This window comes from Medicago sativa, chromosome 5 (genome assembly GCF_051527215.1).
Source record: "Medicago sativa cultivar Bolivia chromosome 5, Bolivia_mono, whole genome shotgun sequence".
NCBI lineage: Eukaryota > Viridiplantae > Streptophyta > Magnoliopsida > Fabales > Fabaceae > Medicago > Medicago sativa.
In genome coordinates this window covers 61,717,619-61,789,707 of record NC_140753.1, presented here as the reverse complement: position 1 = coordinate 61,789,707, position 72,089 = coordinate 61,717,619, and the positions used below count along the sequence as shown (strand labels likewise).

The following is a 72,089-nucleotide window of genomic DNA, read 5'->3' as shown; positions in this document are numbered from 1 at the left end:
TGTTCGCACCATACCCGTTGCAGATTTTTTGTTCTTATATCTACATAAAGAGATTTTTATACACATAAATGAGAAAGTCGATATGATAAAATTTTGTAAACTCGTGATTATTTTCAAACTCAAAATAATGTCGTGTTTCCATTAAAAAAACTTTGTATTTTATATGCATAAATGTAGTGTGTCTATTATATAAATTTTTATTTTATATTTAAGACACTGTTCAATCTTTGTTCCGTTTCCGTTGTAGGTTTTAAATGTTTATTATCTGCAGAAGCAAATTTTTTGTACATATATGAGAAAGTTGATATGATAAAATATTGAAAACTCATTATTATTTTCAATATATAAACATCAATGTAGTGTTTCTATTGAATATACTTTTATTTTATATGCAAAACATCAATTTTTATATATTGTTAGAAGATATTGTTAGTAGTCTTATGCCATAATACATTGTTTTTTCCCCTATATGTGAAGGAATTGGATAATAAAGAAAAGAAAGAGTAAACAAATTGATTTTTATTTTTTACCTAATTAACAGAAAAATAATGTGATTATGAGTTTAAGAAGACAATTATGAGAATTTGCTGGATTTCGATTTTTTTTTTTTTTGAAGGAAAGAAACTTATATCATTTCATTACTTAAAATGTGTTCAATACAATCTGGTATTTCTACCAAAATTTGGAAACTAGCTGAGGATGTGGCCGCCTTAGCTAATCTATGGGCTGCCTCATTTGCTTGTCTCCTCACAAACTCAACACTAGAGTTGACATAGTACTGTTCAAAGATAGTTTAACAATTGTGAATAATCATCCCAAATTCTGTAACATCCTGATGTGCAGATGAAAAACTATCCACCACTTTTTTAGCATCAAGCTCAAAATCGATAGGTCCTAATTGTAAGTGATGAACCCATTCTAAAGCTGATAATAGTCCAAGAGCTTCGCCGACGTGTACCTCACAGACTGGAGTAAACCATTCAGTTTTTGCCAAAACAAAAGTGCCTGTATCATCCCTGATACAAACTCCTATTCCCACTCTATTAGAAAGTTGGGAGAAAGAAGCATCAATATTGCACTTAAATCTTCCTTCAGCTGGTCTGCCATCAATCGGATCACCATCCTCTTCTCTTATCAGCTATTTTTTCTTCTGTAAGCCACGCTACTCCCTTCAAATTTTTTAAGGTTTGGTCTTCTCATAGTGATTTTCGGCAGCTGGTTTTGGACTGCTGGTCTAAGCGTATTCGTGGTGCTGGTATGGTTCGGTTTCAATCTAAATTACGTAATTTGAAAAATGCATTTAAGATTTGGAATAGAACGGTGTTTGGTGATGTTGACAGATAAGTATAGTTAGCTTTGGATGAAGTAAACCATATTCAACTGCTTATTGATTCTGAAGGGTTTTCTGATCAGCTATACTTGCAAGATCTTGAAGCGCAGTTATTGTTAACTAAAGCTTTAAATTTTCAGGAACAACTATGGAGAGAAAAAGCTCGAGATCAAAACTTCATTAGTGGTGAACGTAACACTGCTTATTTTCATCAAGTTTCTAAAATCCGGGCAGCAACAAAGTCAATTAATTTTTTACAAGATGGAGACAATATTATCACTAACCCCACGGCTATCGAATTGCACATTGTTTCTTATTTTCAGGCTATTTTCGGCTCGGAGAACAATTGTACTCTTAATACTTTGGTTGATGAGACAATTCCCTCACTGGTGACTGATGCATACAATCTTTTGTTATTGCGGCTTCCTTTGAGCACAGAAATTAAAGATGCGGTTTTTGCTCTTAATGGTGATGGGGCACCGGATGGGTTTGGAGGTCATTTTTATCAAACCTATTGGGATATTGTGGGTCCTGATGTGGTGCAGTCCGTCCAGGATTTTTTCCAAACCGGTTGGCTGCCCAATAATTTTAATTCGAATTTAATTGTGCTTATTTCGAAAGTGCCGGGAGCAAAAGGTATGGGAGATTACCGTCCTATTGCACTTGCAAATTTTCAATTCAAAATTGTTACTAAAATTTTGGTGGATTTTACTTCTCGGATTATATCTATTGAGCAGAGGGGTTTTGTCAGAGACCGTAACATTTCAGATTGTATTATTCTTGCTTCTGAAGCGATCAACTCCCTTGATAAAAATCAGTATGGTGGAAATATTTCCCTCAAAGTCGACATATCAAAGGCTTTTGATACGTTGGATTGGAATTTTTTGGTGATGGTTCTTCACAACTTCGGATTTTCCACAACTTTTATTGATTGGATTCTGGCCATTCTAAAATCTGCTCGTTTATTTATTTTGGTCAATGGTAAGGCGGTGGGGTTTTTTGCTTGCTCTCGTGGGGTTCGTCAGGGCGATCCCCTTTCCCCTTTGTTATTTTGTCTAGCTGAAGAGGTCCTCAGCCGAGCTCTCTCTGGTTCCGTGGACAGGGGTCGTCTTACTCCTATGTCTTATTGTCGAGGTACCTCTTTTCCGACACATGTGTTATATGCTGATGATATTATGATATTTTGCACAGGCTTGAAAAGTAACATTCGGGAGCTCAATTGTATTTTTGAGAAATATGCAGCGATTTCTAGGCAGATTGTGAATAAGGAGAAAAGTCGGTTTTTTACAGGGGCTATGATTGTGCCTCGGATAAATATGATTGGAAATATGTTGGGTTTCAACATTGGAACAGTTCCTTTCTTGTATCTTGGTTGTCCTATTTTCCAAGGGAAACCAAAGGTAATTCATTTTAGAATGATCACTGATAAAATTCGAAGCAAGTTAGCCACTTGGAAGGGTACCGTGCTTTCAATTATGGGAAGGGTTCAGCTTGTGAAGTCTATTATCCATGGAATGGTTGTTTACTCTTTCCATGTTTATTTTTGGCCTAAAAGGTTGCTGCGTTTACTTGACTCTTGGTTAAAGAATTTTATATGGAGCGGTGATGTCCTATCGAAAAAGGTTTGCACGGTTTCGTGGAAGATAATGTGTAGACCTTGGTCCGAAGGGGGGCTGGATTTAAAGCCTACTCGTTTGATTAATGAGGCATTGATTCTAAAGTTGGCTTGGGATATGTTGGCAAACGAAACTCAATGGACTCTTCTTTTCAAGAAGCGTTATTTTTCAAAGGGAAAGCCGATTTCCCATCATGTCAAATCCTCGGTTTGGTCGGGTATTAAAACGCAAATTGTCACCGCTTTGGATAATTCTTTGTGGATTGTTGGCACGGGAGAGAAGATCCAGTTTTGGACGGATAATTGGCTCGGTGAGCCTTTGGTAGATTTACACAATATTGCACCGGCCTTACATGGTAATCTTAAAGGAACGGTATCGGAAGTTATTGTTAATGGTGGCTGGTTGTTGCCTGCGGATATAACAGATTATGGGGACATAAATGATCATCTTGCTGCAACTATTTTACCTTCAGGTCCGCTCACAGACATGTTGGTTTGGACTCATGCTTCGGATGGTATTCTTTCATCGAAACTAGCTCTATCTTTTCTTCGTTCGAGTACACCGTTGCTACCTTGGGCGGACCAAATTTGGAGCCCTTCTATTCCGCCTTCTCATTCTTGTATCTTTTGGAGATTTCATCATGGGAAAATGCCAACGAATGAGAACCTTCGGAGTCGGGGCTGCATTGTAGTTTCGGTCTGCAGCCTTTGTTTGCTAGAAGCCGAAACTTCTGACCACATTTTTGTTCGGTGTTCGTTTGCTTCGCAGCTTTGGAACTGGATTGGTAGTAAGCTTTGTTGTGTTATTGATCGATCATCGGTGGACACTATTCTTTCTTGTAGACCAGTCAGGTGTTCCTCTCAAGTTTTCGACATCTTCTTGGCAGCAATTCTGCACACGCTACATACCATATGGTGGGCTAGGAACTCTATTCGTTTTTCAAATGTGAAGCATACTCTTCATGCAGCCAAAATTCGCATTCATTCCTTGATTGCCTTGTCCGGGAATATCTCGAAAGGTAAGTGTCTTCCCTCTGACATTCCTTTTCTAGACTCTTTTGCTGTTTCTCCTCAATGTAGGAGAGTCAAGGATCCTATCTTGGTTTTGTGGAAGGCTCCGACCTTTCCGTGGCTTAAAGTTAATACGGATGGCTCGGTTATTGGTGGTTTTGCTGCTTGTGGGGGGCTGTTCCGTGATTATCTAGGCACTTTTCGAGGTGCTTTTTATTGTAATGTCGGTGCTCACTCAGTCTTCTTTTCGGAAGTGTATGGGATCATTGCTGCTCTTGAATTTGCTTCAAGGAAGGGATGGACACACATCTGGTTAGAAAGCGACTCGACTAGTGCCCTTTTGATTTTCATGAACTCTTTGTTGGTTCCAATTTTATTACGCAATAGATGGCATAACGTTCGCAATCTTGGGATTCAGGTTATTTCTTCCCATATTTACCGTGAAGGTAATAGCTGTGCAGATAAGTTGGCGGCTTTGGGTCACTCCATTGTTGGTGAGATTTGGATAGATCATCTATAGATTTCCTTAGTTTCTGCTTGGGCTGTATACTTTGTCGCTCTGTTTTATTTTTGCTTGTTGTTCTCCTTTTGGTGGGTTTTGGTTTGGTCCCCCCACCCTTTGTACATATTTTTCCCCTTTTTTTAATATAGCTTTAGAGATTGACGGCATAGGATGGAGGGATCTCGGGGTGCCAACCTAGTTGGGATGTCGATGATGTCTCCTGATGCTTGTTCTTTCTCCTTGTTTATCAAAAAAAATTATTATTATTATTATTATTAATTAAATTAGTTTTAGTTTTTTTTGTAGTTATCCATTGTGTAGTTATCCATAAGCCCTTTGTGAAGCCAAAAAATTTGCTGTTATTTTGCTATGTGGTTATAGAATCGGCATTTTAAAATCTAATGAAATTAAATTAAATTTAGTTTTTGCAAAATGACAATTAGGCACCTAAATTTAAGAAAATTAAGAAAAGGATATTAATGAAATTTTGCTGGACATTAACTTTTATATATTGTTAGTAGTAGAGGTAGTTTTTTTTTTTTTTTTAAATCATGGGTTTTGAAAATGACATTAATAAAATTTTGCTGGACATTTACTTTTATGAGGAACTAGTTTAGAGGCCCGGCGTTGCCCGGGTTAGATATTAAATAAGTTTTATAAGTTTGTGTGCACGAATACACGTGTCAGTATATTAGATTGAATTTATTTAAATTTAAATTTAAAATTATAATAATATCATAAAAATAAATATAAATGATGAGATGAATGTCAATGCAAGAATAAAAAGTGTAACAAAATCAATAATGAATTAGTCCAAGTGGTAAGAGTTTTGGGTCCCTTTAAAATGTGGTCATGGGTTTGTTTCGTGGTCCATGCATATGAGAGAGAAAAATCGATTGAAAGGGAAGAAAGTGATTGAAATATACATATATATATATATATATATATATATATAAAATTGGTGTTTGACAAACCTGAAGAAGGAAAAATGTTAGATGAAAAGAAGGTTTGGGGTTTCTTCTTGTGCTCAAAATATGTAAATATGTGATTAATGAAAATTAATTTATTTATAGTTAGCATTTGCATTAGAATATGCTGCTAAAAGATAACATAATAACTAATCGAACCTTTTTTTATCAAAAAAAAAATTAATCGAACCTTTTTTTTCCTCAAATATAAAAACTAATTGAATGATAAAGTGCTAAAAGATTAGTAATAACTAATTGAAGCTTCTTTTCCTAAAAACTAATAAACAAATTGAAAGACTTGAAAAAATAGTATATGTGATAATAATATAGGTGATTAATAATATTAAAAAGCTATTGTTGAATCGAAAAGAGAAAAAAAAAATAGTATAGGTGTTAGTTCAAGGACGTGAAACAGAAACAATAGTATAGGTGTTAGTTCAAGCACCTGAAACTCGTAGGTGTTTGTAATGGATGCCAAAAACAATAGTTCAAGGACCTGGAAAAAAAAACAATCAGTAAACTCACTCGTAGGTGTTAGTTCCCTTTTATATTATATATAAAAATAAAAATCTAAGCATAAGTAAAAGTAAAAGAAGAAATAGTATAGGTGTTTGTCAAACCTGGAGAAAGAAAAAGCTTAGATCAAAAGAAGGTTTGAGTTTCAGTTTCTGCTCAAAATATGTGATTACGTGATTAAAAAATTCTTCTTTATTTATAGTTAAAAAAAAAACAAACCGAAACCTTTTTTTCCTCAATGAAAAAAACTAATTGAATAATATGGTGCTAAAAGAGATAGTAAATAATTGAAACTTCTTTTCCTACAAAAAAGAAATATTTAACAGATAGTATTGAAAGTATTATATATAGTTTGTTGAGACATTTTGGCTACATAAAATATTAGGAATTAAATATAAAATTAAATAAAAATATTTCAAGTCCTGAAATATTATTATTAAAATCAAAACGCTACTGATTAATAATATTAAAACGAAAAGGACCTGAAAAAATAGTATAGGTGATTAATAATATTAAAACGCTATTGTTGAAACGAAAAGGAAAAAAAAATAGTATAGGTGTTAGTTCAAGGACTTGAAACAGAAACAATAGTATAGGTGTTAGTTCAAGGACCTGAAACTCGTAGGTGTTTGTAATGGATGCCAGCAACAATAGTTCAAGGACCTGAAAGAAAACAAAACAATCGGTAAATTCACTCGTAGGTGTTAGTTCCCTCTCATATTATATATAAAAATAAAAATCTAAGCATAAGAAAAAGAAACAATAGTATAGGTGTTTGTCAAACCTGAAGAAAGAAAAAGCTTAGATCAAAAGAAGGTTTGAGTTTCAGTTTCCGCTCAAAATATGTGTTTACGTGATTAAAAAATTCTCCTTTATTTATAGTTAAAAAAAAACAAATCGAAGCCTTTTTTTCCTCAATGAAAAAAACTAATTGAAACTTCTTTTCCTAAAAAATGAAAGAAAAAAATAAAGGAAGATTTAATGGATAGTATTGAAAGTATTATATATAGTTTGTTGAGATATTTTGGCTACACAAAATATTAGGAATTAAATATAAAATTAAATAAAATATTTAGTGGATAAGATCAAAAGTTTGCTGAGATTTTTATGTCAAATAAGATGTCAAATAAAATATAGAAAAAATATAAAAATATTGAGAATAAACGTGGAAGTGACACGTGACATAAAAAAACCTTACTTTATATATATACTATATATTATTGATTGATTGATTGATGTGTAGTTTGTTGAGATATTTCTGCTACATAAAATATTAGAAATTCAATAAAAATTTAAAGAAAATACTGAGTGCATAAGATCAAAAGTTTGTTGAGATATTTATGTTAAATAAAATATTGGTTTTTAAAAATAGAAAAAATAATAAGAATATTGAGAATGAATGTGGAAGTGACACGTGGCATAAAAAACCTTACTTTATATATATACTATTGATGATTATGGGAAACTGGAACAAACATGGAATTAGAATTTTTTTTTTAAGGGAAAACATGGAATTGATATATATGTCTAGTTTTGTCAAAAAAAAAAGTCTAGTTATCCATAAGGCCTAGCCAAAAAAATTTGCTGCTATTTTGCTCGGCACTTCAAAATTTAATGAAACTAGACCACCGACCCGTGCTCCGCACGGGTCCTATCAGCTAAAACATACACAAATAAGTTACACCATTATATAACATGTTTATATGAATAGGTCTATTTGTTACGGTTGAAACAATGCACTTCACAGTTCATATGATGTGAAATATGATAAATTAAACGCATGATGGTCACATTAGGTATGTAATTAGTTGCTAATAGCCACAATACATCAATATAAATATAAAGTACTAATCACACACCAAAGAGGTTTTTATATTGACAACAAAAGTTGAACCCACAACCTTGCGGGCGAGTCAACTGAGTCAACCTTCATTGATATGCTTTTTTTTTAAAAAGGATCATTCACATGACATATTTTTATCGTTAAAATTTATCGTTTTTTTTGGTTAAAATTTGTCATTTTTTATTTTGGACAAAAAATTGTCGTTTTCAATTACAAATTACTAATTTTCATATATGACATATTTGTGTTGGAATCCAATAGCAAAACATAATAACAATGTTAGAAATTCTCTTAAAGATAGTACGTTGCCATGATAAGAAGCATGTGCAACTTTTGCATCACATTAATAAGAAAATAGTTTCAGAGAAAGCAAACAGAAAGATTAAATTAATCTCAGCAATAAGGAAAAAAATAATCGTTGTTTTTTTTTAAACATTATCATTGCAATTAATTATACAACTCTCCTATTGTTTTGAATTCTCATCCTCTTCAAAAAAAAGGTTTTAAAAACCAAATTTAACCAAACTTGATGATTCAACATATTCAACTATGATATAATGTAAAAATTTAAAACCAAGTATCGGATAAGTTCCCGTAAACATTAAATCAAACATATGAGAGATGCAAAATTAAACATAAATAAAACAATAATAAACATTAAAAAGGTGATTTGGTAAAAGTCATTGTGATACTTGTCTACCATAAATTATTAGTAATAACAATAATTGTTTCATAAAACTTGCAACAGTACTGTTTCTATAAAAGATTAAGCAGCAGGAGCAAGATTCTGCATAACCTTCAATGCCTTATCTAGAGACCATCCTTTCATAATTAAGTGTTATCCACCATTTACTGCAACATAGACTGAACAATCCATTAATGATATTTGAGGCAAAGCTTCACTACTCCTAGAACATGCCTTTCAACCCTTGCCATAAGCCTATAATGAGTTAATTTCTACAATTGAATCAGCTCCATGACAATGTAAAAAAGCGGCACCAAACTTGCAAAATTCCTTTAAATAGTAAAGTAACATCCTGACCAGCTCCCTTGCAGCATGATTTTACAGGTAAAAGCTGTGATATTTCGCCTTCAATCCAAAACTACTTCAAGAAGACATCTTCTATTTTGAGTCCTAGTCAAGTTACTTTTAACTGCTAAGACTTTACTTTTACAAAATAGTTCAAACATTCAATCCTTGCAATTGATTTTTGGGTTCAACTGTAACAAACAACAAAGCAATCGAATGTATAAAAAGGTAATGCAGTTTGACAATATATATAAAGGGAGGAGGAGAGGACTTTCAAGATCCTGTATGAAGAAAGATATTGCACAAATCAAAAATTAATTTGATACATCTAGTACAAAAGAAACACCAGATAAAATCACCAAAGCAATTGTTGTTTGAAGCAGACAAAAACCGATGAGCTAAAAATATCCAGCTCAAAGTGCACATGCAAAGCCAATAGCCAACAAAACCAACAAAAAACACATGATCACAGACACTTAGATAAGACTAAATACAATTTTTTTCAACAAAGTGACGTTTCATACATTTGAAGGCACGTAAAATAAACAAAAACAAACTCAGTATAGAGCTCATTACATATATCATGTTTTTGCATTTATAAATGAAAAAAATAATACGCAGACCTCAAAATAGAAAATAGCTAAGGATACACATGATTTAAAGGACTTGCAAATGAACTTGCATGGAATGCTAGGGTTAGATAGTCTTTTGACAAAACTCTATGTCATCCATTTGTGAGCATGGTGGTGGTGAAGCTTCTCTTGGTAATTGGTTTAGTTTGGATTTTAGTGGTGGCAGAGATAGTCGGAGAACACCACCTCCTAGCCGCTGTTAAGAAGATGAGGGTGTACAAAGTAGCTGTCGGAATTAATGAGAGGCAAATGTGAAATGAGGTTCAATGTTTTATGAGTGAGCACAAAATGCAGGGCTGAAAGACAAATATATAAAACAATGTCGGTAAACTTTAAAAGTGATCATATGATGTGCGGACAAATGATGTATCAAATGAGATGATCCACTTGTACTACTTGCTATAGCAACAGTGAAACACAATAATAAACATGCAGCCACATGTATAATTTCGCTCATAGTATTTCATCTACATCATAAAAAGTCACCTTTTATAGCCTTTGTTGTTTTCCTGCTTCAATGAATGAGCACCCTCAGTTTGACTGCTCAAAGAGTGTCCTTGATAATGCTTTATGGTGCACTATTTGATGAATCACTCAAGCTTGGATGGATTTCATTTAAAGTCTTCCAAAAATGAAAATACTACTTTGGAAAGCTCGTTATTAGAACTAACACGACTCTTCATTTTCTGCTGGAACAAAATCTGATTGGAGAGAAAAGGAAGCAGTAGTGAGATAACACTTACAAATGATACTGAAGCAAAAATATTCATAGTCTATAATTTCATATGTTAAGTATAATTACTCTATTCATAGAGCAATATAAGCGTTGTGTTATCTGATATAAAATGTTAAAAGTTGAAAAGAATAGGATAGTTTAAGGGGAATGTGGCTTACATGATAGAGGGATTGATGGACCAAGCAGAACAATTCTATGTCACCAAAATCGTTCACGGTGGTCTATTGATTAGTTTGGGGCTGCGGTGAGATGGCGGCTCAACCGCTTCCTGGTTTTGAACCCAATTACCACCTCTTTTTGGCTGCTCAGCCCCACCATTCAACTTCATTTGATTCCACTTTATGCTGTTGATAACAGTTTAATAAGAAATTCAGAATAAATATATAAAATTTCATATTATAAGTTAGAAAACAATCTGAATTAGTCATATAAAAGAATGATTTTGAATAGAGGAGGGATATATTGTCACTGGTGTGCTGGAGACATTGGATTACTTTTGCTTAACTACAACATCTTGTCAATGGAAAATACATAATCAAATGTGGAGAAGAAATTTGACGCATAGATGGAAGTCTCAATCTAAATCTCAGCTGTCAAAAGCTGATCAATCTACAACTTATAAAGATACACTGCGCATGAACTAAAAAGAAAGAAACACAGGAATTCAAGTCTCAAAATAAAGTCGTGTTTGAGCAGTGTGTATAATAATGGCTTGACTACACATAATTAGAAAAGAGTAATGCAACTGTACAGTGATAGTTTTGTAAGCAATTGAGTCTAACCACTTAAAACGCATCTTTAAAGGAAAAATCATAGGAATTCAGATCCAATTTGAGCTGGAACTCATCCGGTAATATCATAGTTAGAGAGTTTTAAGATTTTGACAGACATACATAAAGCGACAAAATTATTCAGGAATCTTAAAATTCCAAAGTTTCATTGATGTGTACATTCAAAGCTAAGTTAAACTACTTTGGAAAAAAAGAAGTTATAATGGGAAAGCTACCCCAAGGAACTACATGTGGCGAAAACATGGCCTAAATGAGACTGGCTAGATTATGTAATTTAAGGAAAGAAGAGAATGAGTGTCTCAGATGGCTAGATTCATAAAAACCACAACAGTGAAGTGAACATGTAATTGCTCACTCTTTTAACCAACAATATCATATTTGGATAGAACTGAACATATGCCCTTTAATGAGAATAAACAGAAACAAACAAACTCAAATAAATGACAGTATCATGCATTATTTGCATTCTGGAAAAAAGCAACAACTCAAAAAAGGTCATTCCTGCTAATAATACTTGCATTCTTCATTGACCATCATTCAATGGAATAAGTGACTCGTACATTAATAAAATTAATAAAATAAAAGACACGATAACAGTACAAACTATAAAAGACACAATATAAGGGACTTCCGGTGTCGTGCGAGAGTTGATGAAGAAACTGAATTGAGGTTTACAAAAGTGGCACAACACTCAATTACACATCATAAGAGAAACAAATGCATTACCTGAATGGTCGAAACCAAATCGTCACAGCAACAATGGAAATTCTACAAACAGTGATATTCACAACCTGTCAAAACATAAGAAATTTCACATTAACAAATGCATCCACCATCCTTGAAGTGTTTCTGTCAAATTACATAGATTTATTCATATCTTCAACATCCTTTATCAATTTCTTTTAATTAAACAAAATCCTGTCATTATTTTTACCACTTTTCATTCTCAACAACACCATTGTTTACCCAATAAAACCACAAAAATACAAATTTAAATAATTTACTGTCAATTTGAATGAGATAGAAACAAACCCAAATTTTTTTTTAATTTTAGAAATTAACAGACATGCAATTGAATGTGATCGATTTAGTACCTGGAGAAATGGAAACCAACAAATCAAGATGCAGAGGATTTCATGACTGTATTTGATGTGTGATTCTCTTCAGGGTATGATCACTTTCTCAACTCACAGTTCTTGCAGCGGTTTTCGGGGAGGTAGACGGAACTGGAGGAGATGAGGATGAAGAAAAGAAGCAAAAGCAGCGATTGAGAGAGGAGAAGAGCAACAACTATTGCGATAGAAGAGCGAAAATGAGAGAGAAAAACAGAGGTTCTGATGTGAGCAGGAAGAAACTGTTGTGTCGGATTCAGATACGGTTGTGGCGGAGGTTAAATGGCCACAGGCGATGGTGCGTGTACGGCGGAGAACTGCTATCGATGGTAGTAAATTAGGTTCAGAGAATGGGTGTGACTGTGAGAGAAAAGGGAGAGAGAATTGGGGGGAGAGGGTTGGAGAAGAAACGCGTGAGAGAAAGAGAGGAAAATTTGTTAGGTTTAGGTTTAAATTAGGTTTAGGTAATTAAGCTTTATGTCAGGGTTAAAACAGGAAATTTAATCCCTAGGTTTAGGTTAAAATTAGGGCTAACATTTGCTTATGGGTTAACTTTTATATCTATTCTATATATAAAAGTTGTCCCAAGCAGTCATTGTTGCCCTAATTTCACTGTTGCCCTAATGCTTATAATTACTAATTTACCCTAACCAAAAATTTAATTATTAAAAACAACAGAGAAAAGTAGTCGTTTCCATCTGTTTGAGTTGTTTCCGCAAAACTGTTTCCCTCTGTTTCCGCTACCAAATCGTTTCCCTCTGTTTCCGCTACCAAATAAGTTGTTTCCCCGAAACCCTAACAAAGTTGCAGATGAGAACGACCTAATTTATTTCTAAAGTTGTTTTTTTCTTTTTCTCAAAGTTGTTTCCTAATTTATTTGCAAATAACAACAACCTAACTATCTGCATTCATCACAAGTAAATCCGCAATTCAGAGAAAATAATTGTTTCTTATATTCTTTCCAACCCAAAAATCCTTTCTCCTTTTCTTGACTTATGGCTGGAACAAACATGGAAACTCTCCTCTCCTATCACTGCCTAACTGGTAATTACCTCATAGCACATATTTATGTAATTGTTTATTTTTGTTTCCTTGCAGTTTATACATAACCAATATTCCACTTTCCTTCATTGACAGGTCCTCTCTTAACAAACCCAGTTTCAGAGTATGACAAGGCAATCAACAAGCTACAACTTAAATACAGAACATACATCGTCGACTATGACGTCGAAACTGTGAGTCTCCTTTCCTTTTCGTTCAGCTATCGTTTTCCTTGAATTGTATGACATTCTTTCATTATAACGTGTTGCACTTCTATATTTTTGGTCTCTTATTTAATTTTTGGTGTGCACTTCTATATCATGATAATTTGTGTGCACTATCCCTCTTCCTTATATAATGTACTTTTAGATATCCTTTTCCTTTTCCATGCTTCATTTTAATATATATCAGCATACACATATAAGAACTTTTTCTATTTCTGTTTCTGTTTTAATTGGTACCTATATCAGAACTTTTTTTTCATGGCTGATCTAGAACATTAGGTTTTTAGACTTTTTTCTGATTTTGCATATTATTTTTGTTCTTCCATACACATATAATTTTGCATGTTATTTGATTTCAACCTGTTGTTTATGGAAATCATACTGCTATATATTTGTCTTCCTAATTTAAGACAACCATCCAACTGCTTGCTAATGATTTTGTTGTTTCACCAGGGTGCCGTATGCTTGCCGAGAATGTTTGGTGGTGATTTTGGAGATCAGATTGGACGCTTTGTAACATTGACTGATCCAAAGGGCAATAAATTTGAGGTGTTGGTCAATGCCATCAATGGTAACTTTTTTTTGACAAAGGGCTGGAAAGCAATTCGCGACTTTTATGGTCTTGGTCTAGGGGCGTGGGTTACTCTAATTTTTGTTGATGCTGGACGATTTGATATGAAGCTCACTGATAGGTTTCACAACACTATCAAATATCCCATTTTTGATCCACCCATGAATTTCCTTATTGACAAAACTAATGTGCCCACAACTTTCAACCAGCATCTGCAGCCGAGAACATCTATTCTCTGTTATCGTCACAATATTAGTGATATGATTATAAGCTTCGAAAAAAAATTATCTCAGTATGATGTGACAAGGGGTGCTTTGGTACGATCCACTATTACTATAAACTTCATTTTGTTTTTAGTTTTTCATTTACTATGTGTAAATTCCTTTCATCTTTGGTTTTTGCAGATTCTCATTTACACTGAAAATATTGCTCAAATGCTGGATACTTCTGCTACCAATGTGAAGTTTGTGGATGATTGCGGTAACGTATGGGACTGTGACTTAATTTTTGGTACTCTTCCTTACGAACACTGCAGAATGGGTGGGCAGTGGAAGAGGTTTGTGGAGGCTCGAAGGCTGCGTGAAGGTGTCAAAATCAGATTGGGAGCTCTAAAGGCAGGAATGAATGAGTTAATTTATCTTGATGTTGTTTACAATTAGACAATGTTTATTTAATTGCTTGATAACCTTGGAAACAATTTATTTTAGCAGATCCACCATGTTATTTTAATTGCTTCGGAACCTTGCAAACATTTGCTTCTATCGGAACCTTATATTTTCCATGTTCCAAACACTATCTTTTATGTTCTTGCTGCGTAGCAAAGTATATGCTTTTTGGTGGCAAAATATTGTTCATAATGACACACCCCTATGTGCTTGGCACATATTATTTTAATGTATGCATTTTGGACTCAAAATTTGTTGTGTGCTTAATATTTATGAAATAGGGTGGTTTTTGGGTTTATTGAATGTACGTAATTTTATATAAAAGTTGCACACGTTTTTTGAAACAAACAGACAAGCATGAGCAATGGTTTTGCTCTCTTTGAAATTCATTAAAACTATTTTTGTTTAGTTGTCTTCAAGACATTTTCAAATCATGGTTTGTTTATAAGTTTTATTGAGTGCCCTCCAATTGAATCACACACAACAAAAATCAAACCATTCCTATGCTATAAACTATATATATATTTGGTCTGTTTTATTTTGTTGTTCGTTTTATTTTAATAGTAAACTTTCTTTTTCAATATAGAACATGTTCAATTAACAACTCTCAATATAAAACATAAATAATATATTCGAAAATTCTTGGTGAGAACATACTTATGAAATTAAACAATCCATTACACTATATATTGTCGAAAAATATATTGAAATCTCACTCTACATTTTCCTCCCATACGTTTTCTTCTCATATTGAAATATATTGAAATCACTTAAGTTAATTAAATACCTAGCTAGCTGCTTAACAAACAAGAAAACCAGCTGTTTCTTTTGCCAAGAGGCCACAAACTCCACTCCAATGTGCATCCCAATTGGCCTCCAAACTCTTTCTCACTTACGTCGTTTCCTTTATACACATGGCATAATAGTAGTGGTTTTTATTGGACATTTTGGATTAGAAGAAAACGTATATGACTTCGTGGATTGCATATATATACTTGGTTTTCCTTAGGAAACAATTATAATCCAGGCTAACGGATTCTGAAGCCCACAAATTATCTTCCTTTTTGTGTTTAGTTTTAGTTAATGGCATCAGCAATTTTAAATATAATCCAGGCTAACGGATTCTTAGGAAACAATTATAATCCAGGCTAACTGTTCCTATTTTTTCTTCTGATGCAAACTATTGTTAACTCACAAAATCCCATGCTTTTTCTTCTCATAATTTTGTTTTGGAGGATAATATCAAACTGAAAGAGACATTCGCTGCAATCCTTTCATGCTTATACCTTCTGATACAATCTCTTCCTAACTAACAACATGTGCTATTCTTCCTGATTTTTTGTGAAGAAACAATAGTAAAATTAGGAAATCATCTCCTATTTAACAATATTTCCTATTTTTTATGGAAGCCATCCAACATATCCATCCTACTTAACAATATTTCCTGTTTTCTATCGGAAGCATCAAACATATCCTTCCATAATCCATCAAACCCTACTCGACAGTTTTTATATAAACAGATACATCAGAACCACGTAGCATATTCACAACATATCGTTCACAACATATTTGCTTCTAAACAAGCATCTTCCGCTCTTGAGAAACACCAAACAACAATGTCCAGCGTATACACCCCACTGTCAGCTATTTCTGGAGGCAAGAGGAACCTGAAGATGTGTGTGCGGGTTGCTCATATTTGGTTAATTCCAGAAAAAAACGTTCCAACTAACATCATCTTCATGAACATGCTGCTGGTTGATGCAAAGGTTTGTCCAATTTTTCAATCTATTTTTAAAATTAACCACAAGTTAGTGTTTCTGGTTTTCCTTTCAATTCTCAAAATATATGTTGATTATTTTGTAAAACCTTGCATAGTAAATATGCCTTATTAGTGTAGCCACCACTCTCAAGAGTATCTAAAAAATATTTTTTTAAATTTGTTATCATTCAATTTATATGTTTGCTACCTGCATGTAATTTATATGTTGTCATTATTTCTGCTTTCCATTACTTACATTTAATTAGAAGTATATTATGCCTACCTATCAATATAACAGAAGCACAATTTATCTTATAGCGATTGGTAGACGACGATTTTGGTTAAAGGATTAGAAGTGTTAGATACTTAATTATGATGATTTTCTGCTCTCTTAATTAGCAACAAAAAATAGTGACATAAAAAGAATATATACCTGAAGATAATATTAAAAGGCGATGCTTCGGATGTTAAAAGCAGGAAACACTTATGTTTTCATAATTAATATAGGAAACATTACTATTTTAAGCTTGAAATATATTAAAAGGCCGTTTTTATTTTTTTAGAATTACACGAGTTCCTTTTGTTGCTTTTAAGATCCATGAAAGAGTACCTCAGCTGAAAACCAGAAACAAAAAACCACTTTCAAACACTTAACAATCCACCAGATTGATCATAATCTAACATTGTTACTATTAATTTCATACAAATTGATGGCTAGGAATGCTGAACCTTGATCAACAGAAGCAAATAGATAGCATATCATAAACATACGTGTTGATTTCTGTTTTACTTTAAAATTTTAATCATGACATATGCACATAAATATGCAGCTGCTATAAATAGTATATGAAGCACGGACACATAGGCAAGCATTGGATATGACACTGACACTCACACATATGTATTGATAAAATAATTTAAGGAAATAGAAATAATTTAACAGTAGCATATAAGGTTGTGTAATATTGCAATATCGTTCTTATGTGAATTAACCTATGGGTCTTAGGGTTCAGACTTATGGAAAGATAATTCCAATAACACTTGGCCATGAAATTGGCACACAAATTATCCTTCTTTATGTTAAGTTACAAGCCAATAATATAGCACGAGTCAATGCAAGCCAAGACAGTTTTGTGATGTCAAACCTTTGTTCATCATTGTTATGATTTTTAATTTATGTTCCTAATATTTGTCCTTGATTGTGTTTGTGGTTCTTATCGTGTTTGTGTTTGTGCGATCCACGGGATTTGTTTTTCGGTTTCAAAAAAGAAGAACAAATAGGAACCGGTAAAATATGTATAATTAATAATCATGGTCCTTTGCAGGAAAAGAAACTCATAATGATCACGGTTTGCTTATTTTTTTTGTTAGTAAGAGCAATGAAAATGTACAATTTTTGGTACGGTTTGCTTATTTTTTTGTTTCCTTTCTATTTTACATGGAATTGTCAAGGTGCCTCTATTAAATTAATTTATTAGTTTATTCAACAACCTACTTACTGCTTTTGTTGTCATCTATAGGGTGGACGTATCCACGCCACGGTAAGAAAGGATTTGGTGCCAAAGTTCAGATCAATGGTTGAGGAAGGTGGTACATATGAGCTTCACAATGCAATCGTCGGCTTTAATGAAGGGAAATATAAGCTAACTTCGCACAAACACAAACTTAGTATGCTGCACAACTCAAGTTTTACCAAAAAAGACTTGCCTACTATTCCTATCAATGTTTTTGAGTTCATTTCATTCAATGAAATTCTCTCTTCAACTGTCCAGGACACATCTGTTGGTAAGACTTCGATCATGAATGTGTGTTGTGCATTACTTATGACTTTCTGCACTCCTTCAGAAAATACTAACAGTTGTTTTTGCTTTTCTATACATTATATCAGATGTTATTGGTCATGTAATTGAAAAGGGTGATCTAAGGGAAACTGAATACGAGGGCAGGAAGAGAAAAGTGATTGATCTCACTTTGCAAGATTTAGAGTGAGCTTTATCTTTTTATTTGTGCCTCTTACATGTAATACAATTTTGATAGACATTGTGTGGATGCATTGACTATTCCCTAATTTTTTATTGCAGAAACAATCGTTTGCATTGCTCTCTTTGGGCTGAACATGCTGACAAAATTGTCAGTTTTTTTGTTAACCACGACAACTCTTCGCCTGTTGTATTGATTTTGCAGTTTTGCAAGACACGCAAATATATGGGTATTTCTTGGTTTTTGCTTTCTACTTTCTATTAATATCCACGCATGAAATTGGAAATAATGTTCACTTGATGATCAATTTGTTTAAACTAGGTGCAATGGGAATTGCTAATGCGTTTTTTGGGACTAAGCTCATAATTGATGGCGATTTACCTGATGTTGCTGCTTACATGGAAGGGTAATCATTTACGTTTTTATGTAGATTAGAAACTAAAAATTTATGATTGGTGTGGAAGTGTTTTGTAAGACTACCTATATTTTAATTACTACAACAACGAAACCTTTTGCTTCATGAGTTTCATTCTTAAAATGATATTGGTAAACTTTTATCAGCATGAAGAATGCATCAGTCCAATTGACCCAAAGTGTTAGCCAGATTTCCGCAAACAGCTCTGTATCTCTGTCAGATGACTTGCTCAACACACAGAGAATGACAATCGAAAGTATGATCGAGTCAACTCAGGTAGTTGTCTTTTTGTAAATTTTTACATATTGATTTGGATTACACATTGATATTTATGTTCAAGATTTATATTTAAAAGGCGGTGGAATTTCTACAGGTGTGTCAAGGTTCGGTACTTGCCACTATATGTGAGATTGAAACTGGAGTTGAGTGGTACTTTCGGTCATGCACCGAGTGTGCTTCACTGGTCACTATTGAGAATGGAATGCTTCGTTGTAAGAGGTGCAAAATTTGCAAAGGCGCTGTGCCTAGGTATCTGAATATTACCCGAATATAATTTTTGATTTTATTATACATAGTAGTCTATTGATACCGTTAATTATTTGTTAGGTTCAAGCTGCATGTCATTGTGATGGACGATACAGGGTCCACTACCTTTGTCCTTTTTGATCGACAGGTGACACAATTTATTGGGCGTACCGTGGAAGACTTAATCAAAGAACATGATAAGGTAGTGGATAGATACATGTACTACATAGGAGCAATTTTTTTCACAGAATTCTCAACTAACATCTTCTAATCTTTCAACAGGGAGAAGGTGCCAATGAGTATCCTACTGATTTTGATGTGCTCATTGACAAGCAAGTGCTTTTCAAGGTTGAGGTTGGTGAAGGAAATATCCTAAAGAAGTATAGGAATTATGCCGTTAAGAAGGCATCTGATGATGTTGGTGTCATTGAACAATTCATGTCTAAGTATAATTTAGAGGTAGTTCATATGTGATATTACAGTCTAATAATAGTTTTAGATTAACGTTTATAAGGAAATCATCCTATAACATTCTATCACTGATTTGTTCTTTTGTTGGTGTATGTGTGATAGAAACCCGACGATGGATCTGGTGAGGAGCCAAGTGTGGATGGTGTTGCTGCAAACAATAATAATGTTCAGATGGTACTTGATTGAACAGTTACTAATGAAATGCATAAAATTTAATCTCTACGACATTTAAACAAATTTTTTTATGCAAATGTCTGCAGGATTTGCAGGAGGTTCAAGACTCATGCAGCAATACCTCTCTGATTGACACACCAACCAGCAGGACAACTCTCAAGAGGTCCTCTGATAGCATTGAATCTGTGGCTATTGAACATGGTGAAGCTGGTCAGGCATCAGTTACAAAACCTAACAGGTCTGTTCGTGTCAAGATTGAGCCTAAGGTCACTTAAGCTGTTTGACTTGCTCGAATGATGGAACTATCTGCTTTGTTATTTACTTTATTCAATGTTCATGGATCAGACTTTTTAGATTCCGTGTTTTTCCTTTCTGTTTTATAACAATTTGGTCTATAATTTTCATCGTATTATTGTGTTGGTTGTACTTGCTTAGCTCTGCAGACTTTCAGCAGTACACCTAAATAAAGTTTTGGTTTAAGCATTAAGTGCTTTAAATCTAATGTGTCCGGCCTTTAAATCTGTTGAGTGCGAAACACTCTTAATTCAATCCACAATTTAGTCCCGGCTTATCTGTTAACAACTCTTATTTTATGTGATTAAGAACCTGTTCCAATGCGGGATCAGTGTGCTATTTATTATATATATATATTTGATTTAGGTTTCTTTGACACACTCTTATAGTGTGAATATGAGTTTGTTTACAAATAGCACGCTCCATAAATGAATGCCGTTCTGTCAAAAATTGGACTTCATAGATATTTTTAAATTTTCTAACTAGCAAATCCCCAAAAATCATCCTAATGCAGGTACTCTATTAGAACTACTATTTCATTTTTATACATTACCAATATACCACTAATACAGTACCATAGTGGAAAATCTCAAAATGGTGGTGCGATTAAGGTAGAAAATGACTTGCCTGTCTTCTTAGCTCAACAACGTTGTGGAAGCCACCAACAAAAACCAAACAGCTTCCTAGCCAGTAAACAACCAAAACTACACGGCTGCATCTGCTAACAGCAATAGCATAACACAAGCAGCACGTGCAGAAACATATAAGTGAAACAACAAAGGCTAATATATTTCTGAAGCCCTGATAAAACAACAAAGGCTAATATATTTCTGCTATATGTTTTACACACGGCTGTACATGGCTTTATAGCTGTCCAAACTTTACAAGTAATCAAATGCATTTACATGATAATTAAATGCATTGAATTGGAATTACAGTAGAGGAAAACAATTGCGCATGAATAAGGTAAGTCAACTGTACAAACTAATGACAGTTGATCCTAAACAATAATAGTTATACATGAATTAATGGAAGTCAACAATGATGATGATGTCATAGGCAACAATCAAGAAGGAATGTTATCAGTACACCTATACTCGAAACAATGAGATGTTGTTATAAGTTCATTGTTTATTAAAGGCACGACTTCTTCTTCCTCCCTGCTTTCAATTCATGTTCCCATTATAAAAAAGCACGTACGTACTTTATACCATACCACCTCAAATTATATATGTTTGAAGTGAGATTCCAACAACCATTCACTTTTTTTCAAGTTATTTGTACCAACAAAAAAAAAACTGTGAAACTCAAGAAAACCATAACCCCACAAAAAAAAAATGGAAACAACAAATAAACCATGTTTAAATATTTGTCCTTTTTCATCACAGCTGAAATAAAAATGTTCTTGAGTAAGAACACCAACAAAAATTAAGACGCGAATTAAACATTGAACTATTTACGAACAGATTGCTAAAAAAAAAGGATATTTACGCCCAAAAAAATGATTTACTGAAAAAAAAACAACCAAAGAAAAAAAGGATTTACTAAAAAAAAGGATTTGGTCGCCCAAACAAATAGAAACCAACCTTTCTTTAATAAAAAAAAATTCTCTTTTCATAATAATAACAGATTTGTAGAATTTTGTTGGTGACTTTATCTCCTCCTATTCTTTTGCTTCTAATATATGCTCCTATTCTTAAGCTTCTTATATCTGCTCATATTAAAAGATTCTCTTTAATAAAAACAGCATCATATGAAACAAGAAACGACTCTGATCCTATTTTTGTTATCAAAGTAACAAAATCTGTAAGGGATAGGATGAAATTCTAATAAACCTAATTAGCATTAAAACTAGCCAGCCCAACCAAAGTTAATTAAAAAAGAAACCCCTAAATACCTTCAGGACTGAATCTTCGTTATTATTGACATTAAGAACCCTAAAGTGATTATAATCTAGCAAGGTTTTTGGAAGGTTAAAGCCAGGCATTTTATCCCAAGTGAATGAAGATCAGATCGTCTGATCTATGTAGTAAGCCTGAATAATGTAATTGTTCGTAAATGGTTCAATGCTCTACTTTGTAGCAGTTTCAGATGGGTAGTTGCAAGGGGCTTGGTAGAAATAGGTTACAGACAAGCTTGCTAGCAGACAGCCTATATATGTATTTCCTGTGTTGAAAGATTTCTTATTGTTTCACATTTCTTCTTATTTATTGGATCATAATAGGCTGTCTGATAGCAATTATATCAGGCTGATTGTTCTTTCTTGTGACTTGCTTTGAAATACTCGCTCTTTTTTCTTTTTTCAGGGGTTTGTTTCGGCTGTAAGTCATATGCGATCATTTGTTGGTGACTTTATCCACTTCACTTACATATAATAGCAATTCCTTTTAGTTGTGCTGTTTCAATTCATGTTCCCATTCGCTTCATGGAGAATAGCAAGAGGCGAAAAATATTGCAAATATATGATAATACAGAAATTGTTTCACATCAACCTTCATCTCATACAAGTATAAGTGTCTCTAACAGAAATCCTTTGTCCGACATCACAAATGGTTAGTCAAGCACAAGCACCGCAGCACTATTAGTAATTGTTTTACCTACTTTTCCTAAAACATGGATGTTCTTTGCAGAAGTACCGAGTAGGCGCTGTTCTAATAGCAAGACCAATGAAATCCTTGGAACCAGTCGACATGTTTTAGCAAACGCCACACATGTGTCTCACGACCATTCTATTGGATCTTCCGATGGCATATGCGGTGAAAACCGCGAGGATTCTGATATACCAGACAATGAAGGTAAACTATCAATGAACACACTTGGTTTTTATGCTATTCCATTTAGATTAGAATATAAGCACACACACCTATTTGACCAAAAGCACACACACACTAAGTATATAGCATCTATACTGTTTTGCACATTTGCAACGGTTGATGCTATCTTAATTTTGAAATATTACCTATCATTCCAGAATTTACATTTACTTGGTGTTTTGCAATCTGACTTCAAGATTTGCTTTGCACTAATTCATAAGGACCTTCGTAGACCTTTTATTTTCCCTCTTTTTTATGTTTATTCTCATTAAAAAAACGCTACATGCTTATAAGTTAGGTATATTTATTTATGTTTCATTATATAATTATATATTTTTACGCTTCAGTGCACTAAATAGCATCTAGGAAGCCTGAAAGCAACATGGTTATATTTCATCATTTATACTTAGTCCAACAATTCATCCAAAATTCAGATAGCTACAGAACCTTTATAATATGAAAGTAATGAATAACTAGACAATTCATATATGGTAGCCGTGAAAAGCAATTCAGTTGCGTCCCATGTAATACACAGTAGTAAGCAAACTTTATGAATGAAAGATAAGCATAACAAAGGTATAAGAAAAACCATTGTCTTTTTTCTCATAGATATACAATGTGAAATATAGTGGCTCAAAATTGCATACCAATGCATAAAGTCACATTTTTGTCTCCCTAAATAATATTAAAGCATATGCATCATATGCTATATTAATGTTTATATCCTTAGGTTTCAACTTCACAATATATGATCAGTGCTACTATTGCACGATGACAGGAAAAATACAGAGAAAGTTGTATAAAATTATTCTATTAAATAGACTACTATTTGTTAGTCATTTGGTTAGTACTCTTGAATTTTATAGCAAACAAAGAATAAGTAATTACAAACATTAGTCCCTTTCTTGAAACTTTCTGTTATTTTATAATTGTGAAGTTAGAATGTGTTTGATGAATTTTCTTTTAATTTTTGGGATTAATTTCAGCCATACCAAGTCTCAACTCACGACGTGTCTGAATATAAATACATATATGATAAGCCAAAACAGAACCTTACTAAATTGCTTTTCACGGTTTGATTTATTAAATAGTAAATATGAAAGTAATGAATAATGAACACTCTAGACAAATAGAACAATGATTTCTCAATATCATGTAAGCTAAAACAAAACCTTACTTAAATGATGTTAGTGAGTAACAGAAATAAGGAAATCATTTAGGATGTTTTCCCCACATCAATACACATAAATGCATCAACATGTTACAGACGAAATAAAACTCGGTTCAGACTGATTCAGAAAAATCTGAAAAGAAAACAATAAAAGAAAGAATAAATATTGATAAATCGGATAGTGCATACAAGAATAAAACGAAGAAAATGATTCAAGAAACATATAAAACGATTGCATAAGGTTGGTTTAAAGAAAACAATTAATCTGAAAAGAACATTACGACCCTCTCAAACGTGTTTATTTCATTTGATTCAGTGATTCATTTGGATGATGATGTAAGTGTAAACCAGAACCATCTTTTTCAAGCCACAAACACAATTTTGTCGTCTGTCACGTCTGCTACTGAAGAATTAATCGTTGGAAACTGCCTTCAAAATTTGGAAGATGACGATATTCCACCAAATTCAGGTAATGTTGCTTTTTGTCTCTGTAACTTTATATTTGTGTTGCTAATATCGTATTGGATGAATATGAATTTTCATCGTAAAATTATATTAGTCGAACGATAATTTCTTGACGTATATAGCTGTTGCATGTGAACAGACATCAGCTCTGACGTTGTGCATCAGAATTGCACCGATATGTCGTTGGGAATATTTTCATCTCTTCAATCAGGTACCATTATTTGTAATTTAAATATAAATATGTTTACTTTCATCCGAGACATTGTTACAATATATACAATTCATGATACTCGCGTTATTTTCAGATTCTGTTGAAAGTGTAAGTTACGAGGATTTCGGGCAGCCGGATTGTATATGCAAAGATTGTGGATCACACATGTGGTATGGAGAGAGGACTCGCAAGGAGTGCAAGCCAATAGTGCCAGAATTCTCTATGTGTTGCAAGGAAGGGAGGATCAAAATTGCGTACCCACCGTTGCCTGAACCTCTCGCTGATTTGTATTACTCTGACAATAGAAGAAGCAAGTACTTTATGGAAAATATTCGATCTTTTAACAGTATGTTTGCCTTCACATCGATGGGTGGAAAGATTGACAGCTCTATGAATAGTGGGAACGCTCCTCCGACGTTTGTTCTCAATGGCGAAAACTATCATCGGATTGGTAGTTTGCTGCCAATGGAAGGAGATGTACCAAAGTTTGCTCAATTGTACGTTTATGACACCGACAATGAAATCAAGAATAGAATGGCAGCTGTGGGGTAAAATGTTTTATACTTTGCTGATTTCGATATTTATTTTTCATTCCACTCTCTGGAGTAAAGCTTTCATACCGTACATATTGATATTTGGCTTTTGTTTGTAGGATGGATGACGACAATGATTCGATGAAATCGTCAATTGTTATTGGCCTTAGGGACATTCTTGATGATGTCAATTCCTACGCCAAATAGTATAGAACTGCAAGAGATACTTTGAAGGCAAGAAATGCCCCTACTGTCAAGCTAAGAATATTAGGCAAGAGAAATCGGGATGGTCGGAGGTATAATTTGCCTACAGCGTCAGAGGTTGCAGCTTTGATAGTCGGAGACTTTGATTCTTCTGATTTTGAAAGAGATGTTGTTGTCGAAGAAAGATCTGGTGCTTTGAAGAGAATTTTGATTCTTGAGCCATCTTACTTACTGTTGCAATATCCGCTTTTGTTTCCAAGAGGACAGGATGGTTATCGAAAATATATCAGGTACAATGAAACATCCAAGAAGTCACAGATAAAAAGGCTATATGTCACTCTATTAGAATGGATGGCTTATATGATCCAGCATCGAGAAAGGATTTATTCAACTATTGTTTTTTCAAGGAGGTTGCTCCACCAATTTTTAGTCGACGGGTTCAGTATGATAGAGTATGCCAGATTAAGGTATGCAAGAGATCATCAAAAAGAGTTAAGGGCGCATATGTATAAAGGATTAACCGAAGCACTTCTAAGAGGAGAGACAAATCCGGCTACTACTGGAAAAAGAGTTATTTTGCCCGCGACTTTTGTTGGTGGTCCACGGTACATGATCCAAAACTATCAGGATGCAATGGCTATATGTGGATGGATTGGATATCCCGATCTGTTCATCACGTTTACTTGCAATCATAAATGGCCGGAAGTTGTTGATTTTCTCAAATTGCATAATCTAAAACCAGCAGATAGACCAGATTTGTCTTGCAGAATTTTCAAGTTAAAACTCGATCATCTCATAAAGGAGATCAAGAAGGGCCAAATATTTGGAGAAGTCCGGGCAGGTGAGTAATATTTACACTAAAGTTTTGGTCCCAACTGTAGCATTTTATTTATGTATGTTATGTTCCGTTGTAAGGAATTTGAATTTGCTTTCTATTGCTACTTCATCTCTATATTATAATCCACGATGCAAATATTAAAATGAATTTCAATTAATTCCATACGGCACATTGATGAAATAGTATGTCAATCCATGTCGCATATTATGCATCTTCCATGTAAATATAATGTTTATTAGAGGTATTTTATAACCAATATTCAATAGTTATCCACGACTCCCTAATTATATGACATTTGTGCAATACTTTATTTCTTACATTAATTTACCATTAAGTTAACTTATTTAAAGCTTCTCTGTTATGTCTGCAGTTATATATACTATTGAATTTCAAAAACGTGGGCTACCTCATGCACACATACTGGTGTTTTTGAAGCCAAGTTATCGTTGTAAGAAGCCTGAGGATCTTGACAAGATTATATCAGCAGAGATTCCAAACAAAGATACAGATGTGGAGTTATTTAATATAGTGACTACGCTAATGATTCACGGCCCATGTGGTGACCAAAACACAGGTTCACCTTGCATGCTAAAAAATAAATGTACCAAGCACTTTCCAAAGAAATTTGTGGACCAAACCGTGATCGATAAAGATGGATATCCAGTTTACAGAAGAAGGGACAATGGAGTTTATGTAAAAAAAGGAGAGTGTTTTGCAGACAACAGGTTTGTTGTGCCGTATAATAGAACACTGCTCTTGAAGTACAATGCTCATATCAATGTCGAGTGGTGCAACCAATATCGTTCTATCAAATACCTTTTCAAATATGTGAACAAGGGACATGATCGCGTCACCGCAAACTTTTATAGTGGTGGAGGTGAAAGTGATTTGGATGAGATAAAAATGTATTATGATTGTCGGTATTTGTCCGCGTGTGAAGCTGCCTGGAGAATATTCGCTTTTGACATACATTACAGAGAACCTTCGGTTGAACGGTTAAATTATCATTTAGAAAATGAGCATTCAATTATGTATGAAGAGAACGAGGATATTGAAGAAGTTGTAGAGCGATCGCATAGAAAAACTACAAAGTTTTTGGCCTGGATGAAAGCAAATCAAAAGTATCCAGAAGCAAGAAATATGACGTACAATCAATTCCCGACGAAATTCGTGTGGAAAGCAACGGATCATGAATGGACTCCTAGGCAAGTTGGTTTTTCGATAGGAAGGGTCCATTTTGCTCCACCAGGTTCCGGTGAAAGGTTTTACCTGAGAACTCTCTTAAACTACATCAAAGGTTCGACATCTTTTGATGACATCAAGACGGTCAACAGTGTAAAATACAATACTTTCAAGGAGGCCTGCTACGCTATGGGATTACTGGATGATGACAAGGAGTTTATAGACGCGATAATGGAAGCAAGTCTTTGGGGCACTGGCACTTATTTACGTAGACTCTTTGTAGAACTGATGGTATCTGATCAATTTGCGAGACCAAATGTTGTCTGGAATTCTACATCTGCAAGTTTAATTGATGACATTCTTCACAAACAGAGGCGGGTGCTTGGAGCTCCAGGTTTATTTTATTGCTAATTTATTATTTTTAATTACATAATAATTATGTTTATCCATTTTTCCTCCTCAAATAATTTTCCATCTCTGACAATACATGCATTTGTCTTTATACGAAAGTAACTACCGTTGTTTACTCAAATTACATGCAGTGATATTGGTAAATCTAATAGTGATTTTGCGTTTCTGCTAAATAATTATTCTAATGACAATTTACATTAATTATGAATGAATAACTATTTATAACATAAGTGTTTATTGTCTGAAGTTGAAAAAAATAAGCTCTATTCACTGCATTCATACGTATGTTTATTTATCAAAATTACATGAACATGGCTGTTTTTTTCCCGTATATATTTTCGACATACAATTCCTGCTGATTTTTAACAACCTTGATTTCTCTACCAGATTTACGGTTGACTGATGAGCAGTTGGAGGCGTATGCATTGGCCGAGCTAGAAACGTTGTTGCAGAGTTTTGGGAAGAGTTTGTCTGATTTTCCTCCAATGCCAACAGCCGATGTATCGTTGGTCACTGATGTCGGAAATAGATTGATTTATGATGAGATGAATTATAATAAGTCTTTACTAGCTGCTGAACATGCCCAGTTGATGTCGACCATGACTTCGGAACAACGTAATGTATATGATACAATCATTACAAGAGTCAGGGAAGACAGACCTGGGTTTTTTTTCCTGTATGGTTATGGTGGTACGGGGAAGACATTTATTTGGAGGGCATTGTCAGCTGCATTGAGGTCTGAGGGTGAGATTGTTTTGGCATGTGCATCCAGTGGGATTGCTGCCTTGCTTATACCCGGTGGAAGAACTGCACATTCAAGATTCGGTCTCCCTTTTATAATCGACGAGACCTCAATGTGTGGAGTTACTCCAAATACACCGTTGGCATCGCTGGTAATTAAGGCTAAACTTATCATATGGGATGAAGCGCCAATGATGCACAAGCATTGTTTCGAAGCACTGGATAGATCCTTGAGAGATGTTCTAAAGACCGTAGATGAGAGAAACAAGGACATACCGTTTGGTGGTAAGGTTGTTGTCTTAGGTGGAGATTTCAGACAGATATTACCGGTCATGCCCAAAGCTACCAGGCCAGAGATTGTCTACGGTACAGTTAACTCATCTAATTTATGGAGGTACTGTGAAGTCCTTACTCTTACAAAAAATATGAGGGTTTTAAGTGGCGCATCTGAAGCAGACATTGAAGAGAGGAAGTTGTTTTCTGACTGGGTTTTAAGCATTGAGGATGGTACAACTGGGGTAATCAATGATGTCGACATATCCGTTGAAATCCCGTCCGACTTGCTTATTCCAAGTTCAGGTAATCCTATTGCATCTATTGTTGAAAGCACTTACCCAAATTTGTTAGGAAACATTGGTAAATCAGAATATTTTCAAAGTAAAGCAATATTGGCACCAAAGAATACAATTGTTGATCAGGTTAATGATTATGTGTTAGACTTGATTCCTGGTGAGGAGAAAATTTATTTGAGTTATGATACACCTTATCATAAAAACCTAGGCGGTGACGCACTAGACGACATCCACACGCCTGAATTTCTCAACACCATTGTTGCCTCCGGATTGCCAAACCATAGGATTCGATTGAAAGTAGGAGTACCTGTGATGTTATTGAGGACCATAGATCAAAATTTGGGCTTATGTAACGGTACAAGATTGATTATTACAAAGATGGGTAAATTTGTGCTCGAGGCAGAGATAATATCTGGGTCTAATATAGGTGAAAAGGTGTTTATTCCAAGGTTATCGCTAGAACCGTCTGATACTAGAATTCCGTTCAAGTTTAAACGAAGGCAGTTTCCGTTGTCCGTCTCATTTGCAATGACTATTAACAAGAGTCATGGTCAGTCTTTGAAAAATGTTGGTGTCTATCTACCGTCTCCTGTTTTTTCACATGCACAATTGTACGTCGCAGTATCGAGGGTTACTTCGAGGGATGGTTTAAAGATGTTGATCAATGACGAGGACGGTCAAGATACTAATGTGACATCAAATGTGGTCTATAAAGAAGTTTTCCGTAATGTGTAGCACTTGGTTTTGTAGTCATGTTTTTATTGCATTTTGGTACTATTTTTATGTCGACAGACGTTGGATTTTCTTTTTTCAATAAACTATATCATTAAATTTATATGTCATGTTATCGTAACAGGGTTGATGTCGTGGAAATTGTTTAATATGGTGCATTACAAAGGTTTCTGACGATTTATTTTATGAATTGAATTATACTATTTTTTGGTTTCAAGTAAAATGATCCCTTTCACATTTGCGCTTTAATTTTTCTTTTGTATGACCCGTGCGTAAGCACGGGTCGAAAGTCTAGTATAGTATGAAAATTTGTTAGGTTTAGGTTTAAATTAGGTTTAGGTAATTAAGCTTTATGTCAGGGTTAAAACAGGAAATTTAATCCCTAGGTTTAGGTTAAAATTAGGGCTAACATTTGCTTATGGGTTAACTTTTATATATAGTATGAAAATTTGTTAGGTTTAGGTTTAAATTAGGTTTAGGTAATTAAGCTTTATGTCAGGGTTAAAACAGGAAATTTAATCCCTAGGTTTAGGTTAAAATTAGGGCTAACATTTGCTTATGGGTTAACTTTTATATATAGTATGATTAAAGTATTATTATTATTATTATTATTATTATTATTATTATTATTATTATTATTATTATTATTATTATTATTATTATTATTATTATTAATTAAATTAGTTTTAGTTTTTTTTGTAGTTATCCATTGTGTGCCCTTTGTGAACCAAAAGTAACCAAAAAAAAAAAAAGCCCTTTGTGAAGCCAAAAAATTTGCTGTTATTTTGCTATGTGGTTATAGAATCGGCATTTTAAAATCTAATGAAATTAAATTAAATTTAGTTTTTGCAAAATGACAATTAGGCACTTAAATTTAAAAAAATCATGGGTTAAGAAAAGGATATTAATGAAATTTTGCTGGACATTAACTTTTATATATTGTGTAGATTTTTTTTTGGGGGAATTTATAATTATATTTATAACTTTAATATAAAATAATGTTATTTTACCTAGTAACCCTATAAAAGAAACTTGTACCAAAAAAAAAAAAAACCCTATAAAAGAAACAACAATACCCAGCACAACTGAAAACCTAACGCAGTTCCTGAAGAAAAAACCCTAACGATTCCTCCCACCATGTCAACTATTTCTCTTTCAGCAAATGGAACACATATCTCAATGAAGAGAGAATCTCTTGCAGAAGACTATGCTGATAAAAAGAAGAAGCCTCCGCACAAGTTGATGTTCAAAATCAAACGCAGTCCTCTCGTCTTTCCTGCAATTTCCCTTTCAGCATACGGAAAGAAGATTCCGGTGAACAGACACTCTCTTGCAGAAGACAATGAAAAGAAGAAGCCAATGAAAGCAACCACTATTCGTCAACGTCAACCTCTTTCAGCAAAAGGATCTCAAAACACAGTGAAGAGAAACTCTCTTTCACAAGACCTTGACGATGAAGATGAGGAGACTAAGAAAGCAACCACTAGGAACAACAAACAGATACAGATCAAGCCAGAAAGAAACAGAAACAAAATAAAGACAGTTTTTTTTCTGAAGAGGAAAACAAGGATAGTTATCAAACAAGGTCAATCCTCGAAAATCTTATGTGGTATATGCTTTGATTCTGTAACACGCTCTAATATGTTTTCGACTGGTTCATGCAATCATCCCTTTTGTACTAAATGCATATCCAAATATGTGAAGAATAAAATAAAAGAAAAAGTAGTGAAACTGAATTGTCCTGATCCAGAATGTTCTGTTGAACTGAAACCAGAACATTTGCAATCCATTTTACCTAATAAAATCATTGTTGATTGGGAATCTGCAAACTGTGAGTCTTCTATTGCTTTGAAGGACAAAATTTACTGTCCTTATGAGAATTGTTCTCTTTTGATGGTGAATGACGCGGCATGCGCTGTTACAAGTTATGAATGCCCTTCTTGTCATAGGTTATTTTGTGCACAATGTAAAGTTCCATGGCATGCAGATATGAATTGTCGGCAATTTCAGACGAAGCGTGAAAACCAGTTGGATAAGAAATTTTTGCAGTTGGCTAAAAGAGAAAAGTGGCAGAGATGTCCAAAATGCTCAATGCATGTCCAGAATATCGGTGGATGTATGCGTATGCACTGCAGGTTGTATTGTATTGTATTGTTATATCATACTTTCTCTAGCTTATCCCTAATAATTAATTTCACTAATTTTAAGTTTAATTAATTCTATTATGTATGAAAAATTATTTATAACGACTCAATGTTTTTTCTTTTCTTTTTCAGGTGTGGTCATGACTTCTGCTACATGCGTGGTAGTTTTTGGCATCTGTTGCATACTTGCGAACAACATATACGGTAACTCTATGAAACTCTTTGCATATGGAATTAATAATAAGGCATATAAGAATGCATGTAATCCTAGTACCACACCAACAAAATTACATATATATTCACTCTAACAAAGATAACTAATAAAAATTCTAAGAAAAGACTTGAAATCATTTTAAAGCTAAAGGTTCAGTTAAAATGTTTTTACAAATTCTTTGTCAAAGAATTTTTCTTCAACTAACACAAAGTGCTTTATAAGAAGGCATTGAAACTGACTAATTTTATTTTAAAATGTTGTTTGATCATCCAGAACTTGGGATATTATCGAAGTGTGCCTGTTATTGGGTTTCCTATGTAGTTGTATCTTAAGTGAAATGTGAACTCAAGACTTGGAATAAAAGATTTTTTGTGGAGATGTTCACATGCAAGTGGATGCAGCTTTATCGGTTTAGAGAACTCAGGAACAATTGTATTCATATGGCATCTCAGATAGTTTGCAAGCTCAAAAATTTCAAACCTAACTTGATCTTTCTCAATCATTCTTATCAAGAAACTTTTTGGAAGGATAAATCTAGGGTTTGTATGATTTTCTATGGATATCGAAAATATTGTTTTCTTTCATAATCTAATATTTTCTATGGTTAAATCTAGGATAATACTGCTGCCAAAATCAGGCATGTGGACTATTGAACATGTTCTTCGGTACTTGGGTTATTTTTATGCTTCTCCTAATTTTTGTGTGCTTAACGACTTGATTTAATTTGTGATCCCTTCTTTTAAATTTTGGGATATTAACTGTTGGATTATCATTATCGCACAAGTTCAATTGGAGTGTAGAAATATAATGAGAGTTAGTTCGTGTTAGGGTGTTGGAGGCACAAATTTTAAAGCTTCAACAAATGGACTCAAACTTTCCATTAATTAAAGGTTTTCTTGTTCCCTCGTATGTGAGATCGATTTCTTAATTTTCAACTCCACCTCAAGTCCAAACAAGACTCTCTTTCTTTTTTCTTTCTTTTTTCGGGCTTGTCCTCAATAAGCCAAGTCTATTTTGGAAACTAATTTCACCATAAGCCTTATACATGCGGCCAATCTGCTCTCTTTTGATTCGGTCGTCGTGGATATACCATATTGTAACGTGGCATCAAATGGTCCATTAATCAACGACCCTTTCAAAGTGGGGATCTAACGGTCCTGATCGAATTCCAGCTTCCCTTTTGGCTGATGGAATCATGAACATTAACCACCAACAGTCAAACAAATCCCTATCATTGATTTACTGACATAAATGTAGAGTGTGTTAATCGAAATTTCTTAATTCCTATTTATATTTTTCTTTTGTTCGAAAGCATGCTCATCTCCTATGCTTTCGGTCACATTTTCCATCATCATCCTTGTTTAATATCCATTCAATTGTACTAGTGGTAAGCACATATTTATACACATATTTATATTTATTTATTTATTTTGGTCAGGTAGCCTAGTGACTAGAATTCACCTTATAAGGTGAATAAGTGGGGTGTCCGGGGTTTGAACCCTGGCCCCTGCATATAATAATGCATTGTCCTACCAACTGAGCTATGCTCACGGGACCACATATCTATATTTTTATTCATAGTTAATACGAAAATAATTTTTTGTACAATTTGTACATATGTCTATATTTTTATTCATATATCAATACATAGATTTTTTTTCTTATAATTTCTATGCAATTGCAACTTGCTTCCAAAAAAAGAGCGCAATGCGCTCACCCGTTCGTATGCACGGGTATCCTGCTAGAACATTTGACATCTCTTATAACCTATATAGAAAGAATAGAAAGAGATGTTCTTAGGATAATTAGTAATGATATAATTTTAGTTCATTTTCAATAAGTGAAAAATATATTATTTTCTTTATAATTTTGGTTGCTACAACTTTTTTTTTTTTTAAGAATTTCTACAACTATTTTTAATATAACTTCTTATTAAATTTAATATTATTTAATTATTTGACAAAAAAAAAATTGTCACACTAGTATTGAAAGTCCAGATTCGTCCTTGCCTAGGAGGAAGCAGGACCATTTCCCTCCACTTCCCACACCAGCTCTCCTCCCTCCTCCTCAATTCCCATTTAGTCAGTAGTCACATGCCTAAAGAAAGGGCGACTTGGTTGAAGTATATCATGGGAGCACAAATATTATCATGAACATGTACGTCCTAATTCGGCTTACAAGTTTTCCACATAAATCTCATGAAAAAGAATGTTAATAAATTATTAATCCTAAAAAAGTAAACACCAAATTCTACATAATTATCCCTGCATAAATAATAATATTAGGACATAGTTCGTCGATAGGGACTAAAAATTGAAGAAATTTTTTAGAAAGACTAAAACGAAAAAAAGTTGAAGAAATTTTTTAGAAAGACTAAAACGGTTCGATTAAAACGGACAAACGAAAAAGTTGATATATTTATAAGAACTAAAAACATATTTAACCCTTATAATTATTATTATTATTATTATTATTATTATTATTATCATCATCATCATCATCATCATGCAAAATGTCATCACAGTCAATGCACAACGACTTCGTAAAAATTGAAACATAGTTTTATTAAAAAATAACAGCCATCATATGTGATGAGTAAAACATACACCCTTCGTCATAAGCATAATATTATCCTCTCCTTATCACTTAAGTAGGGATCGTTAAATTGAATTAACGGATCATGAAGTAACAAAAAGCTTCACATCACATGGAAACAAAAAGTAATCAACTCACTTCTAATCATTGATGGTATAGGTACGGCATGAGTAAACAACCATTTTGTCTCTTAACGTGGGAGGCGTTGTATCAAAATTGGACATAATTCATAAGTGTCTTTTTACTTGTAATTTTATGGATAAAATATACAAACAAAAAACTCATTTGAGTATTAAAGTAATTATCAAAAGACACTTCAAGGATCAAAATGGTTAAATAAAAAGACATTTGATGACTAGTTTGCAATTTTGATATAATAAATGAAACTAGGTATTTAACCCGTGCGTTGCACGGGTTTCAATGGATTTTTTTTTAATAAATTTATTGGAAATGACCATTTCGGCAGCTCCAATGAATCATTTTTATTTTAAATAAAATTACAATTGAAACATTTTTAAACTTTTGTCATTGTCAAATAAAAGAGTTAGTTAAAATTAAAGTTTCAAATAAGTAAAATGTAAAAGTAAATATATGACATCAACATCCAAACTTTTTCAATAAGCAAAATAGATTAAATGTTCAAAGAGCTTTTTGAATGAACTTTGTTATGTGTAAGTAGTATTTTATATTAGATAAAATTGTTCGACAATCATTGATGCCGGTATAGATTTTGTTACATCAATATTTTTTTTATATGACAACTTCAAAATCTTTATGTCTGACTTAGATTTTGTTTCTATCATTCTCATGAAATCCAAGTATATTGCATATAAGAGATGCGTTGTTATTTTGACACACACATAAGTATATTGCTATAGATATTCATGAGTAATCTTTCATATTTTGCCTGATGACTTAGACAAATATGATAAAACCAAAATGATTTATATTATAATATGGGAAATGCTAACCGGTGCCCCCGGGGCACTGGTTAAGGATATGAAAAAGGAAATTATATAGTAGTTAATGCATTGAAATTATGTAATTAATTTATAATAAAGTCAAAAGCAGTTTCCTTTTATGGTAATAATTCTCTTTTATGGTATGCTTAACCAGTGCCCCGGGGGCACCGGTTAGCAGGACCCTTATAATATTGATGATATGAAAAATTAAATAGTTAATTTTGATAACAATAATTAGTATGGTGGGGTTGTTAGGAAGTTGAACAACAACAATATGGATATCAATGGACTAAGAATTTAAGATATAGAGTCAAGTTGTTAATAGTGTGAGAAAGCTTTTTAGAGGTGTCACATATGCACAATACTTGCATAAGAACTATGCAAACTTAGATTACAAAGATACCAAGAACAAAAATAAAAAGAAAGGAAGGAAAAGGGAGAACCACCTCACCAAAAAAAGAGAAAAGCGAAAATGATCATGAATGTATATGTTTCAATCATGTATATATAACATGAGGCAAGACTTTATTAGAAAAACTAAAACATCAATTTTTAGAGTTTTTGGTCTTATAAATGAAATTTATTTTTGTAGCATAATAATCATTTTTAATATTCTTAAAATGTTAGGACTGACTTTTCAAATTTTTATTTTTTGCTAAGACATTTCATGTTAAAATGTATATGTAGAATTTGATTAACGTATAGAACCAAACAAAAAAAGAATTTGATTAGTCTATAAGCTTTATATGCGAACATGCAGAATTAATATAGCATATAAAAAACATCTTTAAATTGGAGCATATATAGAGTCAACGGTTAAAATAACTTTCTGTTATACATATTTATCATGTGGTGAGAAGTTACATTTTCTAGATATAATGTGAGAAGTTATCTTTATGTAACTTCAACTTAACTGCACATTATTATTTATTTATTTAGATAGATAGAATAAGAGAGTAGAAATCAAGTTTTTTTTAGAGGTGTACAATTCTAGCATTAGAGCGACTCAAGTTTATTTTACAAAGATAGATAGATAGATAAATCAAGCCTTTTCATTTTATAGGTTAATTTTGAGGAATGTTTTGAGTAAATTGAGTGATATCATAGAAACCAATGAATAGTCAATAAATGAAGAGTAAAAAAGAGAAGAGAAAAACTATAATACAAAATTGAAAAGTATCATTCAATTGCTTGAAGAAAGTGAGGATGAACAAAATTATCATCACTTGTATCCTTTTCATTTGTTTAAGGAATACAATGAGTGACTAAATGACCATAGTTAAGAAATAGGAAACAGTTACTTAAAATTTGCACTAATACAATGAGCGAGTAATTGAAGAGGTATCATCCAATAGTTTCATTAACCTTTAATCATTTTTTTTTTACTATTTTTAGAGATAAAAATATTTTCTTGACTACATATAAAATATTATCATTATAAATAATTATAATGTTTATATTATTTTGTCATTTGTAATATTTTTCTACTAATATTGTCTTAACCTATATATTTCTTTAACCTATATAAATTTGATAAACAGATAAATTGTACCGAAAATATGAGTGAGAAAATAAATATATAATAGATGATAACAATTAGCACTACATTCATATAAACTAATTAAAAATAATTTACTTAAACTCTAAACAATTTACTGTATAAAACAACTTCAAAATAAATTCAATAAATTTAAATGTTTATGCAAATAATAGTTAGGGCTATAAAAATATACCTACATGAGCTGTCGTTTTTCATAGACTTCTCGAGCTAGATGCATCAAAAGTGAAAATAAAAGCCTCCTTTATTCTCTTCTCCCAATTTTTTTTATTTGAAGCAATCTCTTCTTCTAATTGACATGAAAAAATTGCCACATCCACCTTAAGAAATAAACTAAAAAAAGTTAGAATATTAAACTAATAAACATTATATCAATAAACAAAGTATCCTTCAAAACAAAATCAATAAAGAAAAGTTGAGCTAAAATATTTTTCTAATCTAATAGTAATTTGAGTCCCTATTATGTCATAGATTAGAAATCAATGAATAATCAAGAGATTGAAGAGTAACAAAAGTGGTGATGGTGGATGGGGTGAACCATAAGATAAAATTGAAGAGGTATCATAGTTTCTTAGAGAAAATGATGATGAAAAAATCAGGGATAGTTTTTGAGAGTGATGATTCAATATCCGCAACTAAAGCAATTCACTATGCAAGAACAGTTATGGTTCAATAGAATTTTCATAACTGAAAATAAAAAAAGAATGTGAGGGAGAAGATGCATAACTTGGAGAGGGAATTCTCTCTTTGATAGCATGATAATATAGTGTCATAAATATACAAATAAATTGCTCCCGTAAGAAATGTTGCATAGAGTTTTTTTGTTTTTTAAGGAAAAATTAATAGAATGATAATGTAACCGATTGATTTCAAGAAAAATATTTCAGCTACTGGGTAGTTTGAAACTGTTGGAAAATGAATAGAAAAACATTGAATTAGTGGAGGGTATCATCATGCATATACAATCTCTCATAATAGGCCTATTCACTAAACATTAAATTGATTTAGTGGGGGGTTAAATAATGAATGAATTATTAGAGTAATAGTTAAAAGAGGGTGACAAAGTATCAATAGAAAATGAAAAATTAGAGCTCATTTAGACATGCCACATCATCAAAACTCTTGCATAAGAATAGTTCAAGTTTCAAATTCAAAGATATATAGATAGATAGATAGATTATCTCACACCTTAAGGGGGTATTGAACGTTGTTTAGCCATACCACATTCGGGTCCAATAATGAATTGCATATATAATCATGACTTTAAGAGAGATGCACACTTATTCCAAAATAAAATCCGATTGTTACTATACAACAATAATGAAACACAGTGTGGAGTTGTCCCAAGGGGCGGATGAGTGGTGTTGGAGATAGAGGAGAACGGGATGTTTTCGGTAAGATCAATTTATAAGAAATTAGAGGCTCTAACGGCTCTTGATGAGGTGCCGGGAGAAGAGATGCAGGTGTTTACTCAAGTGTGGAAGTGTGCGGCGCCGTCAAAAGTGGTGGATCTCTCCTAGAAAGCTTTGCTTAATCGGATTCCAACGAGATTGAATTTAGTTCGGCGGAATGCTATTCCAAATAACATAGACTTGCTTTGTGTTTTTTGCAATGAGATGGTTGAGTCGACAAATCATCTTCTTGTGCATTGCCGGAAGACTTGAAGATTTGGCTACATCTACGACAATGACTTGGAAGTCGACAAATCATCTTCTTTGTGTTTCACTTTGGGAATGTTGGAATGGAGTGGCAACTCATCCGAAAGAGGTTAGAAGGGGAATGAGATTAATTTGGCACACATCCATTTGGGCGATTTGGAAAGCAAGAAATAACGCCATTTTCAATAATGTTGAGATTAGAATAGATGATATAGTTGAGGAGATAAAAGTTATATCCTGGAGGTGGAGTTTAGCGAGATCAAAGATGCCGACTTGTTTGCTCTATGAGTGGATTTGGAATCCAAAAAGCTGTTTGTGTAGAAGATAAGAGGAGTGGAGGTGCTGCCCTTGTTTTCTTCGGTTGCAAGCTGTGGTGGCTGTTGTGTTCCTGCTGAGTTGTGGTGCGGCAGGTCTTCTCTCTATTCAGTTGCAGGCGGTTTTTTCCTGCTGTGGGGCTACAGGTTTGTTGGCTGGTGCAGCTTAGTGTGCGGTGGGGTTTTGCTTCCTGGCTTCGTGATTGGTGTTTGGTTGCGCATGTCTCTTGTGTGCATTCTGGTTGCTTTTGCTGTTTTTTCCTCTTCTTTTTCGGAAGTAGGACTTTTAGGGGGTTTTTTATTGAGTCTATTGGTGTTGAGGGGCCCCTTGTTTTTTGGCCTTTGTACTCTTTTTCCTCCTCTTGCCAGTTTTGTGCGTCTTGCGCTTTCCGAGCTTAATAATATTTGCCGATTCAAAAAAAATAAATTAAACACATTGTTCATATGCTATCAAGCATTTTCGGTATAACATCAAATTCAACAAGTAATCCTAATGGTAAATTATTGAATCATTAGAATTAGATTACATACATATCATCAATTAGATTTTAAGTCCCCCCTAATTAAAAGTACCAAAACCTCAACTCAGCCGCACTCTTAGCCGAAAGTGGCGAATGAGGCCCCGACATCATGATCTCATCCGGCAAAACCACATCATCACTTTTGAAAAGCCTTAACATTTTAATAAATGTCATCAATTAGAGACTTTTATAATATTTGAATTAAATTTTAATTCATCTTTTGTTAAAAGGCTCAGGAATTCATGTTTTGTTAAAAAATTCTAAATTTTACTGGAAAAAACTTTTATAATATTTGAATGATATACATGACCAGACTCTTAAAAGCAGACAACAAAGGTGTGAACGAAAAACATTTTAAAAGATCAAAAGTTGAAGGAAATTTTTAGTGTGACTAAAATAAAATAAAAAAATCAGCATTGCTTTACTTTTATGTGTCATATCATGTTTTCATCATTCCGTTGTTTTCCTAACATCCCTATTTTTGTGATAATCAATAGCTCAATTTTTAATCTTCTTTCTTTCATATTGTTTCTGAAATCGTTTGATAAATTTGGGCTTTCCAAATGATAATTTAACTAGTATATGTTGTTTCATTTACTGGGCAGTCTTGGATGGCTTCATGTTGTATCACTTGTTATATCTTGTTTGATTCCTTGTGTGTAACACATGCAGTTCCATGAAAAGATCAATGTCAAAAACTGTACAAATGGAGAAAAGTCACCGCACTTTGCTTTGGCATCAGCTTTAGGATTAGGATTACGTGAGGGTAGTCCTGAAGAGGTAGATCTCTTTCAATAGAAACTTTGTTGCTTATATACTTATGCTTTAGTAGATTCCTAGTTTGTCTTTTAGTAAGGTTTTGAAAGGTTTGATAGTTGAGGGAGTTCAAACTACTTAGCTCGTAGTTGGGGGCTTGGATGATTAAATAAATAAGGTATGTTACCTATATATAAAAAGAGGGTCGAGAATGAGAAGTATCTTTTCATTTGAGAGAGAGAGCGGGGGGGGAGAGGGAGAGGGGGAGAGAGAGAGAGAGAGAGAGAGAGAGAGAGCGAGAGTGAGGGAGGGAGGGTGAGAGAGAGAGATAGAGAGAGAGTATATGGTGCAAAAATTTCTGATACAGTTTGAAGTGTTGTGGAAGGATGAATTGGGGTGCTGCGAGTCTGCAACGATCGGCCTAGAGCAGACAGCTTTGAAATTTGAGGAGAAGCAAAGCCTCAGATGATGGTTACATTAGAGATGTGGAAGAACATTATTCGTTGATGAGCCATAAGAGTAATCAAGAACAGAAGCCAAAGAAAAAGTGGAGGCAAAGGCAAAAAATGATATAGAATTAGAATATGGGCCATTTCAAGACGAGAGCAAGAAATGAGAACTAGCAGTCTCAAAGCACGAGAGCGAAGAGGTTTTTTTAGTATATGTGGAATCATGAAATTTGGAAGAACAATGAAGATTGAAGACTTGGTACATGACATTAGGAAAGAAAGTCAAATGGATAACAAAATGAAGGAGAAAGATGTTGATTAACCCGTAAATGAGGAGAAACAAAGAGAAAATGAAATCAGAGAAGCAGAGCGAGGAACATAAGTGTTTACCATAGTTCATGATGTCAGGGTGAAGGGGTAGGGGAACCCCTTTTCTAGGAGACAACTGAAGTGTCAATGGGCATCATGTGGATGATGTTGTTGAAGGCTTCAAAAATGGAAGAACCAGAAACGGTCTGGAAGGGACATACGCCACCAGAATTTGGTTTTCCAACGAGGGGATTGTCACACCCAGCGACAATAAAACTGGGAAATTTTTTCCACTTAAACCGCATAGTTGTGTTGCAGGTTCCATTGGTGACACTGCTCACATGACAGAGGAGGTTAAACAAGTAGCAGTGTCACATATTCAAGGCCAAAGTGTAAAAGAGACGCGGGCAAGATCAGAAATTCAGAGGTGGGGTCAGTTTGTCTCCGTAAGGCACCTGACCTAATTTATTACAGTCCCTAAATTTCTGATTGAGTATGAAGGATATGTAGGACTGATTATCTCTAGCCCCATATGGGCCAAGTCCATCCTGTTTGAGACAAGAAGTGGGTTGTAAAGTAAAGAAAAGAAATCAATGAATACAAAGGAAAAATAGGGTCCAAGTCATACAGTTGTAGCAAGAGTGGGAGTGAGTAGCACAGCAGCCTGCTTCTTGCCATTGTTGTGTTTCTCTGTACAGTTGATGATGTTGAAGAAATTTTACAGGTGAGACAGCATTTACAAGGTGTCACAGTTATCATTTGTCAACATGTGAAACATGAACGGTTACCAATACTTTTGAAGCCTTGGGAAATGATGATCCAGAAGGAAGTTTCTCTTAACCAGTACAGCTATATAAGAAGAGAGCGGTCCAATCCTGAGAACAAGGTGATATTTTTAGGGGGGGTATATAATACATTGATAGATTTGTGTCGGGGAAGATATAATTAGTTATATAGTCAGGTATTGGGGGATGTCGGGATGGGATGATTAGAGAAATAAGGCTTGTTGCCAATAAATAAGAAGAGGGAGAGGTATTCTTATTGTATTAACTATTAAGGGAAATTCTTCTAATAGAGGTACTAGTTCCGATCAGGCATTAAATGGTTGAAAGTGCAGGATCTGTGCTAATTCAGTCTTAGAATGAAGTAATGGTCTTTTAACTACCCTCTTCATCTGCTTATAATTGACTTAATCCAAAGCAAAAGTAAAATAAAGTTTCTTAAGAATGGGTTAGTTGTGTTATCTGTTAACTTTATATAATTGCTTTGGTAGTTTGATATTATTTACAAAGAGAGGTTTTTTTTTTCTTTCATGTTTTTCATTTGCAGCTTTGTCGGTGGCATTATTTAGAGCTTTAAATCTTACAGCCAGGTATTCGATAAGAGCACAGAAGGTTATCCTTTCATTTCTTTTAATTTTTTACCACCTGCAGGATCTTACTTTTTGTTATTTTGGATGGTGGTGATTATACTCTAACAGTGACGTTGCATGTAATGAAATGAGTATGACAAAGGATGGATAATAATAGTTATAAAGCGAATAAGTTGTGATCTTCATGGTGAAAATTTAGTAGTATTATAAAGCTCTGACTCCGGAGGTCTATAATCAAGTTAGAAGCATAATTTTAATCTCCTCTGCTTAAGCAAATATGTGGAGTTTTGTTCAAAAAAAAGCAAATATGTGGAGTTTTCTTATTGAAGTCATATTTCAGATTTGTGTCCATTTTGGATGTTTCATCTCTTAAACCAGGTTTGTATAAATTATACTTCGCTAGAGTGCTACAACCGCTATCACTAACAATGGCGCTATAGTGCCACTATAGTCGTTATTTGACAACGCTGAAAAGAATTACTTTGACCATTGGTTTTTCTATTATTAGAAGCTACAGTCAGAGATTATATTGGTCTGTTCAAAGTTTTCACTAGGTTTTAGTGACTTCTGTTTTGGCCTTGCATCACCGTCAAACCTAGAAATCATTGACTGAATGAAGAGATCAATAAAGAGATTCAAAACAAGCGATAAAAAAAACTTTACATAAGGCAAGCCTCCAAGTGATTTTCATGTATCTGTCTTGCCTCTGCTGAATATTCTTCATGTCATTTCCTCATTATCTCCTCAAGAGGCTCATTTAACATTTGTTCCTTTATGTAATGCCTATAACCCTGTAAATAAAACATAGCAAAATTTGCAGTTAATAAATTCACAGTGGTGCAATTTACTCCCACTTAGTTCCTGCAAAGTAGAGCATCTATTTGGAATTAATCACAACATTAGGACTTCAAAGGAGATTGGGAGTTGAATCATGTACTTTGTACTTGGTGCCAATTGTACTCTTTGTTATCTTGCAGGAACAAAATTCTGATTTAATCAAAAGTAATTTTAATTTTAACTTACCTTGTTTTGTGCTGCTTGAATTTCAATGTACCTTGCCTTGTTAGCAAACTTCAATGCATTATGAGTCGTGCCTTGCCCGGTTAGCAGACTTCAATGCATTATGTGTCTCTTCACTGCTACTTGATGAAGACATTACTATGCAAATGAGCTGCAATTAAATAACAACAAAACTATCATAATCTCTTATTTATATAGAATTTCTACCACAAATTTGTATTACGAAATTTATTTTTCACAAATTAATATGTGAAGACAAATATCTACACATGGAAGCCTTACAGATACACGTCTATGACCATTTACAGTAGACTGGCTAAATGACCTCAAAAATGGGATGAGGTTGACGTCAAAAATTATTAGACCATGTACAATGGAAAATAACATTCAACAACCTTCAACACCCACTTTTTCAATTCCCAACACTCCACATTATTTTCTCTCTCTTAATTCAACACCCATTCAATTTTTACCTCTCCAATGGTTTTCATTCAACACCCTACCCCACCACTTTTTATTTCTTATTCTTATTTAATTTTTGTTTTTATAATTACATAAAATTATAATTATCGATTATAATTAAATTAAAATAATACAATTAATTTTTTTTTTAAAACAATATTTATTTAAATAATTTATTTTTATTTTCTTAACTTAAAATGCAATACAACAAACTAAGCACGCGACACACAAATAGCTTAAAATGCCAGACAACAAACAAGCACACAACACACACGTAATTTATTTAGTACGATACAAATAATCTTCAATTACGAAACATTCCAAACTTTGTCCATATGTGCTTCACTAGATCTGCTTGCAATTCGTGATGAACATTCGGATCACGCAACTCGGATCCAGCACGCACATGATTTGCAAAAGTGGGTAACACCTCGGTCGAGTATGGTTGCGGTGTACTAAATCCACTTCCATCAGATTGCTCAAAATCGGTCCAACGTTGAGCATATGTATCTCGTTCATCCTCAACAATCATATTATGTAATATGATGCATGACCTCATGATGATACCCAAATCGGTTATGTCCCACAAGCGAGCTGGTTCACGGATGATTTTAAATCGAGCTTGAAGCACTCCAAAAGCACGTTCGATGTCCTTTTGACATCCCTCTTGATTTTTTGCAAATAACTTATCAGGTTCGCTTTGAGGAAGTCTAATTGATTTGACGAAAGTTGGATAAGAAGGGTAGATACCATCAGCTAGATAGTATGTCATATTATAGGGACGTTGATTCACAAAGAAATTCACCCTTGGAGTCTTTCCCTGTTCCACATCATCAAACACTGGTGACCGATCTAGAACGTTTATATCGTTCAACGTTCCCGGACGTCCAAAAAAGGCATGCCAGATCCATAGATCATGAGATGCATCTGCTTCAAGAATAACTGTGGTGGTTCCCTTATCCCCCTGGTAAATTGACCTTCCCATGCTTTAAGACAATTTTTCCACTCCCAGTGCATGTAGTTAATACTCCAGTCCCGATCATCCCTGGGAACCCCCGCATTTCACTAACATGTAGTATTTGTTGCAGGTCATCTTGGGTTGGTGCTCTCAAGTACACTTGCTCATACAGTCGTATGATTCCTTTGCAGAATCTAAGTAAGCACTCCAATGTTGTACTACTTCCTATTTTGATGTATTCATCGACCGCATCTGCTGCCACACCATATGCTAACATTCGCATTGCTGTGGTACATTTTGCTGATGGTGATATACCTTCTTTGTTGGCGGCATCAACTCGCTGGATGAAGTAGTTATCACTACTTGAAAGGTCTCCAACGATTCGAAGGAAAACGTGTTTTTGCATCCGGTACCGACGACGAAACATTGCATCGTCATATGTAGGCTCATTGGCAAAGTAGTCGTCAATGAGTCTTTGGTTAGCTGCTGCATGATCTCTATTTAAATATTTTCTTCTACGAGATCCACTACCTGATCCACTACCTTCCTCTATTTTTTTTCGACGCTGAATAAATCGGTTGACCATATAAGTTCACGTAATTTGAAGTAGGCTTCCATATCAAAAGGATCCATTGATAGTTTTTGGTGATATTGGAAGTAGATATGAATGAGGTTTGGTGATATTGGAAGTAGATATGAATGAAATTTGGTGATATTGGAAGTAGATATGAATGAGATTTGTGATATTAGAAGTAGATATGAGTCCCTATATATAAGACCTTCAAATAGTATGTGAATTATTAAAGTCATTGTGTGGTGGGTATAATTATTAAAGTCATTGTGTGGTGGACAACGAATTATTAAAGACATTGTGTGGTGGGTATAGTTATTAAAGTCATTGTGTGGTGGACAACGAATTATTAAAGTCATTGTGTGGTGGGCATAATTATTAAAGCAAATAGTATGTGAAATAATGGGCACACAGTGGGCATAATTATTAAAGCAAATAGTATGTGAATTATTAAAGCAAATAAGTCACGGGGGATTAGACAACACTAGGGACTATCACTGAGGACTAGACAACACTGACAATTATTAAAGTAAACACTGGGGACTAGACAACACTGAAAATTATTAAAGTAAACACCGGGGACTAGACAACACTGACAATTTTGACCGAATACAAACAAATATTACAGTGAAATTAATTTCCAAACAGCTCACGCACCAAGTTTTCCAACAGATCTTTTTTCCTGTCATCGAGATGCTCTTCGGAACTTAACTTTAGGTACAATTTCATTTTCTTCAATCTATTTTTCTCTTGTTGCACTGCGGTGTACTCTTTCATTTCTGCGGTGTACTCTTTCATTTGTCCAATCTCTTGCACCTTCATTTCTTTGAATTGAACCCACTCCTTTTCCACGTCCTTCAAGCCAGCGTCCTTCTTTTCTTTTTTCCTTTTTTTTTAGCTGCCTCCCTACCCATTGGACGAGCACTAGATCCTACAGAGTCCTCGTGAGATCTCTTAGATCCACTACTTCCTGAGCCAACATTTCCTCCCACCTGACTGCCTCCCACTTGACTGCCATAACGTGGTTGATCACGGAGAGCGCGCCATTCTTCCTTTAAAGTAAATTGAACATTCTTCCCACATGCATATATTTCCTGAGCTTTTGCCAAAACATCATCTTCCGACCAACCGCTTGCTTGCTGATGCTTAGCGGCATCATAAGCACCAACCCATTTATTTATTAATTTGCTCATATAATTAAAATGGTTTCGGCATGCAATGACATCGCGCGGAGAATCGAATGAGCAATGGTCATTACAATACTCAGCAATTTTACCCCAATATGCTTCACTTGTCTGGTTTCTCCCGACAACACTGCATGTTCCATATTTTATCCACCCACTAATTAACACCAAATTTTGTTCAGTGTTCCATGATGGTTGCTAGTTTTTCTTGTTCTTAGGAGTTGTATCCTCTGGAATGACTTCATTAGCTCTTGTCATTCCACCACGATTTATTTGTGATGAAAATTCAGGATATTCACCAAGACTCTGAAAATTTTCATTCATCATCGGCATATAAGCATTAAATGGGGGTGTTTGAGATGGATATCCCATCATAGATCTAGAACATGGATGAAAGTTGTTTGGAACAGAGGATGGGTGATTGAAATTTGAGGCAAAACCAAAATTAGGCATGTTTTGAGGATTTTGGTTGAGAAATTGATTTGGGTTTTGAGGATGTTGGTTGGGAAATTGATTTGGGTTTTGAGGATGTTGGTTGGGAAATTGATTTGGGTGTTGATAATTGATGGGATTTTGGTAGCTAAATGGGTAATCAGAAGAATTTTGATTGTTGAATTGATTGTTATTTGGATCCATTTCACGAATCAAAGACTAAAACTTCAAAAGAAAGGCTAATAATAAGATTAAGAGAGTGAAAAACTTGATTTTTTTTCTGTGTCCAAATCAAATGATCCAAGTCTCTATTTATAGAGAAAAAAAAAATCACGAATTTTGGTAAAAAAAAATTATTTCCAATGAAATAATTGAGTGCAAAATATGAAAATAATAAAAATCCAAGCAGCCTGTAATAACGTGCCACGTGTCCTGTTCCACCCACAACTCTTTCTCTCTCCGCGTCCTCTGACGCATGACGCGCCCTGTCGGCGTGTGTAATGCACGCGCTCATTTTCAAACAATGAGAACGTGTCGCTTGGCTCAGCGTGTCAGGATTCAACTTGTCGAATGTATTCATCAGCTCACTCCTCCATGTCATCTTCAATAAGCTTGCTTCCAATGGTTCAATAAGTCTCAACACCCTTTCAATAGGGCCATTGGAGATGGTCTTAGTAAGGTTGAAATGGTTAAATGCAATTGAGCATTCCAAATCTATCCAACCAAGTTTTAATGCTCAACTCTTGTTAGTAGAAAGACAAAAAGGGATGAGAATAGTTGGGCAAACTAAGAAGAAAACATTCAAATAAAAGATTTCATAGCAGACGAGCGAGTTTTGTATTCGACGGTCAATCGGGAGGAAAACCATTTCAGTTCTAACATGTTAACTCCGAAGTTGTTTATGGAAGATTACGGTAGTTGAAATAAGGATTTGCTGACATTTAAATTTAATATGCGACAACATAATCCACTTAAGCGTAAGTAAAGTATCGTAAACTCAGTTATAAAAAACAGAAGATTTGTAGAAGTGAAGAAAAAACACCTTATGTGATTTGGTTAAAGAGGTAGTAAGGTATGTGGACCTAGTGTCCAAAAGTACATTTTGACCTTACGGATCACACCGCTAACATGAGCGATCTGTGAGAGACCATTACATCAGTTTGTACATGAATTTCACTCTATATTCAAAACTCAGCATGACCTTAACAATATAAAATGTTGATCTAATAGTACGTAGGTGTAAAAATTACAACAAACTCACACCAATATCTGCACTAAATGTGACAACACCGAAATTTTAGTGCAATCCAAAATGAGTCAATGTAATTGAATATAAATTTGAATTTCATATGGAAAAGGAAACTCAATGATAAAGTAGAGGATACTTCTAAACTGGAAACAATAAAACAACCAAATATTCAGCGATAAAACATACGAGGACATGGTCAAACTCAATCTACTCTAGCAGCTCCAACACCCTGTGATACTCACCTAGCAATCAATAAAGTATAGGTTGAGCAAACTCACATCATACTGTCAAATTATATGATTTAGCCAATGCGTAATTAGAACATGATGGAACTAGCACTAGAAGAGTACTTTGACTGAAATTTTATAGTGCAACATGATGGAACTATCTAGATTTTTTCTGGTTCAACTACAACGCAAAAGAATCTCTGTATTTTCAATTGATATTGTTCTGAAATTAGGCTTGTTAAACTGATGATTGCTATTCTTGTAAAATTGAGTAATAAATTGAGTAATGGTTGTACTTGTAAAAGGGTTTATGGGTTTACTTGAGGCCACTATTACGTAATAACTTCAAATTGAATTAACGAAATGATGTTGTTCTATCATTAACCATATTTCAGTCCAAATCATTAACCTCTAAATCTTTCCTAATAGTTTTTCTGTTGATACTACCCTTCATTATTGAACGTTTTATTAACCTTTATGTTTCATACTTGAACATTTTATTAAGCTAAAGAACATCAATTAATGAAATAAGTTTCTCAAACCATCATTTATGAAAACAACAGAGAAAGTATGAAAAAATTTGACATTTTCAGTTTCATCCCAACCCTTCTCCTAAAACAACATAAATAATAAAAAAAAAATGAACATTCTCATCATAACCCTTTTCCTAAAAACAACATTAATCACGAAAAATCACAAAAAATGTAAATTATACCAACCCATTGGTACTTACATTTCGATCACTAATTATCTAATATTCGATTACTTCCTAATTCAAACTTATGTAGTATGATGATCCTACACATGAGAATTAAATTTCTGTGTTTATTCTAGTACTCAACACTTTAACAATTCAAGCCTATATTTTCCAATCCATTGGTATTACATATTGAATCCAAAACAACATATTATGATAACATATTAAAAACATAGCATGAAATTTCCATTGTCTAATCTCATTACTAACAACCATTTAGATTAAAACATAAGCATCACAACAAATTTCTCTTCTAAACTAAATCACAATTCTGGTGTGAAAAACGCGTTTTCTCCCTCTGCTAAGGTTTATGCACGCTATTCTTCTTCTTCCATGCTTCAAATCGATTATGTCTTGTTTCTTCCCATTAAATTAGTGCAATCGTGTTAATGAAATTGTGTTGCAAAGATTGAACCACACTTAATTCATCACTAGAAACTGGCATCATCGATTTTCTTCCCCATCTTACCTTTATCATCAATATTGCTCTATACTGTTTTCACGACCTGACTGTTTCCACAAGATTTCTGTCATGCCTTTCGACTGGCAGGCAGAGCTCTCATTGCCTGCAGCTACTACAGCCAGAGCCGCACCATCTCCCATGGTATTGACATCAACAGCGGCAGTCTCAGCTCCTACTCCACCACCGCGCTCTTTTGCTCAAGCTCTGGTGGCATCACACAACAATGTTCCAAAGACCACAATGTCACAACCTATTATTCGTAGTGATACACTCTCCATTCGGATTACTCCGCCGGTATATGAAAAGGGGGTCAATTTTTGTAATAGAAATCTCCGTGGCAGATTGGTTCTTAACATAGGCGACAAACCCTATGCGTCAAAGGAAATTGAGGACAAACTTAAGAAAAAGTGGAAGACGGTTGCTCCTTGGACGTTACTTTCTCTTGGTAGGGGTTATTATGAATTCTTTTTTTCCAATGAATCTGATATGCAAGCTGTTTGGGCGGTGGGAACGGTAAATTTGAAACCGGGGTTGTTACGCTTATTTGAATGGACCGTTGATTTTGATATGCATAATCAGAGAAACACCCATGCCCAAGTATGGATCCGATTGATGGCGCTACCACAAGAATATTGGATGGAACAGACTCTCCGTGAAATTTCTAGTGCGGTTGGCACGCCGTTTTTTCTTGACAATGCAACTCTGAAAAGACTCATTAGACATTATGCCCGTATACTTGTAGAAATTGACTTTTCCAAGAGGATATTTCATGAAATTATCGTGGAAAGGGAAGGTGCTTCTTATCCTGTAGAAGTTGTTTATGAACGAATTCTGGATTTTTGCTCGCATTGGCAGACACTAGGACATGATACCCAAGGAAGGATGTCATGTCTAAGGAGAAAGTTGCAAAAGGGAAGACACAAATACCAGCCACCAAGCCTCAGTGGGTGCCTTCTAAAGAGAATCCCTCTGGTATAGGTTTATCCAAAGCTTTCGAAGCACCTACTGCTACTTCTGTGCCTCAAAAAGCTATGCCTGATGCTGAGGTTCCCACACCTGCGGCTCCAACACAAAAACAGACATCCCCCAGCGTGTCTGATGAGATTCCTCACAGTCCTCTGCCTTCGCGCCCTATGTTGGAGTTAGTTTCCCTCGATGATGTGCACGTTGACGTGCTTGCGGATGATGTGGAACAAGTTCATACGGAACCACGGGAGGAGTTGGAGGATCCCTGGGTTCAGAATGTACATGTGCCACACCCATCCTTGGATGCCCATATTTTTAAGCATTCTTCATCGGTTGACTTGGAGGCCTCCACTTCTGCTAGGGAGATTTCTCCAAATCAACTTGATATTGTTGTTGTGCATGATGACGTGCAAACCAGTCCCTCAGAAGGCCCCCTTGTTGTCAGATCCATTTCGGACGACACCGCCACTTTTTTAGAGATGGAGAGACTTGTCCAGAATTACACGGTTGAGAATTTGCGGACTGATACAAATGCAGACAGCATTTTGACTCTTGAACCGCATAGCAACCCGAATGTTCAACACGACTTGGACCTTTGGATGCGTGTCCGTGAACATGACAAAGCCAATGCGGAGTCACCTTTCATTTCGGTTCTATCAAAGAAACAAAAACAGCAAGTTAAGAAGCAGCTTCAGATTGATAAGCCACCGCCATATAAGACTCGTTCTCAGGGAGGATCTAATTCAGGTTCTTAATGAATTTTCTATATTGGAACGTTCGCGGTTTTGGTAATTCTGATACTAAAATTGCGTTAAAGAATTTTTATTTGTCTCATAAACCTATTATTATTTTTTGGCGGAGCCAATGATTACATTTGCACAGGTTCGATCTTGGTATTGGCATAGTATTGGTGTTACTAAATATTGTACAAATGTTAGAGATAATTTGATGCCGAATCTTTGGGCACTTTGGGGCTATGAGGTCACTGCTTCTGTTATCTTTGTGTCGTCTCAGTGTATTGCTTTGGAACTTACTTTGCAGCAGTCTTCTGTCTACATAGCGGCAATATATGCTAGCAACTCTCATATTACACGCCGTCAGTTATGGGCTGATCTCACTCACTTGCAGGGCTGTTTTCAGGGTCCTTGGTTGTTTGTTTGGGATTTTAACGCAGTGCTTGGTGCTCATGAAAAAAGGGGCCGCAACCCTCCTTTGCGTGCATCTTGTTGGGATTTTTCCTATTGGTCTAATGCTAATTTGTTGACTCGCCTTCCCACTTAAGGTCCTCTCTATACTTGGCATAACGGTACATTTGGAACGGAGAATATTGCCCTCCGATTGGATAGAGCTGTTTGCAATGATGATTGGATTTTTTTTGGCGGTTAAGTAGTTGCAGTGCTTTGGCCCGTCATCAATCTGATCACCACCTGCTCTTGTTGTCTCTTGATATTAATGTGGTTAAACATGTGGTGCCTTTTAAATTTTTTAAAGCCTGGACGGAACATGAGGATTGTCGTAGTCTAGTTAATCGTAACTGGTTGAAAAATGTTAGAGGCAATGGTATGGTACGGTTACAACTGAAATTGAAGAATTTGAAACAAGCGTTTAAGACTTGGAACCGCATAGTTTTCGGTGATGTTGATAAACAGGTTCGGTTGGCGTTAGATGAAGTCAGTCGCATCCAACTATTGATTGATTCTGAAGGGTTTTCGGATGCTTTGTATACTCAGGATCTAGAGGCACTATTGATTCTTACGAAGGCTTTGAACTATCAGGATATTTTATGGAGAGAGAAAGCAAGAGACCAAAACTTTATTAAGGGCGACCGTAACACTTCTTATTTTCACAGAGTTGTTAAGCTCAGGGCAGCCGCCAAACCTATCACTCTTCTTTATGATGGGGATACAGTTATTACTGAGCCAGCAGATATTGACGTACATGTGCTCAACTATTTTACATCCATTTTTCAGCAGTGATAATAATTGTGTTCAAAATGATATGCTGGATCGATGTGTTCCGTGTTTGGTCTCGGAGGAAGATAACCATAACCTGCTCAGGCTTCCTTTGCGTGATGAAATCAAGGATGCTGTTTTTGATCTTAATGGGGACGGGGCGCCTGGTCCGGATGGTTTTGGTGGTCACTTTTATCACACTTTTTGGGATATTATTGAAGCGGATGTCATTCAGTCGGTTCAGGAATTTTTTATCACAGGTGCTTTCCCGCCAAATATTAATTCTAATATGCTTGTCCTTCTCCCTAAGGTCACAGGGGCACAGGTCATGGGGGATTTCCGTCTTATAGCTCTTGCAAACTTCCAATTTAAAATCATCACAAAAATCTTAGCGGACAGACTTTCTTTTATTGCTATGCGCATTATTTCTCCGGAGCAGCGGGGGTTTATTCGTGATAGAAATATTTCGGAGTGTATTATTCTTGCCTCTGAGGCCAATAATTTGATTGATAAGAAACAGTTTGGCGTCAATGTGGCATTGAAAGTCGATATTAAAAAGGCCTTTGATACGTTGGATTGGAATTTCTTGATAGCGGTGCTCAGAAAATTTGGTTTCTCACATTTGTTTACTGACTGGATTCTTGCTATCTTACATTCAGCTCGCCTCTCTATCTTGGTTAATGGTAAGGCAGTGGGATTCTTCAATTGTTCTCGTGGAGTTAGACAAGGGGACCTTTGTCTCCGCTTCTCTTTTGTATTGCGGAAGAGGTTTTGAGCAGGGCGATCTCCATGGCTTGTTTTGCGGGCAAGATTGTGCCTATGTTTTATTGTCGTGGGACTTCTATTCCTACACACATTTTATATGCAGACGACGTTCTAATTTTTTGTGCAGGTACTAAACGAAATATTAGATGTTTGCTGAAAATCTTTCATGACTACTCTGAGGTGTCGGGGCAGATTATAAACAATATTAAAAGTCAGTTTTTCTCGGGGGCTATGACATCCTCTCGGTCAAAGATGATTGCGGGAATGCTTGGGTTTAGTGCTGGCACCATTCCATTTTCTTATCTTGGATGCCCCATTTTCAAAGGGAAGCCGAAAGGGACTTATTTTCAATACATTATTGATAGAATCAAGGTTAAATTTGCTACGTGGAAGGGTACTTTGCTGTCAATTATGGGACGAGTGCAGCTCGTTAAATCAATTATTCATGGTATGCTTGTGTATTCATTTCATATATATATGTGGCCAAAACGTCTTCTTCATGAGTTAGACTCTTGGATCAAAAATTTCATTTGGAGCGGCGACATTTACACTAGCAAAGTTTGCACGGTTTCTTGGAAAATTATGTGTCGTCCTTGGGCAGCAGGTGGTCTAGATATTAAACCAACTCATCTTATTAATGAGTCCTTGATTCTTCAGCTTGCTTGGCATTTTTTATCGGGGAAGTCTCAATGGGCAACGCTGCTCCGTAAGCGGTTTGTTAAAAATGGCACACCGATTCAACACTATTTTCAATCTTCGTTGGGGGGGGGGGGGGGGGGGGGGTTAGAGATCAATTGGTTACAGTTACTTCTAATTCAATTTGGATTATTGGTACAGGTACAGAGATTAATTTATGGCTGACAACTGGCTCGGTAATAGTTTGGTGGAGCTGTTGCACATTCCGCCCGCTATTCACAATCAGTTGCGTGCTACAGTTGCTGACATTATTGTTGATGGTGCCTTGCTGCTCCCTGCAGCAGCGCTGAATGCTCCTGAGGTGGCAGTCCGTGTTGCTGACATAATTTTGCCTACTGATCCTTTGCCTGATTCCCTTGTTTGGCTCCACTCATCAGACGGTAAATTAACTTCGAAGCTAGCTCTCAATTTTCTGAAACCTGTTGTTGTTACTCTACCATGGGCTGCTGCAATCTGGAATTCTTGCATCCCTCCTTCGCATTCATTTATTCTTTGGCGCATCATGCATGGGAAAATGCCCACGGACGACAACCTTCGTCGTTGTGGATGTATAAGTGTTTCGATATGCAGCTTTTGTTTGCGCAAGGATGAGTCCTCCGAACATTTGTTTCTTCAATGTCCATTTGCTAAAAATATTTGGTTATGGCTGGGCAGTCTCCTCCATACCCCTACTTTATATGGTATCTTTTGCGGCCCTGCTTGGTTCCATTCCACAAAATTGTTCATCCCAAATTCATGACATCCATTTGGCTGCGGTCATTCACTCCCTCCATGGTATATGGCTGGCGCGAAATTCTTTGTGTTTCACTGACCAAACGGTCTCCTTGCATTCCACAAAGGTTCGTATTCAGACAGCTATTAGTTTTAGTGGCAATATTTCAACTAGTAAATGTATGGTTTCTGATGCAAATATTCTAGATGCTTTATCGGTCTCTCCTCACAATCGTCGTGTTAGCGATATTTTGATGGTGTATTGGAAGGCACCCTCGGCCCCTTGGATTAAAGTGAACATAGATGGCTCTCTAATTGGTTCTCATGCAGCTTGTGGGGGCCTGTTCCATGACCACCGAGGTTCCCTTTTAGGCGCCTCTGTGTGTAATATTGGCTCATCTACTGTTTTTTATGCTGAGGTCTACGATTTTCTTCTTGCTTTGGAGTATGCAGTTCAGAAAGGTTGGAGAAATGTCTGGTTAGAGAGTGACTCGACGAGTGCTCTTTTGGTCTTTAAAAACCAGTCGCTTGTTCCGGTTTTACTTCGTAATCGATGGCATAATGTTTCAAACCGAGGTATTCAAATTATCTCATCTCACATCTTTAGGGAAGGAAACCATTGTGTGGATTTTCTGGCTAATATGGGTCACACGATTCAAGGCAAAGTATGGTTATCAGACTGACTTCTTCTTGGACCGGAGTGGGTTCCCTCATTCTAGGCTCCCATAGTTAGCTGTTTTTCTTCTGTTTCTGTTTCTTTTTCTGTTTTCTTTTCTTGAGGGTTTTGGCCTAGTCCCCCCCTCTTGTAACCTTTTCCCCTTTTATTTAATAAATTTTTTCCTGAGTTTGGCGGCATATGATGGGGGTTCTGCGGGGTGCCAACCAAGTTGGGATGTCGTTGCATCCCCTTGATGCCTGTCCAATCTCCCGGCTTAGCAAAAAAAAAAAATCACGACTCTGTTGATCAGATTTCATCTCTAATTTACACTTGATGAAGTGGCAGCACCACAATATATTATAATACACTTTTAATATCTATCTATACTATATATAAAGAAAACTACCCCTTTCAGCACACTTTTGGGTTGGATTTTTCTTTCCAAAAATACCCTTAATTTTTAATTTTAATTTTAAATACTAATAACACATGTAACAAATAGATAATAATAAATTTAATTTAAGGAGAAAACTTACACACAATTTCTTATGAACTGTTCTTACTGTTAGCCAATTATAAAATAACGAGTGGATTACTAATCCATGTCACTAATCGTCTTCGTTAACCATCTTTTACCTCAGTTAACCACGGATCAAACTCACAAAAAACTAGCACAAAACAAAAACTCAGGTTACTTTTTTATCAGCCGATTTTACGTTGTACATCTGTGTTGTTCCCTCAATACAACCGACAAAAATTGACAACTATTTTCATATCTCTTCCACAAAAAACAGTATTTTCATATTATTTTATTAATATAATTTACTCTTCCTCAGCCTTTGATCAATTGTAACAAACGTGAGCAAAAAATAATGGTAAAGATTGAACTTTAAATCCTCGAAAAAATGATTACTAACAAATGTGACCAAAAAATATTGTTAAAGATTAGACTTTAAATCCTCTAAAAAATGATTAGTAACAAATGTGACCAAAAAATAATGTTAAAGATTGAACATTAAATCCTCTAAAAAAAAGATTAGTAACAAACGTGAGCAAAAAATAATAATTTTACAGATTGGACTTTAAATACTCTAAAAAAATATTAGTAACAAATGTGAGCAAAAAATGATGTTAAAGATTGAACTTTAAATCTTAGTAACAAACGTGAGCAAAATATAATGTTAAAGATTGGACTTTAAATCCTCTAAAAAAAATATTAATAACAAACGCGACCAAAAAATAATGTTAAAGATTGGACTTTAAATCCTCTAAAAAATGATTAGGACTCAAAATAATTTAGAAAAAGATTTGTTAGCACTATATTAAATAATAAGTAGGGTTCTCACAGGTAGTTCGTTCCCGCATTGTTTAGTTTTTATCAATCTCTCTCAACCCTTTGCATCAAAATTCAGAATAAACCTGTTTAGTTTTTTTCTTTTTCTTTCTTATTACAACTAATCAAAGTCGATTAATTTTATAGATTACATATTTGACTTTGCTGGTTTATAATCAATTATGATTCAAATTGTTTACGATTAATTTTAATAATTATTTGACTTTGCTAGTTTATAATTGCTTATACAAACTATGATAGCGTGGTTTTTTTTATATAAAGAGAACCGTGGTTTTTTTTTAATTATTAAATAAAGGGAAAATAAGCAATAACATCCCCTGCAATTAAGCTCCTTCCACTGTCGTTCAAAGGAATAAAAGCATTGCTTTTTTCTTTGTGATTCCAAACGTTCTGCATGTATACAATTGATAAACTGCTCCCATGGCCCCTATCCAATATCCAACAAAATACAGTGAAATCAAAGTGTTAAAACCATTTAAACAATTCAAAATTGTTAAACGATAACAACACTCATGTTACCAACAACTAAAAATAGAAACACTAGAAAGCTTCAAACCACTATCCTTTGTTTTTGGTCACACTCAAACCACCATCTGAGAGGCCATAAAAAGAGAGGATCGCTAAGAAGTATGGATACGAACACCGACACCAGATACAACACGGATACTGACACACCAATAACGTTGATAATTTGAGAAAATCACATAATTTAGGGTAATTATATTTCTGGATGCGGATGCAACACGTGTTCAGACACATCTAATATGAGGAGTGTATGTGATTCATAGGAGAGGAGTAATGCCATAATTCATAATTAGTTTTCAGGAGAATAACATAATTTGTTGTCATTTAACGAGGTTGAAGGGGATACCCATAACTTATATCAACAGAAATTCCTAAACTCAATTGCTCAATAAAGTATCCCACCACATACTTTAAAGGTAAAAGAAGGTGCACATTTGATGTTGTTGCGAAACATAGACCCTAGATATGACCTGTGTAATGGAACACGATTGTTATGTCGTGGTTTATTTAAGAATATTGATAGACGATTGGCAAGTGTACCAATAACTATCGAAGTAGTAAAAATATCGTTCCCACGAGGACTGATTTTAACTTCAATAATTCAATTGCGTTATAAAAGTAGGATGTATAAAAGTTTATTTTGTTTTGCCACTAGGCAGTAGATTTGGTTTGATTTTAAGAAATCAAATAAAAAAGTAAAGATTTGATTAAGAAAATAGGAGAGAGATGAGATCAGGTCTTCGAATTCTCTATGTTTCCCCTAATTGGTTACTGCACCTATTATTACTAATGATTCTCTAGTTTCACGATAGTTAACAAATTAGCCCTAATCAATCCCTTGAGTTAGGACCCTCTTTTTAAACTACAGCCCCTAATTCCTTAGGTGGTCTAATAATCATCAAAGGTTTAAGCACGTTAACCTAATATCACTAACAAACGATTATCCATTCCTAGACTAACCATGTTTATTAGAACAATTCAATTAGGTCTAAGTCGAAAGCTATGGTCAGTAGTCATTCGATCTCACAAAATCATGTTTATATTTGATCAGGATATAAAAAGCAGTAAGAACAATTGAATTGAATGAAAACTAGAATATCATTAATAAGTAATAGAGTTTCACAGCAACATATGATCAATTAGGGTTACATAGGTTCATCTCCGACCTAATCTCTAAGAGATTTAGCTACTCATAATCGAGTTTACAAATAGCATAATCAATGAAATAATTAAAACATACATGAATTGGTAAAAGGATGAAGAAATCGCCCTTCTAGCCGTCTCTGATGTCTCAAAATCGCACTTTGCTCTCCAAAATCGTAACCCTTGTTCTTCAGCTTGAGTGCAGTATTTATAGAAGTCATGGGCCTGACCCATCAAAATCGCGCCGCGCCATGTATATAGGCGTGCCGCGATTTCCCTCAAACAGGGAGTATGTAATTTTGCTTCAAAAATCGCAGCACGGCTTGAAATTGGCGTGGCGCGATTTCCTTCGAACAGACTTCAAATTTTAAGCTTTTTGCACTCCAGAACAGTATAAATTGCATGAGAACTCTATCAAAATGTCACAATAAGTCCATAATATTACGTAATGACAGGATGTCATCACAACCCCAAACTTAAACCATTCCTTGTCCTCAAGGAATTTGCTTGCAACAGTGACAAACGACGGTAAAATAACAGTTACCTGACAAAACGATAGTACCCAAAAGTTCATTCTCCTTCTAGCTAAAGATGAGCTAGTTTGACTTGTTCGCATCCACCAATTCACAACTCCTCGCATCAAATTGAAATAGGGTTCTACCAGTCGACATGCAGGTCTACATATTACCATACGCTTGAAAAGTTTCTAAACATCAATCAAAGTCAATATCATTACACACTTTTGAGGTCTTTAGGGTTATAACGGGGCTTAGGTGAAAGGTGGGATATATTTGGATAAGTAGGCTACACAAAATTTGAGTTAGGCATTCCTACGGAAATTAAAGCACAAAATTCAATCCTTCGATCATTCACCTTGTGGAGATACAATCAATGCAAAGGTACTAGAGAATATTTTTAACATTTAGGGACAATCGAGTTTGAAGTTACTCGGATTTTCAATGTTTTGTCCCTTTTTCATCATTCAATTTCTTTCTTTTTTTTTTTTTTTGATACACCATTTTTATGTGTATATTTTGCATGACAATCTCATATTTCTTTCATTTTTTTGTTCTCTTATTCTCTAGTACCCCCACCCCAAACTTAGTTGGTTGCAAATTCCAATAGCAACCCCAAACTTAATCTTTAGCAACATTCTACAATGCCTTAACTCAGAAATTCATTAAGGGACAAATCCTAAAAGTCTCTAGGCTTGTAATGTAGTTTGTCACCGAACAAAAAGTTCTAATCCTACCGGCTCACAATTGGTTAAGAAAGGATAAATTCAACAAATTAAAACAGGGTAGGCTTCAAAAAGGCTCACAGGACCAAGCACTTTTGCTTCAGTGTGTAATTGACAAAGACCAATCAATAATAGAGAAACAATGCAAGTTCTAGAAATGTAGTTGCATGGAAAACTAATCTAAATATAAGTAAATTGAAAAGAAAAAAACAAGATTTGGCAATGAACCTTATGGCTGAGATTTCTGGGAGTATGTGACTACCTAGCAACGCCGTACACTTCGCCTTTGAATCAAGTCACCCCTCCTTTAGAACTTTTGGAATACCGTTTCATCAAACAACTGTTACTAAACTGGAATAGGTCACAAGAAACAAAACAAATTCATTAATAAAACAAGTGCAGGAGCAATTACAATAGGGAAATAAGTTCAATGGACTTTGACATTAAAAGAAAATACAAAGAAAATACATTAAAAGAAAAATGACTGAAAAATAAAATACAAAGCAGAAAATGCTAATCCATCAGTAGATCAGCCCATGTCTTGATCATCATCCGAGTGTCCAGCCCCCGGTGTCCTCAATCCTTCAAAGATGCCATCCCCTTGATCTTGCTCGGTGGTGTTGAAATCATCAGTGATTTCCCTCCTCATGCGCAGCCCATACTCTTCTTGATGTGTAAAATATTGCTCCATGTGCTCACGGGAGCCTCCAAACCTCTCATAAGACCCACGAATCGGACCCATATGCAATTGAGCCTCCGCAGCAAACGCAGCTGAGAACCTAGGACGGTTCACCCACAGCTGGTCCGAAGTCTCATTCATCCAATTAGCTTGCACATGCATGAATTCCTCAAGCTTTGGATGAAGAGGAGCATAACCTCCTTGGCTACTACTCCCTCCTTGCTCCATTTGTTGTTGCCTCGCTGCCTCCCTCTCTCTCTCCTTCATATATCCCTCATATTTCTTCATAAATCCATCCATTACCGAGTCGGTGATTGGCTTCATATTGCTTGTGTTGAGATCACTATCATAAGCCGGTACCAACTCTTGCTCACACAACCAATTGATTAGACTCCCATGCCCCAATTGTGTGGTGTTTCCGGTTGCTAGATCATGAAGACTATTGGCCAAGAGGCGGCCAATATCTATAGGGTGCTCCTTGATGATGGCATAGGCAGCAAGCACCCTCTTGAGAGGAATTTCAGAAGTGCAGGATGCACTCTCGAGAGTCTGGACCACATAAGACACCCATGCCTTGGGTACCGGCAGCATCTCCGCATAAGTAAGCATCCGGGACTTTTTCCAAGTCGACCCAGGCCTACACATGGTGGTGATGATCTCATCGAAGGTATCCTCCGTAATAGCAAATCTCTCCCTCCTCAATTTTTCAACCCAACACTCTTCCGGTGCTTGAACATTCAGCCATGCGTTGAGAGCATCCGGGCTGAAATCAATGTACTTCCCTCGAACAAAAGATTGAAAGGGTGTATCGGACACCCTTGCATTTGCAAAGAATTCGACGATCACCGTTTTGTTGTTTGCCTCGTCGATCATCTCATTCAATCTCGTCCACCCCCTCCTTCGTAATTCAGACTCAAAGAAAGGATATTTCACAAGCTTTGTGAAATCAAACTTCCTCTCCCCTATGACTTCAAAACTTTTCATAGATTGATGGAACTCTTGGGCTAAGTCATTGATGAAATGGATGGCGTTTTCGGGTGGTTCGGATGCGGCACGAGGGCGTTTGGATTTGCTTGTGGATGGTTTGGGGTTGGTGGCTTTCTTGGAGCGGGTGTTTCTTTGGTTTGAGGCCATTTGTGGTTTAGGAAGATGGTGAAAGGAAAGTTTTGTGAAGTTTGGGAAAAGTTGGAATGTTTGTGGTTTGGGTTGGTGAATTTGTGATAGGAATGTGGTTTGATGATGGTTAGGAAGTGAATATTGAGATGAAGATGAAGAGAATTCGTGAATGGAAGTTTAGGGAAGTTTTGGTAGAGAAAGGTAGGAAGAATGGAATGAAAATGATGATGAACAGTTAAGTTTTTATAGGGCTGTTTGGGCAAAATTGCGGCACGCCAAAATGCAAGGCGCGGCGCGATTTTGCGTTGTAACGGCTAGTAACGGCTAGTTTTGCAACGGTTGGGAGATAAACGGTTTGCAACGGCTAGTTTTTGCAACGGTTGGGAGGCTTCCAAGCAAAATCGCGGCACGCCAAAATGCAAGGCGCGGCGCGATTTCATCAAAACAGGGGGTTAGGCTATCTGCTCATGAAAATCGCGCTGCGGCCATATATAGGCGCGGCGCGATTTTGGTCAAACAGGGAGCATTCTTTGCTTCCTCAGGCCAAAAATTTTGTTTTCTTGAAAAATGCCTGAGTTCCTTGAATTTTTGAAAAAATTTTGAGGAGAGAATCATGCAAGACATCAGTACCTTGCATGATTTTCTCGGCAAGAGGTATCTTTGAACAAATTTCTAAAACTTTCCTGCCTTGTATTAAAAGAAAAGAAAAATATTTTTGTGTTTTTATTTTTGAAAGCAATAAAATCATACCTGAAAAATAAATAGTGGGTTGCCTCCCACTCAGCGCTTCTTTACCGTCACTAGCTTGACTGATGACTATCCCTAAGGATCAGTTGATGTGGCTCCCTCTTCATTGTTTGGGAGTCCTCCTTTACGGTACCGTTCCAGCTTTTGTTCCTTACCCTTGAAGGTTCCTTGTGCACCAGACTTCCTTAGGTCCACAGCTTCATCAATAGGCTTGTTTCTTGCCAACCCTTCGTCACAGTACCTCCTAATTCTTTCTAAAGTATCAGAGAGAGTTGAAAGCATACACCATTGAAAAGCAGCCGGCCCATTACGCATCCCATAGGGAATCCTCTTATAAGCCAATTTACCACCTGGACCAGTGGTAGTAGTCTTTATTTCATTGTTACCAGTTGTCAATCCCTCATACTTGTTGTCACGGATGTCTCCTGATGATTGTTGTTGCATCTGTTCTTTGCTTACTTCCAGTTGCTTAACACCCTTTATTATTCCAACATCTTCAATCACTTCTTGTCTGTCTATAGATTCCACACTTTCCACCTCCGTAGATTGAATAGGTTGAGATTCAAGGGATTTGTCTTCGACTGTTTCTTCCACAACGTCAATCCGGTAACACTTGGGATTCTCATCTTGGTGCTTCATTGCCTCAAAGATATTGAAGACTACCTGCTCCTTATGGAATCTCAACATTAGCTCTCCACGTTCAACATCAATTAAAGCACGACCAGTTGCAAGGAAAGGTCTTCCTAGAATGAGTGGCATATCCTCATCTTCAGCCATATCTAGGACCACAAAATCTGCTGGGAACAACAAGTCATTAACCTTGACTAGTACATCTTCGAGTATACCGACAGGATAAGAGATTGACCGATCAGCTAAAGTAATGGTCATTCTTGTTGGTTTTGGTTCCCCACACTTAAGCTTCTTCATCATTGAAAGAGGCATCAGATTTATACTTGCTCCCAAGTCACATAAAGCTCTTCCAATGTCTACCGGTCCAATTGAACAAGGGATAGTAAATGCACCAGGATCCTTCAGCTTAGGTGGCAGCTTCTTTTGAAGAATAGCACTACAATTTTCAGAAAGTGCAATATTCTCATCATCCTTAGGCTTCCTTCGTTTAGTCAACAAGTCTTTCATGAACTTAGCATATAACGGCATTTGATCGAGAGCTTCACCGAAAGGAATATTCACCTGAAGTTGTGAGAAAAGTTGCATGAACTTCTTGAATTGACCTTCATCCTTTTCTTTCTTCTTCGAAAGGTGAGGGTATGGAAGCTTCACATATGATGGAATAACCTGTGGTTTGTCTCCATCTTTCAAAATTTGACTCTTCGACTTCCTCAAGATTGAATCTTCATCAATTAGCTTCTCACTTTTTTCTCCCTCTATTTTTTTCTTCCTTTCGTTTTCAACTACTCCATGATCATTTTCTTTTTCAACTACACCCTCATCATTGTTTTCAACTACATCATTCTCCTCCACCTCAACTACTTCATCAACCTTCTTTGGAGCTTTTGGAACTAAAGGTGTCAAAACCTTTTTGCTCCTCAATTCAATAGCATTACAAGACTCATTCTTAGGGTTATCTTTAGTGTTACCTGAGAATCCGCCTTTGTTTTGTTCAGCCAACTGCTTAGCCAATTGCCCCAGTTGAGTTTCAAGCATCTTCCTAGAAGCTTCGTTGTTCTTTCTTTCAGCTTCTTGACTCTTCTTCATCTCTTCAAAGTTGCCTTGAGTCATCTTCATGAAGTTCATCATAGTTTCCTCAAGAGCTGATGGCTTCCTTTGTTGTTGTTGAGGAGGAGTGACCATCTGAGAGTTCAAAGCATTGTTATTTGAGTAGCTTAGATTTGGATGCTTATTAATGCCTGAATTGTAGTATTGATTCTGCCTTTGATAACCTCCCATGAAGTTAGCTTCTTCATTTGATCCTTCTGAAACACATTCACCGTTGGGATGTTCTTCACCACATAAGTCACATTTGATTGCAGCCACTTGTTGTTGCTTATGAGCCAAAGTGAAGCCTTGAAACTCTTTAGTTAGAGCTTCGATTTGTTTGTTCATAGCTGCTTGGTTAGCAAGGATAGCAGTTTGTTCACTCACCCCAAACACTCCTCTTTCTTTCTTTTTAGCTTGATCACGATACTCATTGCCAGCCATGTTTTCAATTAGAGCTTGAACTTCATGATCAGTTTTACTTTTGAGACTACCTCCCGCGGAAGCATCTAAGAACATTCTAGTGTTTGGTGTTACCCCCTCGGTGAAGATTTGGAGGTATTGTTTCTCAGTGAACTCATGATTAGGGCACCTCTTAAGAAGCAAATTGAATCGCTCCCAAGCATCATACAATGATTCACCTTCTCCTTGCTTGAAGTTAGAGATCTCCATCTTCTTTTCCCAATATTTAGACATAGGGAAATATTTCTCCAAGAACTTCAGCTCTAACTCTTCCCATGTTTGGACAGTCCCGTTTGGAATTGTTAGCAACCAATCTTTTGCTCTTCCCGTCAAGGTGAAAGGAAACAGCCTTAACTTCTTTTGTGCTTCAGTCACGGTGGCTGGTTGCACACAAAACTCGCAGGTTTCAGCAAAGCGGCTCAAGTGTTCATGAGGACTCATAGCTTCAGTCCCATCGAATTGCTTGTCCCTCAAACCGTTGAGGACAGTTGTCTTGATGTCGAATGCTACGGGGTTAGCTGGTTGAAAAGTGTGGGTCAGTTGACCGCGATGAGTGGCTAACCCGTAGTCTCCTAGCTTAGGCCTTGGTGGTACAACACCTTCTCCTTCCATAGTTGCAGATTTAGGAGAAGAGATTGTTTCAGATTCACTTGAGAGTTGCTCCGGTATTTGTTCTCGAACACCCGGTGGAACGGACTGAGCTAACCTTTGCGATCGGACAGCTTTCCGAAGTGCTCTAGCAGTCCTTTCAATTTCCGGATCGTACTCTAAGTCGTCAGAGCTCTGTTTACCTCGCATAAACAGCAAAATACCTTAGTAGCACTGCACAACGCAAGGTAATCAAGTGAATATGAAAACAGAAAAATAAAAATTAAAAACAGAAAAGTAAATTGCAAAAACCCTAAATTATAACGTAATTGCCTTGTTGAAATAATTCAACAGTCCCCGGCAGCGGCGCCAAAAACTTGATAGACGTTTGGCAAGTGTACCAATAACTATCGAAGTAGTAAAAATATCGTTCCCACGAGGACTGATTTTAACTTCAATAATTCAATTGCGTTATAAAAGTAGGATGTATAAAAGTTTATTTTGTTTTGCCACTAGGCAGTAGATTTGGTTTGATTTTAAGAAATCAAATAAAAAAGTAAAGATTTGATTAAGAAAATAGGAGAGAGATGAGATCAGGTCTTCGAATTCTCTATGTTTCCCCTAATTGGTTACTGCACCTATTATTACTAATGATTCTCTAGTTTCACGATAGTTAACAAATTAGCCCTAATCAATCCCTTGAGTTAGGACCCTCTTTTTAAACTACAGCCCCTAATTCCTTAGGTGGTCTAATAATCATCAAAGGTTTAAGCACGTTAACCTAATATCACTAACAAACGATTATCCATTCCTAGACTAACCATGTTTATTAGAACAATTCAATTAGGTCTAAGTCGAAAGCTATGGTCAGTAGTCATTCGATCTCACAAAATCATGTTTATATTTGATCAGGATATAAAAAGCAGTAAGAACAATTGAATTGAATGAAAACTAGAATATCATTAATAAGTAATAGAGTTTCACAGCAACATATGATCAATTAGGGTTACATAGGTTCATCTCCGACCTAATCTCTAAGAGATTTAGCTACTCATAATCGAGTTTACAAATAGCATAATCAATGAAATAATTAAAACATACATGAATTGGTAAAAGGATGAAGAAATCGCCCTTCTAGCCGTCTCTGATGTCTCAAAATCGCACTTTGCTCTCCAAAATCGTAACCCTTGTTCTTCAGCTTGAGTGCAGTATTTATAGAAGTCATGGGCCTGACCCATCAAAATCGCGCCGCGCCATGTATATAGGCGTGCCGCGATTTCCCTCAAACAGGGAGTATGTAATTTTGCTTCAAAAATCGCAGCACGGCTTGAAATTGGCGTGGCGCGATTTCCTTCGAACAGACTTCAAATTTTAAGCTTTTTGCACTCCAGAACAGTATAAATTGCATGAGAACTCTATCAAAATGTCACAATAAGTCCATAATATTACGTAATGACAGGATGTCATCAAATATGTTGAATGTGGAAATCCTAACAGAAAGCAATGCTGGAAAAAGAGCATTCTTGCACAGAATTAAATTAAAAACAAATGTGAGTTCATGACTTCCCTTTGTGCTTAGTATAAAACAATTTCCCGTTAGACTAAGTTTTGGTATTACCATAAATAAGTCACAAGGGCATACAATTCTCAATGTCGGAGTCTATCTAGCACGACTTGTTTCCAGCCATGGTCAATTATATGTAGCTTTATCAAGAGGAGTTTCTCAAAATTCAACAAAAGTTCTCATTAAAGAAGGGAAAATAGAAGGAGAAGATGGAGACTTTACGAAAAATGTAGTTTTTAAATATATTCTTTTATCGCAATCATAACCATGTTTCTTTTACATAACATGTCATTTAAACATTTATTTATGATGTTTCTTTTACACAACACACACATTTATGTTATGATGTTTCTAATTACTATTAGAATAAACAATAAATGATCATTATTATGTAAAAGAAACATCATAACATAAATGTGTGTGTTGTGTAAAAGAAACATCAATATTATATGCCTTGACAATATCAATATATCAATATCAATGTGTCAAGGCAAACTAAAATATGTTGAGTTCAAAAATTATTTTCAACAAAAGTTCTCATTAAAGAAGGGAAAATAGAAGGAGAAGATGGAGACTTTACGAAAAATGTAGTTTTTAATTATATTCTTTTATCGCAATCATAACAATGTTTCTTTTACATAACATGTCATTTAAACATTTATTTATGATGTTTCTTTTACACAACACACACATTTATGTTATGATGTTTCTAATTACTATTAGGATAAACAATAAATGATCATTATTGTGTAAAAGAAACATCAATATATCAATATTGATGTTTATAAATTAAAATATGCCTTGGCAATATCAATATATCAATATCAATGCGTCAAGGCAAACTAAAATATGTTGAGTTCAAAAATTATTTTGTTGAATCCAATACAAACATACTAATTTTGGTTTTTTTTAGCAAATGCCCTTTCTTAACAAAGGACACTTGTTAGCATAATCCTTAAAAAAATGTTCATATTCTCTTTTTTGACGATAAGGATTGAATCAAAATGTTCATAAATTCCTATTTGCTTATCAATTTATGGCTTGTAATACTTTCTTTATCGGTGACATCTAGATTACTCTCGTTAATAAAAGATATGAAGCGGAACTCATAAGTTTACACTTAAACAAATCTTTCTCTTCCACAATTTATGTTATAAAATAGTTTAAAACAAAAGAATATTTTAAAATGGTGTCAACTAGCTTCAGTAATTCTACCCTCCTTTTGTTGATGCATAAATAACAATTTGTCTTCTTTATGTGTAATAAGAAGTTGATTGTAGTAGTTTGGGTTTCCATAGCCATATGGGTTTGAAGAAATGGCGTATGGGTTAGGTGATGGAATTGGACACGAATATGGATTGGGATAAGATGAGTATGATGTGTGTGGGTTGGGGAATGGAGATGTGGTAGTGAGGTTCGGGTAATATGGATGGGTGCAAGGGAAATCATCCATGGGAAGGTTTGAGATCAAGGATGAAAGCACCATTGGTGAGCTAGAACAACATTACTGGGAAATAAAAGGAAATAGCAATAAAAACAATAAAGATAAATAAACTAGATAAAATAAAATAACATTTTCATTCATTTGATTGATTTGGATAGTGTGTCAAAGATCTAGGAGTGATAATGCATAGTAACCCTAAGGAGCCTAAAACTAAAGACCTAACTTAAATGCCCAACTAATAACAACTCAAGGTAAAGATAAACTATCATAATTTTACTTATAAACTAAATAACTAAATTATTTATGAATCTAATTTTGCTCTCTAACAGCTGCTGCCAAATAATCAGATATCATCATTCCGTCGTTTCTTCCACCTCCTCGTGGGCCACGACGAGACCAAACCGCCCAAAACACAAAGGCACCTGTGACCACACTAGCTAAAATCCCAACAAGAACAGGATTTGTTACAGTTACAACAACAGCAGCAGCAACCCCTTTGTCTTTCTCTGTCATCTTCAAACTTACATTAAATTCTTTCTTTCTTGGAAATGAAACTGATTTTGGTGACTTATATGCATTCTCTTCATTTTCCTTCTTTTCAGACATTTTGTGGGTGGTGAAGAAGAAGAAGAAGAAGAAGAAGAAGAAGAAGAAGAAGAAGAAGAGAATAGGGAAAGAAGAGAGTTTGTAAAAATGAAGGAAAAAACGTGGAATTTTGCTCTCCACCTGCACTTTTCGCTCACGCCCTGCAACCATTCCAAAAATACCCCTGCGCTAGTTAACTAGCGCAAGTGTAAAAAAACAGGACTTAAATATACACTTGCGCGATTTAAGTCACGCTGCGTGAGTTAACTCACGCAGAAATTAACACTTACGTAAATTAACTCACGCATAAATTAATACTTACGTGAGTTAATCTCAAACCATTTTTTTTCTTTTTTTCTTTCGTTTTTTAACTTTTATTTTCTTGTTTTAGTGTTTTTTTTTAGACTTAGTTTAATGGTACTCGCGGAAAGACGGGCACTATCGTGTCCGTCTATCCGCTCTTTCTACTGCTCTAACGCATGTGATTATTTTATTATATTTGTTTGTATAATTTTGATTTAAATTTTTAAATATTATAGAAATTATTGATATATTGATTTATAAACAAAATATTGTCAAGGCATACAACAAAATAATTTTTGAACTCAACATATTTTAGTTTGTCTTGACGCATTGATATTGATATATTGATATTGTTAAGGCATATTTTAGTTTATAAACATCAATATTAATATATTGATGTTTCTTTTACACAACACACACATTTATGTTATGATGTTTCTTTTACACAATAATGATCATTTATTGTTTATTCTAATAGTAATTAGAAACATCATAACATAAATGTGTGTGTTGTGTAAAAGAAACATCATAAACAAATGTTTAAATGACATGTTATGAAAAAGAAACATTGTTATGATTGCGATAAAAGAATATATTTAAAAACTACATTTTTTTCGTAAAGTCTCCATCTTCTCCTTCTATTTTCCCTTCTTTAATGAGAACTTTTGTTGAAAATAATTTTTGAACTCAACATATTTTAGTTTGCCTTGACGCATTGATATTGATATATTGATATTGTCAAGACATATTTTAGTTTATAAACATCAGTATTGATATATTGATGTTTCTTTTACACAACACACACATTTATGTTATGATGTTTCTTTTACACAATAATGATCATTTATTGTTTATTCTAATAGTAATTAGAAACATCATAACATAAATGTGTGTCTTGTGTAAAAGAAACATCATAAATAAATGTTTAAATGACATGTTATGTAAAAGAAACATTGTTATGATTGCGATAAAAGAATATATTTAAAAACTACATTTTTCGTAAAGTCTCCATCTTCCCCTTTTATTTTCCCTTCTTTAATGAGAACTTTTGTTGAATTTTGAGAAACTCCTCTTGATAAAGCTACATATAATTGACCATGGCTGAAAACATGTCGTGCTAGATAGACTCTGACATTGAGAATTGTATGCCCTTGTGACTTATTTATGGTAATACCAAAACTTAGTCTAACGGGAAATTGTTTTATACTAAGCACAAAGGGAAGTCATGAACTCACATTTGTTTTTAATTTAATTCTGTGCAAGAATGCTCTTTTTCCAGCATTGCTTTCTGTTAGGATTTCCACATTCAACATATTCTTAAATAAACCAAGACATAACAATCGTGTTCCATTACACAGGTCATATCTAGGGTCTATGTTTCGCAACAACATCAAATGTGCACCTTCTTTTACCTTTAAAGTATATGGTGGGATACTTTATTGAGCAATTGAGTTTAGGAATTTCTGTTCATATAAGTTATGGGTATCCCCTTCAACCTCGTTAAATGACAACAAATTATGTTATTCTCCTGGAAACTAATTATGAATTATGACATTACTCCTCTCCTATGAATCGCATACACTCCTCATATTAGATGTGTCTGAACACGTGTTGCATCCGCATCCACAAATATAATTACCCTAAATTATGTGATTTTCTCAAATTATCAACGTTATTGGTGTGTCAGTATCCGTGTTGTATCTTGTGTCGGTGTTCGTATTCATACTTCTTAGTGATCCTCTCTTTTTATGGCCTCTCAGATGGTGGTTTGAATGTGACCAAAAATAAAAGATAGTGGTTTGAAGCTTTCTAGTGTTTCTATTTTTAGTTGTTGGTAACATGAGTGTTGTTATCGTTTAACAATTTTGAATTGCTTAAATGGTTTTAACACTTTGATTTCACTGTATTTTGTTGGATATTGGATAGGGGCCATGGGAGCAGTTTATCAATTGTATACATGCAGAACGTTTGGAATCACAAAGAAAAAAGCAATGCTTTTATTCCTTTGAACGGCAGTCGAAGGAGCTTAATGGCAGGGGATGTTATTGCTTATTTTCCCTTTATTTAATAATTAGAAAAAAAAACCATGGTTCTCTTTATATAAAAAAAAAAAACCACGCTATCATAGTTTGTATAAGCAATTATAAACCTGCAAAGTCAAATAATTATTAAAATTAATCGTAAACAATTTGAATCATAATTGATTATAAACCAGCAAAGTCAAATATGTAATCCATAAAATTAATCGACTTTGATTAGTTGTAACATGAAAGAAAAAGAAAAAAACTAAACAGGTTTATTCTGAATTTTGATGCAAAGGGTTGAGAGAGATTGAGAAAAACTAAACAATGCGGTAACGAACTACCTGTGAGAACCCTACTTATTAATATTTAATATAGTGCTAACAAATCTTTTTCTAAAATATTTTGAGTCCTAATCATTTTTTAGAGGATTTAAAGTCCAATCTTTAACATTATTTTTTGGTCACGTTTGTTACTAATCTTTTTTTTAGAGGATTTAAAGTCCAATCTTTAACATTATATTTTGCTCACGTTTGTTACTAAGATTTAAAGTTCAATCTTTAACATCATTTTTTGCTCACATTTGTTACTAATATTTTTT

At 34.9% G+C, this 72,089-nt stretch overlaps 6 protein-coding genes and 2 pseudogenes across 6 annotated transcripts; 7 read left to right on the top strand and 1 right to left on the bottom strand.

Moving 5' to 3' along the window:
* Nucleotides 1-13,096: 13,096 nt before the first annotated feature.
* On the top strand, nt 13,097-14,581 carry LOC146923787 (uncharacterized). Its single transcript, XM_085711775.1, has 4 exons — nt 13,097-13,130; nt 13,224-13,321; nt 13,805-14,239; nt 14,327-14,581. Exons 1-4 carry the CDS (start codon nt 13,097-13,099, stop codon nt 14,579-14,581), a joined length of 822 nt encoding a protein of 273 aa, XP_085567901.1.
* Nucleotides 14,582-16,203: 1,622 nt separating this feature from the next.
* LOC146923786 (replication protein A 70 kDa DNA-binding subunit B-like) lies at nt 16,204-20,186 on the top strand. The gene is made up of 11 exons (XM_085711774.1): nt 16,204-16,353; nt 17,867-18,131; nt 18,235-18,331; nt 18,428-18,555; nt 18,648-18,732; nt 18,888-19,017; nt 19,115-19,269; nt 19,348-19,468; nt 19,549-19,725; nt 19,840-19,911; nt 19,998-20,186. The coding sequence occupies exons 1-11, from the start codon at nt 16,204-16,206 to the stop codon at nt 20,184-20,186; spliced, it is 1,569 nt and encodes a 522-aa protein (XP_085567900.1).
* A 2,444-nt stretch (nt 20,187-22,630) lies between these two features.
* Nucleotides 22,631-30,081, top strand: LOC146923785 (uncharacterized; annotated as a pseudogene).
* Nucleotides 30,082-31,067: 986 nt separating this feature from the next.
* LOC146923784 (uncharacterized) lies at nt 31,068-43,543 on the top strand. The gene is made up of 8 exons (XM_085711772.1): nt 31,068-32,213; nt 32,355-32,426; nt 39,689-39,764; nt 40,717-40,824; nt 41,736-41,793; nt 41,877-41,990; nt 42,257-42,444; nt 43,439-43,543. The coding sequence occupies exons 1-8, from the start codon at nt 31,216-31,218 to the stop codon at nt 43,541-43,543; spliced, it is 1,719 nt and encodes a 572-aa protein (XP_085567898.1). The 5' UTR covers nt 31,068-31,215.
* A 791-nt stretch (nt 43,544-44,334) lies between these two features.
* LOC146923783 (uncharacterized) lies at nt 44,335-47,761 on the bottom strand (annotated as a pseudogene).
* Nucleotides 47,762-50,322: 2,561 nt separating this feature from the next.
* LOC146923782 (uncharacterized) lies at nt 50,323-51,122 on the top strand. The gene is made up of 2 exons (XM_085711771.1): nt 50,323-51,046; nt 51,109-51,122. The coding sequence occupies exons 1-2, from the start codon at nt 50,323-50,325 to the stop codon at nt 51,120-51,122; spliced, it is 738 nt and encodes a 245-aa protein (XP_085567897.1).
* An 18-nt stretch (nt 51,123-51,140) lies between these two features.
* Nucleotides 51,141-51,974, top strand: LOC146923781 (uncharacterized). Its single transcript, XM_085711770.1, has one exon. The coding sequence runs from the start codon at nt 51,141-51,143 to the stop codon at nt 51,972-51,974; it is 834 nt and encodes a 277-aa protein (XP_085567896.1).
* Nucleotides 51,975-54,789: 2,815 nt separating this feature from the next.
* On the top strand, nt 54,790-56,026 carry LOC146923780 (uncharacterized). Its single transcript, XM_085711769.1, has 2 exons — nt 54,790-55,180; nt 55,287-56,026. Exons 1-2 carry the CDS (start codon nt 54,790-54,792, stop codon nt 56,024-56,026), a joined length of 1,131 nt encoding a protein of 376 aa, XP_085567895.1.
* Nucleotides 56,027-72,089: the final 16,063 nt, after the last annotated feature.

Excerpts from the sequence above, each read along its gene's own strand:
- LOC146923787 (XM_085711775.1), top strand. The coding sequence starts at position 13,097 with ATGGAAACTCTCCTCTCCTATCACTGCCTAACTG. Across the intron at positions 13,131-13,223 it reads CTCCTATCACTGCCTAACTG|GTCCTCTCTTAACAAACCCA; the intron begins GTAATTACCTCA and ends CTTCATTGACAG. Across the intron at positions 13,322-13,804 it reads TCGACTATGACGTCGAAACT|GGTGCCGTATGCTTGCCGAG; the intron begins GTGAGTCTCCTT and ends TTGTTTCACCAG.
- LOC146923786 (XM_085711774.1), top strand. The coding sequence starts at position 16,204 with ATGTCCAGCGTATACACCCCACTGTCAGCTATTTCTGGAGGCAAGAGG. Across the intron at positions 16,354-17,866 it reads TGCTGCTGGTTGATGCAAAG|GGTGGACGTATCCACGCCAC; the intron begins GTTTGTCCAATT and ends TGTCATCTATAG. Across the intron at positions 18,556-18,647 it reads CAAGACACGCAAATATATGG|GTGCAATGGGAATTGCTAAT; the intron begins GTATTTCTTGGT and ends TGTTTAAACTAG.
- LOC146923784 (XM_085711772.1), top strand. The coding sequence starts at position 31,216 with ATGTCAACTATTTCTCTTTCAGCAAATGGAACACATATCTCAATGAAG. Across the intron at positions 39,765-40,716 it reads TGTCTCTTGTGTGCATTCTG|TTCCATGAAAAGATCAATGT; the intron begins GTTGCTTTTGCT and ends TAACACATGCAG. Across the intron at positions 41,794-41,876 it reads ACATACGCCACCAGAATTTG|GTTCCATTGGTGACACTGCT; the intron begins GTTTTCCAACGA and ends GTTGTGTTGCAG.
- LOC146923782 (XM_085711771.1), top strand. The coding sequence starts at position 50,323 with ATGCCTTTCGACTGGCAGGCAGAGCTCTCATTGCCTGCAGCTACTACA.
- LOC146923781 (XM_085711770.1), top strand. The coding sequence starts at position 51,141 with ATGTCTAAGGAGAAAGTTGCAAAAGGGAAGACACAAATACCAGCCACC.
- LOC146923780 (XM_085711769.1), top strand. The coding sequence starts at position 54,790 with ATGGCTGACAACTGGCTCGGTAATAGTTTGGTGGAGCTGTTGCACATT. Across the intron at positions 55,181-55,286 it reads CAACCTTCGTCGTTGTGGAT|TCTCCTCCATACCCCTACTT; the intron begins GTATAAGTGTTT and ends ATGGCTGGGCAG.